General features: G+C 33.6%; 6 protein-coding genes across 10 annotated transcripts; 2 read left to right on the top strand and 4 right to left on the bottom strand.

Annotated features, from left to right (window-relative positions):
• The first annotated feature begins 7,687 nt into the window (after nucleotides 1-7,687).
• On the top strand, nucleotides 7,688-9,289 carry LOC141693414 (F-box/kelch-repeat protein At3g23880-like). The gene has a single exon (XM_074498516.1). It carries the CDS (start codon nucleotides 7,917-7,919, stop codon nucleotides 9,111-9,113), a length of 1,197 nt encoding a protein of 398 aa, XP_074354617.1. The 5' UTR covers nucleotides 7,688-7,916; the 3' UTR covers nucleotides 9,114-9,289.
• Nucleotides 9,290-20,134: 10,845 nt separating this feature from the next.
• LOC141691958 (uncharacterized) lies at nucleotides 20,135-20,674 on the bottom strand. Its single transcript, XM_074496706.1, has one exon. It carries the CDS (start codon nucleotides 20,672-20,674, stop codon nucleotides 20,135-20,137), a length of 540 nt encoding a protein of 179 aa, XP_074352807.1.
• An 8,495-nt stretch (nucleotides 20,675-29,169) lies between these two features.
• LOC141691957 (uncharacterized) lies at nucleotides 29,170-33,119 on the bottom strand. The gene is made up of 2 exons (XM_074496703.1): nucleotides 32,978-33,119; nucleotides 29,170-29,714 (listed from the first exon to the last, which is right to left on the bottom strand). The coding sequence occupies exons 1-2, from the start codon at nucleotides 33,117-33,119 to the stop codon at nucleotides 29,170-29,172; spliced, it is 687 nt and encodes a 228-aa protein (XP_074352804.1).
• A 3,843-nt stretch (nucleotides 33,120-36,962) lies between these two features.
• Nucleotides 36,963-40,963, bottom strand: LOC141689813 (uncharacterized). 2 transcript variants are annotated; one of them, XM_074494226.1, is made up of 2 exons: nucleotides 40,807-40,963; nucleotides 36,963-39,582 (listed from the first exon to the last, which is right to left on the bottom strand). In XM_074494226.1, the coding sequence occupies exon 2, from the start codon at nucleotides 39,527-39,529 to the stop codon at nucleotides 37,382-37,384; it is 2,148 nt and encodes a 715-aa protein (XP_074350327.1). In that variant the 5' UTR covers nucleotides 39,530-39,582; nucleotides 40,807-40,963; the 3' UTR covers nucleotides 36,963-37,381. The 2 variants fall into 2 exon arrangements, with proteins under 2 accessions (XP_074350327.1, XP_074350328.1); XM_074494227.1 differs by having other exon boundaries at nucleotides 36,963-39,686; nucleotides 40,807-40,959.
• Nucleotides 40,964-42,009: 1,046 nt separating this feature from the next.
• LOC141690345 (putative protein phosphatase 2C 76) lies at nucleotides 42,010-52,261 on the bottom strand. 4 transcript variants are annotated; one of them, XM_074495133.1, is made up of 9 exons: nucleotides 51,900-52,259; nucleotides 50,749-51,057; nucleotides 49,034-49,161; nucleotides 47,783-47,881; nucleotides 47,424-47,582; nucleotides 46,373-46,459; nucleotides 45,672-45,763; nucleotides 43,540-43,614; nucleotides 42,010-42,393 (listed from the first exon to the last, which is right to left on the bottom strand). In XM_074495133.1, the coding sequence occupies exons 2-9, from the start codon at nucleotides 51,003-51,005 to the stop codon at nucleotides 42,241-42,243; spliced, it is 1,050 nt and encodes a 349-aa protein (XP_074351234.1). In that variant the 5' UTR covers nucleotides 51,006-51,057; nucleotides 51,900-52,259; the 3' UTR covers nucleotides 42,010-42,240. The 4 variants fall into 4 exon arrangements, with proteins under 4 accessions (XP_074351234.1, XP_074351233.1, XP_074351235.1 ...); XM_074495132.1 differs by having other exon boundaries at nucleotides 51,920-52,258; XM_074495134.1 differs by having other exon boundaries at nucleotides 51,782-51,923.
• Nucleotides 52,262-57,981: 5,720 nt separating this feature from the next.
• On the top strand, nucleotides 57,982-68,234 carry LOC141689890 (cyclic nucleotide-gated ion channel 1-like). Its single transcript, XM_074494395.1, has 8 exons — nucleotides 57,982-58,192; nucleotides 59,257-59,405; nucleotides 60,298-60,856; nucleotides 63,080-63,292; nucleotides 63,502-63,782; nucleotides 65,237-65,348; nucleotides 66,091-66,327; nucleotides 67,413-68,234. The coding sequence occupies exons 2-8, from the start codon at nucleotides 59,377-59,379 to the stop codon at nucleotides 68,109-68,111; spliced, it is 2,130 nt and encodes a 709-aa protein (XP_074350496.1). The 5' UTR covers nucleotides 57,982-58,192; nucleotides 59,257-59,376; the 3' UTR covers nucleotides 68,112-68,234.
• The last annotated feature ends 3,855 nt before the right edge of the window (nucleotides 68,235-72,089 follow it).

The raw sequence follows: 72,089 nt of genomic DNA, 5'->3' as shown, positions 1-72,089 counted from the left end.
AAAAGAATTCTTTTAGATCAGCAATATTCATTGATCAAGATAATATTGTACAAATATTTTGAATTATTCAAATAAAAGTTATATCTATACTATTGTAGCATTTGATTAAATGCATTTTATATTATTTAAGAAAAAAACATATATTGTTCAATAATCTGAAGGAATTAACCAGCTCAAATGATATTTTTAAAACTTCATCGAACTGAAATTTTTTAATTTAGGAGAATAATATAAAATGTTATCAAATTATTATATGAAGAAATATTAGAGTCGTAATGAAAGAAACTTAAAAACGGTTTAAATAACGATATAAATATAATTTTTCTTTCGAAGTCTTTAAAAAAAATCATGAATATCAATAATAATTCTTAAAAATATATAATTCATTTTTATGTTACAACCATGATTGATACCCGGTTGCGTAAAAAATAGATATGGATTGTTTGTCAATGATAATGTGAATACCATATATAAATTATAGCAATTTATTTATTACATAATTTTAATTTTTGAATAATTATAAATGCATGTTATTTAAGTAATCAATTGTCTCACTAGCTGTTAATAATGATTATATATGTACATAAATCAGATATTTAGCATAAAAATAATTGAAACCGTCATAATTTACTAAGAGATGTAATATACAATAATTTACATGCTAACACACACACATACATATAACTTAATCTTGCTTTATTAACAGTAGTGTAAATACAAACTAACATTTTCCCATAAATACATATGTTGAATTTCAAAAACTAATATATTTTATTAAAATCAACTTTAATATTAACAATAATGTAAATTTTACATTATTGTATATTATGATTGCAAGTCATTCTGACTACAGTTATGCATTTTTTATCTTTTTAAATTGAGTAAGTTAATTGTAAGTTATTAGTGAACTAAATAATAATATAGAGCAGTACATATAGTTTATTTAAATAAAATTCAAGATTTTGGTCAACTCTGTATTCAACATATATGTTAATTTTAACTTTTTATTTGTAAACATACTAACGACATTCTATAGATTAAGTTTAATCGTTTCGTTTTAAACGTACACTTACTACCCTGTTTATATTCATTCATTAAATATAAAATAACGGGTAAGAAAAATATAATATAATAATAGTTGAGGGGATATTATAATTGCATGATGCATAAAAAAATTCTCTAAAATGACATGTGCCTCGCACGGGTTATTATGCTAGTTATTTCTTAAACTCCTAACTTTAACACCCCCTTCTTAAATTTAGAAGGGAGATATTACTCAAAATCCAAAAACCTGCAACAAGAGCACTAATATATTTCTAACAATAATTTAACAGTCTAAAATCTCCAAAATAATATTAAATCTCTGAAATGTCTAAATCAATAATATAAATGCTAAAATCTCTAATAAGAAATTAAGTCTAAATAATGATAGAAGTCTGAAATCCTAAGAACGAAATAAAGGGAAACTTTCCATCACACAGTACCAGATCCCCCTAAGCACCTGCCAGAAAAAGAATACGGCATGAGCCAAATGCCCAGTACGGATTTGAAATTACAATTTATAAAACAAGAGATCAGATATAAATAATCAGCAATTTATAATAAAACAACAATTTTAAAAATAAGTAAGGCTGAAGCAACAAGGGCTAGGATATTTCATACTGAGATCAGAACAGATACAAATCACAAATCATAGGGTACCTAATGCGTGCAACAGAATGGATAACGTGTACAGCATATACAACGTCACCACAAATCAAATCACAAATCAAACTCTGGGTGCACCCACGTATCCTGAAACAAATATCAATTGCGCAAAAGCTCCTCCCAAGAGCTAACAGAAGGATACGCCGTGACCAATCACACTGTCACGGAAGTGTCATGTCACTGGTGCCGCAATGACATGGCTGTAGTACCCCTACAGCTGGTTAACTCGGTATACCCTATATCTCTAAGGGTTCAAATAAAAATATTCTCGCAAATTTAAAATCACCAGATACAGGTAATTCAAATTTCCAGGACAAAGGGTGTCATAAATAATTTTTGAAAATCGCATAAACAGATATCTAAAATTTTCCAAATCAAATTTTAAAATAATTTTCGGAAGTTAAAATGATCAGATAATATTAACGGAGCAAATAAAATATGGAATTGAGTGAATCAGAGATATTCAATTCTAAAATAAGTAGCGCTGAATAAAAATGGGATAGAATCCGTACCTTAAAAATCGCAACTAAAATCACTAATAATATCGACAACTGATCCACTAATTGCCTGCTCCTGGTTTAATAACAAATTTATAATTTATAATTAATAATTAATACACATTCATTTTATACTTCCTTTTATTACTAAAATAACTTTACCCGACAAGACTTAATAAGTAATTAGCTAAAGTATTACTCCCTCCGTCCCTCCCAAATGTTTACATTTGGGTGGGGCGCGGAGTTTAAGAAAAATGATAAAGTAGTGGAGAAAAGTTGAAAAAATGAGTAAAGTAGTGGGACCGATTAATATTATATGTATAAAGTGGGTATAGTGGAGAAAAGTAGTGGATGTAGTTAATTTAAAAATTATAAAAACTTTACTATTTTTGGAAAATTTTGAAATGTAAACAATTGGAAGGGACATCCTAAAAAGGAAAGTGTAAACAAATGGGAGGGACAGAGGGAGTAACTTTTAACATCAATAAAATCATTGTTTTGACAATTAAGCATGAACACAAGCACATGACCTGTATTTGCACCTAATCAAATAGACTTACTAAACATCGGTGGAGAACTTGATTGCTTGCGGATATCATAGTCATGGACATTTACCATCAAATTAACTCATATATGTACTAATTTAAAATAATATAGTAGTCAATATAAAGATGACGATCTAAATAGCAAATAATATAAAATCAAGCACGTGAAAATATAGGTTTGAATCACTAGACTTTTAAGCAATTAATTTAAGATCAAATATAAATTGATACCAAGATAATGACCAGACAATCATGTTAATTTACAAAGCTTATTCGATTTGGTAAATACTAAGTCTACCTGATTACTACTACACGTGATTTATAAATAATATTAATATTAATAAAGAACAATTTATAAAACTATCTAAATTTCGCATATCCTGTAATTACGACGAAGTAAAACATAGAATGGATTTTCGTTTAATCTCTACAACAAATTAACAAACAAACTCGATAATTGAAAACGTAGATTTATATTATATATATATAACTTTGTAAGATAATAATTATTAAAATAACAACTCCCACATGTCGTATGGCCGAGCTTGAACACCATGAAACACAAAAAAAATAATATAATTAAAGTGACATAAAGATGCATAGGTATCAATATCATATTGATATTAAAGATTAATACTATAATGGTTTACCAAAACATGTTACGAATAAAGTAATGATAGGGATCAGATGTATACCTTGAATTTTAATGTATGAAAAGTAATAACTCAAACTCTCTGCGCTATTAGTCTCCTAGCTTCGCCTACTCTCTGCTCTTCTCTCCGTAAAAGTTATGCAGCTGATTTATAACTTTTAATATTAGGGTTAATTTATTATATAGACACAAGTCACCTATTTTTTTTCTGATTAGTAATTTAATCAAATATCTAATTCTCTCTTAAACCAAATTATTATTATTATTATTATTATTATTATTATTATTATTATTGTTATTATTATTATTAATATTACTATTATTATTATTATCACTAATATTACACTAACGCTCCTGAACGTGGCCAGATAATCGGTTCCATCAATGGCTTAATCTGTCTAACTTACAAAAGAATGTTTTTGTTAGAGAATCCTGCCATGGGCTTTAAGACTATAATTCCACCTCATTACTGAGAATGAACTTGAGGTGGTTGTTTGCTACGGAGACCATAAAGAAGGTGTTGTTTACACTCCCCATTCCGATTTGTGGAATGGACTTGATATCCCTGATACCTTCTCTGGTAGAAGTATCATGGGAAATACTGCTATCATTGTGCAAAGGTTCCCTTAACGGACTGGTCTAGTGGATATGACAAGTTTGTACTTAAGTTTGATACAAGGTCAGTTCTTAAGCAACGTCATTAGTACATAACCAAAGAAGTTTAATTTTACATACTGGGCGGTTAGAAAGATGAAATTGCAAATTTACCTGACTATAGAAAAAACTGGACTCTGCTGAAAGGATATATTATTCTTAAACCAATCTCAACTTCTATTAGCATCACTTAAAAATCATATTAAGCAGTCATCTAAGGAAGACCAAGTTAAATGAGACAACTACCGAATTACTAAACACAGATAAGTAACCACTACTATACAATATTCCATTTCAAACAATTAACATTAGAGTAAATAAAGATGTTTGACATAACGGTCCTGTTATTGAAATAATATTGAAATGGAATTGCTAAAATATCGAATTAAGGTAGAAATACTTGCCTGGTATGCACAACCTGCTTTCTAACTTTTTCTAGACCGAAACTCCTGGCCACTCATACTATAAATATAAAAACTATTTTTAATAAACCAGACAAAACTCAGTCGACGTAATTATACGTCTCAACGACTAACGTCTACCTAATCGTTTATATCTAGTCATGACATTTGAAACAGTTAAACAAATAACACGTATGTCACGTAGCACATGATCGTGTTATTCAGATAACAAGTAAGTCGAATCGTCAAAATATAGAGTTAGATATCTTTCAAATCGAAATCAGGTCAAAATACGGATTTTCGATGATTATCCGACTGAGAACAACTTGCAAAATAAGCGACCTTTTGATACAAAAAAATTTATGCCTCAAAAGTATTTTTAATAAAATCGGAATATTTTTCCGAGTCTAGACGCATTTGTTCGTGTTAAACGGATGAACAATCTATTTATTACAGATTAAATAAGAATAATTCAATTAATAATAATATTAATTGAATATTCAATACCTTAATAAATTTTTAAAAGTTCAAAATAATTTTTAAAATAGTATTTGGCTTAATTATAAAAAAATTATACTTTATTTAACTATTTATTAATAAAATTAATTGATTAAATGAATTAATCAACTAATTAAATCAATAAATAACTACCTAAAATAAATTAATCAACTAATTAAATCAATAAATAACTACCTAAAATAAATTATAAATTAATAAATCAATTTAAGATTTTCAAAAATAATAAAATAAATAATTTTCTAAAACTAAAATAATTCAGTTAATTATTTTAAAATAATTAACCAAATTAATTTTGATATTAAAATCAATTTTTGGAAATAAAATTTTAATTTTGATTTATTTTTAAAACAAAAATTCCAGAAACAGGACTTGAAAATGGATTTGGGAATTTTCAGAACAAATATGGGTCGGAACCAGGTCAAGGAAACGGGTTAGAAAGAACACAACCGGATTAAAGATTCGGCCAGGACTTCCCAGATTCCGGCGAACAGTTGTTTCCCGGCCATACCAAGACCGTGGTAAGAAACACGGATTTGATTCGTTTTTTCGACTCAAAACCTTCACAGAAACTCTACTATCTTCTTGCAACTAACGACGTCAACAAGCCATCCTTAGATTGTCTTCCCTGACCACAAACCGAGAGTTCTCGGACCAAAAATCGGCGATAACTCCGGTCAAACTACAACCTCGACCAAAACAGAACTAATAATGACAATACTTATTTCAAAACGATCATTAGGTTCATACAAAATCAACCCACCAATTATAATTAACAACCGTGCAGTTATGGCCGAAAAATTAGAAAACGATAGTGGCGGCGTCGTTCCCGCTGACCAACAATTCAGATCCAAACAACAATAGTTTGTACACGAATCAATTGCAAATTAAACAATTTATTCAATTATGATATTAAAAACAAACGATTAACAGATAACAAACCTCCAATTCGATTGAAATAAATAGAAATAAAAAATTGATTAACCTTGACAGGATTTGAGGGTAAAAACAGATTGAACGGGTCGTATGCTTCGAATTGGTTACTCGGGCTTTGGAAACGGGGATCAAAATCACCTTGAATCGATGAATTGAAAGTCAAGATCACCAAGAACATCAACCCTAATTCCCCTTTCTAATTCTCTGATTTTCCAGAATTTTTAGGATAATTATGCATATAAAATAATAATTTCTGCTATTTATATTATTCAGAAAATTATACCCCTAAAATCAATTAAGGGTGTTTTATCCCCTTAATTAAAATAATTAGCCCTGAAAATAATTTTATAAGGGATTAATTTTATAAATAATATTTTTAAATATATACAATATATATGTAAAAATTCCCCAAAAATTATAAATATTTTAAAAATGCCAAAATAACGAATCTTTGAAATACCCATAATTTTATAAAAATAAAAACATGAATTTTGAGGGCTCTGATGTCCCGGTAGTGGCCCAATTCGATGTATTTTTTTAAAACAAAATATTTTCTAAAATAATAACAAACCCCAAAAATAATTACTGAAATGCTAAAACACATAACATGCTATAAAAATGGATAACACATGCTACGTAAAGATAATGATGCTTTAAATTGTGTTTTTGAAATTCTGGAAAAATGAAAAGGTGCTGAATTAGGATAATAAAGCTTATATTTATTTATTAACCGCGTGATTATAGTCACAAAATTCCCCGAATATTACATTTGCTAAACTTGTTTTTGCCTTACAATGTTAAGGTTTTGAGCAATCAAAAAATGTGTATAGCTTGTTTATTAGAAAGGCCGGAGGCCGGTGGTTTAATAGAATTGTTATTGTTTATGTGGACGATATAATTCTTACTGGTACCGATACTAAAGCCATACTTAACCTTAAGCATCATTTCATGGTCGTTCATTGCTTATCAATGAAGTCATGTTCATTTCCCGATAGAGTTTTCGATGTGAGATCTGTTCGTATTAGTTTGGAGTCCATTTTGTTGGCTGATTTAATGGAGCAATACAATTTTTATTTTGTTTCAGAAAAATGAAACACGTCGTGAGTGAATATGGAATCTGATAGTCCATTTCATTTGTTTTTTCAATTCTGACAAGCATACTAATGTATATGATTATATTTTTAAATACCACATAGTAAAATATGTAACCGAATAAATCTTAAAATATATTTATTAAAAATATAAAAAAAATACCATGTTATTATATCAAAATTATCTTTTTTAAAATTTTATTTATACGAAAAATAATTTATTTTGTTTTATTTTACTTATTATTATTATTATTATTATTATTATTTTAACCTACCGGGCTACCCGCTCGGGCAAAAATCTGCACGTAGGGCAGTATTCTAAAAATCTCCGATTAATCCTTAAAAAATATTTGACTGATATATTTTTTGAAATCCGATTGGAATTTATAAATTATTTTTGAATTATATATTTCATAGTAAATAAGGTAAATATATTAAATATTATTAAAATATTTAAATATATTCAATTTTTGTTCTGATTAATCCCCAATTTGCCGATTAATCCATAATCGGTACATAAACTAATTAGTACTGATTACCGATTTTTACAATAATGTGTACGGGTAGTAATCAAAATAGGGAAAAAACACTTACATAAAAAGATACTCTATAAATATATAGTATTTGTTAATTATCATTACTATAAATAGTTTCCAAGTTTATGGTAAAAAGAAGAAGTTTCCTAGTAGCCGACACAAGTACAAGTTACAAGTGTGTGGCCGTGGGTTTGGACTTCGGAGATTGGAGAACAGTATATGACGAGAACTGTAGCAAGAAAACCTAATTTGAGGATCCAAACAAAGTTACGAGAAATCAATCTATCTACCTCGGATGTTGTCGTCAAGGTAACCTCAAGCTCACTATCTGGCTTCTTATTTGTGTTCTTATTAGTATGTGTTGTCTAATTATCAACAGTCATGTCTACTTTGTTAGCCCTACCCGATGATATAATTGTAGGACATGTATTAACTCGATTGCCAGCAAAATCTCTAATACGATTCAAATGTGTTTGTAAAGCATGGCTTTACATACTCTCCAACCCAGATCCCCATTTTGTCACTACCCATTTAACTCACACCTCTCGAAATCCTGATTATGAGTGCCTCATAATGTCAGTAAATAAATTCGTTCGATCTGTAAGAAGCTTATCTTTCCCTCACCGACGACACAGCCGTTGGGTGGAAATTCTCAGCAGGTCCAGATTTGCATATACTAGCGTTCATAACGCCCCTGAACATAGCCAAATGATTGGCTCCATCAATGGTTTAATCTGTCTTACTTACAAACGCATGTTCTTGTTCTGGAATCCTGCTTTGGGCTTAGTTAAGACTATTCTTCCACCTCAACCTTATTACGGAAATAAAAACTTTCTTATGAAGTTATATGGATTAGGTTGGGATCATGCTGAGAGTGAATTTAAGGTGGTTGTTTGCTATAGAGACCAAACATTATTACATGGTGTTGTTTACACTTCTAATTCAGATTCGTGGATTGGACTTGATATCCCTGATACCTTTTTTATTAGATGTATCATGGGAAATACTGCTACCATAGTGCAAGGGTGCCCTTATTGGACTGCAACTACCGGATATGACAAGTTTGTACTTAAGTTTGAGAGTGCAAGTAACCACTTTAAAGAGTTCATGTTGCCTTCTCAAATTACTCGCACACATAGATATAATGTTGTCAATATAAAGGATAGTCTTGCTACAATGGCGTACCTCCAGCTTCCAGGTGCAATGGTAGATGTATTCCATCTCGATGAGGAATATGGTGTTTGGAGCAAGACTTACACTCTTGGACCAATTCATTGTTGCTTGGCTACGCTTTCACAGTGTTTTAAGTATGGTGACGAGGTTGTGTTCAACTTTGCCAAGCTGTTGTATGATCCGAAAACACAAGGAATTAAGGTCATAGGTGATGGCCATTGGGATTTTGTCAGTGGCTATAGTTATACACCTAGCCTAGTGTCTCTTCTTGGGATGAAGTCGTTGCATACAGAAAGTCACTGGACATCATTATCAGCAGTAGAGAACTCAGTGGTTACACCAGCACAACTTTCCTTGAGATTAGTGTTTGGCAGATTATTACTCAGGTGCTTCGGATGTGATTAACAGAGCTTATTTAGCCATTTATGTATTGTTGTGATATATTAGTATTAAGACTAAACTATGTCTTACTTTTTCATAGACTGTAAGCAAGTCATTGGAGACTACTGCTTTACTGCAAGTTGCGTAGTATAAGATTATTGTGGATTTTTTTGTCGTATGTATTGTGATGGTCGTTGTGTAACTTTAGTGAAAGTACTTGCTAATTATAACAAAAAAAAAAGCTATTTATAATGAGATGCAAATTCAGAACTATTTGTTCAGGTTTAATGAAGCTTATGCGAAGCCATACCATTTATCATTTGCTGTCTAAGAGTATTAAGTATGAGGTAAATAACCCATGTTGAAGTATCTTTCTTCAAATTCCTTTCCAAAACAGAGACGAACACTCACACAATCACAGCTCCAGTTGAAGATATTAATGATATTCGAGAGTAGAAAGCTGAAGATGAAATAATAGATTACCGAAGTGAAAGCAAAGTTCTAAGATGCATCGTCATATTGGAGTCTATGCCTCAAGCAGCGATAGCGATTATGGAAAGGATCACTAAATATACTCTATATAGCATTTAGTATTAGAGAAATGAAACTAAAAACAAATTGCAGAGATCCGTTCTTGTAGTTTAAGTGATTTAAGTGATGTTCTAATTCAAAACACACCTAACCAAGTCAAACAAGAGTTAAACAGTAATATGATAAGTACAAGTAGAAGACTTGAAGGTAGACTAATGTCTAGAATGCTTAACCGCTAAGGTAAGCGATCAACAATGAAATTGTATGAAGGCTTTTAATATTAAGTAAACCCCAAGAAAAAGAAAAACCAAATTGGAGTCGGAGATAAAAACGAAGATCATGTGGCAATCAATGTAACTTGCTGGGAGTTTTCACGATTCACACTGAATTATGTCCTTTGAGAACAAAGGCATATGGATTTGGTTGGGATTACGAGGAGAGTGAATGGTTGTTTGCTACGGAGACCAAACGTTATTAATTCCGATTTGTGGAATGGACTTGATATCCCTGATACCTTCTCTGGTAGAAGTATCATGTGAAATTAGTACCTCGCCCGTGTTAGGCATGGGAAACAAATTCATTCATTTTGTTATTATTAAAGTTATAAAATTTTTAGCAAATCACTAAGAATTCAAGATTCATGTAAGTTATAAAAAAACTTGACCAAATATTTGGTGCTATCTCTATCAGTCTTCTTGTTATCATAAGATAACTTTATGATACGAGTTTAAATATAAATTTAACCTATATGAAAGTAGGATTTAAATTTGTACTATTTAATTTATTCACATGAGTGAGACTTCTACCATCCATTTCATATTCATTTGTGAAATCTTGTGAAGTGTCATCTCAAAACAGTTTAAAATTTTTATCAGTGAAATCTTTCTGCACATGTGTATTTATATAAAAATCCTAAATTTATCCTTGTTTGAAATTTGAATTTTAAAATTTACATAAAAGTCAAGAGATATGTATGTAGCTATCCTAAATTAGTGATAACTTTTAAAAGTATGTTATAAAAAATATTTCATAGTTGATTATAATTTTGAAATTTTATGTATTATACAGTAACAATTTAAATAGAACTATATTATACACATATCTGTAGAGAATTACATAACAAAGTTATTCAAAATTATTATATATTTGAAAGTTCTAAATATTGGACGCTTAGTAAAGAATAAAAAATTGTCATATATATATATGTATGTATATATATAATTTTAGGTGTTGTACTTTTTTTAAAAAAAATTACTATTATGTCCCATTTCAAAAACTGATTTATGTAATTTTATTTACAATTATATCCCATTTTCAATTTTTTGTATAATTTTAGATTAACTATGATTAACTTCGCAATTTTATAATTTTCACCGACATATATAACCTTAAATTATTGTTTGTAATGTACATGATATCATATCAATGTACATGATTTTTTTTATAAGTATTTATAATTTTTAATTATATTTTTATAGTTTAATTTTTGTTGATAAAAGAGAAGAAGTCAATATTTTTGAAAGCTTCAACTTATTATTCTTGTAGAAAGAAAGTCACTGGATACTAAAGTTAGTATGTGGACGCTTAAAAACATAAAGTGTTTTTTACGTTATCATCAAATCAACAAAATATAAAAAAATATAAAAAAAATGTTTGTACCTTTCATATTATTTCATAGAATGAAAAAAATATAATATATTTGTATCTTTTTCTTTAAAAGAACACAGGTGATGTAAATTGGGAAGTGATCAGGTGATGCCTTAGAAACTAACTTTCATAGGGATATTTTGGTTATAGATACTAGACAAATATTTATTTTTATAATTTAAAATATTAACATGAGTTAAAGATGAATTAAAAACTAACTAGAGAACATATTTATAATTATTAAAAGAAAAGGGACATGACTCTATAATTTGGGATAGATTATACAAATTCCCTTTTTTTAATAGTCAAATGTATTATACATATTTATGATGCACTTGAAACTGCAGTTTAAACATAAAGCTAACCGTGTATAAAAGTAGAATTTGAATGTGTACTGCTTAATTTATTCACATGAATACAATTTAATACAAACCTTTCCAATGATGATGGAGTGAGACTTGAACTATCCATTTCATGTTCATTTGTGAAATTGATCTTGTGATGCTCTTCTTAAGTGTCATTCCAAAGTAGTTTAAAATTTTTATAAGTGAAATCTTTTTACACATGTATATTTATATAAAAATCCTATCCTAGTCTTATCCGAACTTATCTTTTTGTTTGAAATTTGAATTTTAAAATTTAAATAAAGTAAGAGATATGTATGTAGCTATCCAAAATTAGTGATAACTTTTAAAAGTATCTTATAAAAAAGAATTTCATAACCGCTTATAATTTTGAAATTTTATGTATTATATACGGTGACAATTTAATTAGAACTATATTATAGATATGTAGAGAATTACATAACAAAGTTATTCAAAATTAATATATATTTGAAAGTTATAAATATTGGATACATAAGAGTGCTAGATAGAGATAAGAAAATTGTCACATATATATATATATATATTTATATAATTTAAGGTGTTGTACTTTTTTTAATAATCAAATGTAATTTTGTGTTTTATATTTTTTAATATTAAAATTTAATTATTATATAAGTTCTAATCTTTAAAATTTATATTTTTTTAAATTATGATGAGATTATTATATAATAATTTTTGATATTTTTATATATAGTTACAGATTTTTAAATAATAACTTCAAAATATGACAAAATTAAAGAATGATTTTATTATTCTTTGCATTCAATATCTATCAGAATTAAAAAATGATTTTATATATACATTTTTCTATTACATAAGATAAGTAATAAGCTATTCCGAAATATTTTTAATAAATTAAAATTTTCTTAAACAAATTTTAACTTTTTACTAATGCCTAGTAGGACTCCGATTAAGCTACCATAAAAAATTTGAGTGCAAATAATTTGTTTAGCATAAAAAAACAAAAAAAAATACATATGCACATTATAATAATTTAAACATGTTTTGACAATTTTACCCCTACTTTCGTTAATATTTAACAGAAAATTTTAATGGTTCAAGTAAGGAGCCCTACATTATATAAAGAGTTTGTAAAAGGGTCCCCTTATTGGAATGGTGATAGGGGATATGGAAGGTTTGCAGAGTTAAGGTACCAGTTAAAGAGTTTGTGTTACCTTGTTAAATCACTAGGAACATATTTACATTCTTGCCAATGTAAAGAATTGTCCTACTTTGATGGTTTACTCTCCAGCCCCATAAACATTGGTCGATGTATTTCTTCTTCATGATAAATCTGATGTTTGGAGCAAGACCTGCACTTTTGGATTTAAGTATGATGGTGAAATTGTGTTTGAAAATTGTAGGAAGCTGTATGATCCCCAAACAAAAGGGATGAAGATTGTAGGCTATGGTTGGTTGGTGGGTGTTTATCGGTGGCTCTAGTTTCATGCCAAGCTTAGTATTTCTCCACCTCCACGGGATGGAGCAGTTGAATACACAAAGCCAATGGAAATCAGTAGAGGTGCAAATCTCAATGTTGACACGCAAACAAAACCACCTGAGATTACTATTTAGCAGGTTTCTTAAGTGCTTAGGTCGGGATTTATCTGGATATATATATATTTGAAATTTTAGTTTCATTCTTACTTTCAAAACATAAAGATTTATTTGTTTTCTCACAGCCTCTAATAAAGCCATGGGAGATCAGTTCGCATGTTTCCTGAGTTGCAAGCTACTGGTAGAAATTGAGTTGTATGGTAATGATCGTCCTACATTTTCTGTGGCTGCAGTGTTTCTTCCAGTTTTGCTAATAGGGACTTGATTCCTCTGATTCAAATTAGATTGCTGAGAAGATGAGTAAGACGGCACAACCTCTACAGCCTTAAAAACACTATGACAACTGGGACAACGGATGGGAGAGTCAAGGTATACTCTCAAGTACTCGTACTGCATCTTGCAATGATTGCAGATAGTCCAAAAGGCATCAGGTCTTCGAAAGGTCCGAGGGTGAACAGAATATCCTCTGAGTTGTTGGCTGTAAAGGTACCCTATTTGTAAAATTACCAACTCCATTTGAATTTGAAGCTGAATATGGCCTTTGAGGTTGTGTCTGCACTCTCTGTTGTGATCCTATAGTGCGCCTCCTTTGGTTTTAAGCTAACCTCCCAGGGATGTATCAGTTGGACTTTCATTTTTAATTGATGATAAACTTAGTCGATGCTAAAAGTTAAAGAAGAAAGAAAGAAAGGGCCATCACAACAAGTCATGTACCTTCCGAAGAAAGAAACAAATGAATTACAACAAACCCTGTGTTTTTTACCAGGTCAGAATGATAGTCAATCTTTCAAGAACTGTCCTTTTAATGGCGTAAATCTTATTGGGATAAAAGTTGTGCAACATCTTTCTGAAGCTTTAGAAACCAGGTTTATTCGACGAACATTTGTAATTTGCTTTTATTCAATTGACATTGGGTGTACATTCAACAAAGCTTGTGTTTTTTTACTGTTATAAATTATATAAAGTAACTATGTATACATAAACAATTTTGAGCACCGCAACAATAAACATAAATATTCTCTGTTATGGAAATTGGGTAATTTTTTCGATAATCGCCCAAATCGATGATGGCCGATTCATTAAATTACCGATAAAATTATTCGATTTTTCAAAATTGCCCTATATGTCACAAATCGATAACTCAGCTGATTAATTTCGATTTCCGAAATCTAATTTAAAGATGTGAATTAAAATAAAACAAATTCATAAAAAATTCAATCAAGGAACCAAACTAGCACAATCACAAGAAATACCCAATCCTGGATTTCTGCATGTAACTTGCAACATAGCAAGCACCCCAACTGGTCATAAAAATACTTTATTAGTTAAATCCAACCTAAGCACCCAAGTAATCTGCTGAACAGTGATCTCGGGTGACTTGGAAACACTGGGCTTTCCACATCAGGTAATCTCAAACTATTATTTTGTGTATGCAGAGGCTCCATTCCGTGAAGAAACGCCAAGCTTGGTGTATAACTAAAGCTACTGAGAAAATACCAGTAACCTTCGCCTAAAACCTTGATCCCTTTTGTTTTGGGATCATACAACATCTTGGCTTCATTGAACACAATCTCACCACTATACTTAAAACCTTGCGATAACTGACTAGTATAACAATGAATTGGTCCAAAAGTACAAGTCTTGCTCCAAACATCAGATTTCTCGTCAACATGAAATACATCGACTAATGTTCCAGGGGCTGGAGAGTACACCATCATAGTAAGACAATCCTTCAGATCAACAAGAATGTAATAATACATGCCGATAATTTGAGAAGGTAAAGAAAACTTTTTAAACTGGTTACTTCCACTCTCAAACTTAAATTCAAATCTGCAGTCCTCCTTACAACCAGACCAATAAGGGCATCCTTTCACAGTGACTTCAGGATGTTCCCAAATTTGTGCACTAGAGAAAATATCTGGGATAGGTAGACCATTCCACGAATCAGAATTAGAGGTGTAAACAAAACCTTGGAGTGAATTTTCAACTTTGTAAGAAATAACAATCTTAAATTCACTCTCTACATAATCCCAGCCGAATCCGTATAACAGTTTACTGACCATTTTATTTTCCGAGTAATGTTTAGGTGGAACGACAGCCTTGCATAGACCCGTAACAGGATTCCATAGCAAAAACAAATGGTTTGAAGTGAGGCAGACTAGTCCATTGATGGAACCAACAATTTGGCAGTGTCGAGGGAAGTTATCAAGGGGAGTATACGAAAATCTCGATCTGTTGAGAATATCTATTGAATGACGATAGTTCTTTTTAGTGGATATTATGAGATACTCATTGTCAGGAATTTTAGAGGTGCGAGTTATTTGATCTGAGTTGCAAAGTACGAATTTCCATGATTTACAAACACATCTAAAACGTATCAAAGATTTTGCTGGCAATCGAGTGAATACATGTTCTATAATAATATCTTCAAACAAAGTTGACATATACACTATTGATTGGATGACACTAACAACTAATTAGCTAGCTGCTAAGTACGAGGAACACAATTAAAGAGGGGATGTATACCTACCATGAAAGAAAGTATTGAATTATCTGAAATTGTTGATGATTTTGTATCCTCAAATTAGGTTTTCTTGCTTTGGTCTCTGTGGTTCTCCAACCTCTGCTCCACACCCTTGTGTGTGGATGTGTTTGTCTAGGTGAAAAAAATATCCCTATGGCTTATCTCTTTTCCAAAGTACATTATTTTTTTCCAAAAAAATAATTAAAAATTAGTGCTATTTATATAAAAAGTTATTTCAGAAGAAAAACTTATTTGATAAATTGTCCCTTCAAATATATTTTACAACATAATAACAAATTTAACTATGATATCTAACTTTTAATTTAGAATAACTAAATATATATTTATTATTTTAGTTGCTGTAATATCAATATTATATTCTTGATTTAACCATATCTTACTTGATTTGTATATAAGCATCTACATAAAACTGAAATGAAGCTTAAATTCTACATACTATTTAACAAGCTTTGCAGGTGTTTATTTACGGTGAATTGAATTGATAAAGAAGGGGAAGTCTAGGTCTATATATACTAGCTAGCCTGTCACATTGTCATAACAGATTCTGTTACGATAAGTTGGTTTACTTGTCATACCAGTTGTCACACTAGAAGAATATAAAATATTGAGTACTTATACTATAACATTCCCCCATTTGTTGAAATTGAATGTGCCTGCCTAACATTCAAACTGGAAAGAATGGACCAGTGAGCATTACGAGGAAGACCCTTGGTGAAAATGTCAGCCAGCTGGAGAGTGCTAGGAACAAACACAGGTTTGATGAGATTTGAATGAACCTGTTCCCGAACAAAATGATAGTCAAGGGCAAAATGCTTGGTTTTAGGATGGAAAATCGGATCAGCAGCAATGTCCAAAACTGCTTGATTGTCAGAGTGAATGGTGGTCGGCCTTGGCTGAGGTATCTTCGATTCAGATAAAAGAAGATGAAACCAGGACAAGTCACAAGCGGTATCAGCCAAAGAACGAAGCTCTGCTTCAGCAGTAGAGCGGGAAACAACCTGTTGTTTCTTGGAGGACCAATTAATCAAAGAAGTACCAAGCAATATACAAATGCCAGTGACACTTCGGGAAGAATGATGACAGGATCCCCAATCACTATCACAGAATGCCTCAAGATGAAGGGAAGGACCAGAAGCATAATACAGACCTTGGAAAGGAGTCGCCTTTAAATAGCGAAGAACCCTCTGCACAGCAGTAAGATGTGGCACTCGTGGAGTTTGAAGAAACTGACTTACATGATGCACAACAAAAGAAATGTCAGGACGCGAAACGGTTAGATAAAGCAACTTGCCCACAAACTTCCGATAAACTGAAGGATCTTCTAACAAGACACCATCATTACTAGAGAGTTTAACAGTTGAGTCCAAAGGAAGAGAAAGTGGTTTAGCGTGTTCCGGACCTGCATCAAGAAGCATGTCATGGACAAACTTGTGCTGATGAAGAAATAAACCTTCATTAGTACGATATATCTCCAAACCAAGATAATATTTGGCGAGGCCAAGGTCCTTGATAGTGAAAGATGAATGAAAAATAGCTTTAACATGATCAATTGAACCCTGATTAGTACCCGTTAATAAGATGTCATCAACGTAAATCAAAGCAAGATAAAGGAATCATGTCTTGTGAGAATAAACAAGGAATAATCGGCAATTGTCTGAACAAAACCCAATTCAAGCAAAACAGTGACCAATTTCTCAAACCATTGCCGAGAGGCTTGTTTTAATCCATAGATAGATTTGAGCAAACGACAAACAGCTTTTGGAGTCCCATAAGAAGGGTGACCTTTAGGCAGTTCCATATTAACTTCCTCGAACAAATCACCATGAATGAACGCATTGTTGATGTCGAGCTGGTGAATAGGCCAACACTTAGCAGAGGCAAGGGCAAGAACAGTACGAACTGTTGACATCTTAATGACAGGAGCAAATGTGTTATTGTAGTCCTCACATTCGATTTGGTTATAACCCTTAGCAACAAGACGTGCTTTGAATTTGTCAAGTGAGCCATCAGCAAGATATTTAGCACGATAGACCCATTTACACCCAATTACCTTTTTACCAGGTGGGAGAGAAACAATTTCCCATATTTTATTAGTTTCAAGGGCTGGAAATTCTTTTTGCATAACTTCGACCCAACGAGGATCAGAAGAAGCTTGGGCATATGTAGAAGGTTTTTTGACAGCAGTAACAATACTAGTAGCACAAGCATAGACCGGAGAAGTAGAAGCTGAACGGAATAATGAGAAAAGTTGTACTTAATTGCATCAATGGGGCAATTAAGTAAAACAACATGAGCTTGAAGAACAACATAATCCCGCATCCAAGTAGGTTGAACCTTTTGGCGAAGGGAGACTCGAGTGGGTATAACAGGATCACGAACAACAATATCAGTGTTTGGAATAAGAGGCTCAGAATGACTGGATGAAGGTGAAAAAAATGGACCAGAATCAGGAAGAGAAAGATCAGAAGATAAAAGATGATCAATAGGAGTGGAGCAAGAATCTAGTTGCAAATTAGGAACCTCAAAAAAATTGAGATGAGATGGATACAAAATAGGATTATTAGTGTCATGAAATGGAAAAACATGTTCATGAAAAATGACATGTCGGGAAATATGTGTAACATTGGAAACAGGGTCATACAACTTATACCCTTTTTGATTAGGTGGATAGCCCAAAAAATGGTTTTGAGGGCTCGTGGAGCCAATTTATCAGAAGTATGCACAGACATATATGCAAGACAACCAGGAACTCGAAGAAGGGTGTAATCAGGTAGAGTGTTATACAGTTTCTCATAAGGGCTTCTAAAGCCTAACACTGAAGTAGGGACACGATTGATGATATAGGTAGATGTCAAAAGACAATTGCCCCAAAAACGTTTAGGTAATGCAGCTTGAAACATCAGTGCACGAGTCATTTCTAAGAGGTTTTGATGTTTCCTTTCTACTCATCCATTTTGTTGGGGTGTAGAAGGACAAGAGGATTGATGCACAACACCATGAGAATTAAAAAAAGAAGATAGATCATGATTCATAAACTCGCCTCCATTATCAAAACGAAAAATTTTAATAGTGGAATGAAACTGATTATGAACATGAGAAAAAAAATCTTTGATGGATTGACAAGAATGTTGTTTCGTTGGTAACAAAACAGTCCAAATAGATCGTGTGCAATCATCAATAAGCGTCAAAAAATATTTACATCCATTATAAGTGGGTGTCCTATAAGGACCCCAAAGATCACAATGAATTAAATCGAAAGGAAGTAAAGCATGAGAAATACTATGCTTAAAAGGTTGTTTACATTGTTTTGCCAAAGGGCAAACGGTACATGGAGTAGAATTGGTAAATTCAAGAACAGACATTTTTAAAATAACATCGACAGGAATATGGCCTAAACGCTGGTGCCAAGGAGTTGTTGAAGATGACTGTGAAGAAGAGCAAACAGAAGTTGATGAAGAAATGACAGGATTGTTGACAAGTTGGTATAGGCCTCCAATCATTTTACCAAGAACCAATGTCGTGGTCTGGGATTGGTCCTGCAGATAACATGAATTAGACTCAAACCATATCTTTGAATGCAATTGAGAGGAAAGTTTACTAATGGATAAGAGGTTAAAGGTGAAAGTGGGAACAAAAAGAACATCTGTGAGAACTAGAGGGATAGAATGTAGTTTAACAGAACCGATATGAGTTACTAAAGCTTCCTCGCCATTAGGAAATTTGACAAAGAAAGGAGAATCAATACAATGAACATCATGCATATGTGTAAGGGTGCAGCACATATGATTGGTAGCACCGGTGTCTAAAATCCAGACATGCTCAGAAAAATTGACTGTAGAGGTTAAGGAATAAGCAGTACCTGCTATAGTGGATTGAAAAGTAACCGGAGAACCACCAGAAGACTGATTTGGTATGTGAGAAATTGAAGCATTGGGAGACTTGTTGAAACACTGCATTAAAGAATTTACCTGATGTTGTAAGGATTCCAATTGAGAAGATAAAACAGCATTAGAACTAGTATGATCAGGAAGAGGCTGTGAAGCAGCATTATAAGTGGTTTGCACAACATTGGCATGACCAGTCTTTGGAGATTGTGAAGAGGAGAATCTAGTAGTAGGTCTGCGTTTTACTCGATTGTCTGGATGATTGGGATGTTCAGGAGGATACCCAATAAGTTTGTAGCATTTCTCTCTGGTATGTCCTTTGAAGTGACAATGAGAGCATTTCTGTGAGGCAAAAGGTTTCTCTGTATATTTAAAGTGAGAAGAACGAGGTGTGTTAACCGCCATAGCAATAGGTGAGATAGATAGGGACAAACCATGAGTTTGTCGTTGCTTTTCCTCCTGTTTGATTAACATAAAAGCCTGATTAACGGTTGGTCATGGTTGCATCATAAGCAACTGTCCTCTAGCAGCTGTGAAACTAGAATGAAGCCCCATAAGAAATTGTATTAACCTAGTCTTTTCAACTTGTTGTTCCCAGACTTTGATAGCACCACAAGTGCATTTGATAGTAGGCTCTAAAGCCTTGATTTCATCCCAAAATCCCTTTAGCTTGTGAAAGTAAAACTCGACCGAATCATTACCCTGTTCCAACTTGAACAAGTCTCTTTGGGTTTCATAAATTTTGTGACCACTGATGACAGAGAAACGTTCATTGAGTTCGTACCAAACATTGTACGCACTATCCATGTAGTTCATACTACTGCTAATATCGTCAGCCACAGTGTTTAGAATCCAGGTAATCACCATGTCATTGACACTTTTCCAGTGAGGAAATAAAGGAGATTTATCCTCAGGAGCAAGAAAATCACCAGTTACGATGACAAGTTTATTCTTAGCCGATAAAGCAATTTGCATTGATCGTTTCCACGAAGCATAATTTTCACTACCAGTAAGCTTTTTAGAGATCAAAATCATGCCTGGTTGGTCATTGTTGTGCAAAAACAATGGATGACTACTATTATAAATTTATTGACCATAACTATGAGTAGCATTCTGAGTATTTTGAGTGGAAGAATCGAGGTTTTGTGAAGAAGATGCATTCTGATTGTTTTGATTAGCCATAACAGCGTGTGCATAAGAGAATGCAGGAGAAGAGGAACGATTAATAGACATTCAGAAAAACAAACGCCAGGTCCATGATAATACTGGAATAGTACAAGATCTCAACGATCAGTCAACTAGATATCAATTAATATGCACTAAGGTCAAGGTATTATAAGAAATACCATAACAATAACGATGTAGATCGAAAAACGAGCAAAAAAAACAAGTGAAAATGGAGAGAAAAAACAGGAAGAGATCACCGGAAACAGAAAGAGATCACCGGAAAACTGAGAGAGATCACCGGAGACGAAGAAAAAACTTGCGGAAAGCTCTGATACCATCTTTATTTAACCATATCTCACTTGATTTGTATACAAGCATCTACATAAAACTGAAATGAAGCTTAAATTCTACATACTATTCAACAAGCTTTGCAGGTGTTTATTTATAATGAATTGAATTCATAAAAAAGGGGATGTCTAGGTCTATATATACTAGCTAGCCCGTCACATTGCCATAACAGATTCTGTTACGATAAGTTGGTTTACTTATCATGCCAGTTATCACACTAGAAGAATATAAAATATTGAGTACTTATACTATAACATATATTGTATCTAAATTTTAAGACCTCAAAGTCATTCACGGCAGAACACTTATTGGATCTCACAAATCATAACAAGGAACTTTTTTTAGAAATTGAGCTTCAAGGTTTAGTCCTAAGATATGTTTCAATGTATAACACATTTAAACAATAAACTTAAGCAGTGACACGGTCAAATAGAAATAGAAGTAGAAGAGTTACAGGTACTCTAGAAAGCTTAAATAATATACTAGCTAAACTTTTATGGGAATAGTAAGCAACTTCATCACGCATTTGTCATCTTTCATCAACAGCCTCTTTGCTATTATTCTGCAGAAATAATGAACATATACAGTAGCAATGAGTATGATTCTAGTCAATTTCAGTTTTTACCTTCACAAAATTATACAATGAAGTAAAAAGATTAAAATAAGAATTAAGTAAATTACCCTTCATTATTAGCCCCGAATGTTGTCTCTACAAAGCCACTTAGCCTCCTGGCATAGGCGGGAGGAGGCACAAAAGTAGGAAGTTGTGAAAACTTTCCTGAGAGGAATAATCGTGTGCTCTTACAGTCTTACTTATATATTTTAATTTCTTCCAATAAGTTAATGGGACAAGATAGTCAATTATATTATATCTCATAGTTCCCCACTGGGATGTAGGGATTCTTCGGTCACCCAACAAATCTCCGTATCCTCACGCACCTCCGTATCAGATACTCGGATTCTTGGGGACCTCCGATGTTCAAAATTTTCAAAAAAAATCAACTAAAATACGTATTTATACTACATATATAAGTAATTTTAGTATAATTTTTGTGTTATAGATGCTTATATCATGTATTTGATACAATTTGTATAAAACTATAAGTTTTGTTAATATATTTCATCATTCATAACATCAAATATATATTTATAATAAATATACGTGCTGTATCCCTCTACCCAAATCCCCATATTATTTTATTTACCGAATCCATGTATCCCCGCACTACGCACCCGCATCCCCGCACCCGTATCCTTTCTTCTTAGGTTCCCCAGTTTTGTCCCATACAACAAGAAAAGAATCATCCATGATATTGTGCCTCTGTTCAAAAAAGAAACAAAATGAATCATAATAAAATATTTAGATAGTACTATTTGTTTAACTAATGTCAAATTTGAAACAAATTAATATGGAGATGACAAATATGTATAGGTGTATATAATATCTTATTTATAAATAAAATGTGATTTGCAATGCACAAATGTATAAAATAGATTATACAAGATACTTAGCTTGATAGAAATTTATTTGAATACCTGTAAAAAATTAGTGTCATTTCTCACTTTGTCCAGTAAATCAGTCATGTCTCTGTTAGTTAAGGATAATAAGTATTATACTGATTAGTTAGTTAACCTTATCAATTATCTCTAGTTCTAGATTATAGGAGATTCGTTGTATTTCTTTGTTATATACCCAACTGTACTTCACTTCGAGAATAAGAGAGGAATAGATATTTTTCTGCACTAGCTTTGTTATGGTATCAGAGCCTTTGTCGCTCTAACAAGCTTCATCGATCCTATCCATCAATCAAAATCATCAAGTTCTAATTACTTTTTTTTCCTTCTCACTTCCATCTCACTTTCATGTCGATCGTTACCACTCCAGAATCCAACACTGTTCCGATCACTCGGACTGTGGTACAATTTAACCCATCTTCACAACTGCCTCTCAAACTCATAGGTAGCTCTACATTCACAACATGGAAAGCTCAGCTAGAAATGCTATTACACGGACACGATCTATATGGTTATTTGGATGGTTCTTTTCAAACCCCAGCACAAACAATTACTGAGCAACAAAAATCCGTCCAGAATCCCGAGTATAAAATTTGGTTTCGCCAGGACAAGCTAATACAAAATGCTATATTAGCCTCGGTTGATCCGACCCTTGCATCTATGGTTGCAACAGCTCCCTCCGCTAAGCAGGCTTGGGATTCTCTTCATGTGGCATTTGCAAACAAGTCACAAACTCGAATCTTCACACTTCGGGACCACTTGAATCGCATTACCAAGGACAACAAGTCAATTGTAGAGTACCTGAGTGAAATTAAATCTATTGTAGATGAACTTGCCACTGCGGTATCGCCTGTTTCAAATGCAGAACTAGTTGTCAAAAGCTTGGGTGGTCTGGGAAAAGATTACAATAATATTGCAGCAGCTATACGTGCTAGAGAAACACCTATAAGTTTTGAAGACTTGTTTGACCGGCTTATTGATCAAGAATTGAAGCTTAAACATGATGAGAAAAACCAAATTTATCAACCAGGTATTACTGCTGTTGTTGCCCATAAAGAGTCCCAACCAAACACGCACCTCTCAGGATCATGGTGCCCTCACCATTCACAACGCATGAATAACTTTTCTGGACAGTGGAAGCCATCGACTGCACCAAATCCTTCTTCACATTGGCGCGCATACTGGCAGAGTTATGGAGATCCTACTGGTCGCCTCAATAATCGAATAAGGTGTCATGTAGCGGTTGATGCGCATAATTTTTCTGAAGTTCATAACTACGAGGGCCCTGATGAAATTAGCATGGGAAATGGTAAAATTATTCCCATTACTCATACTGGTACTACTAATTTACAATCTTCTCACTGCACTTTTAAGTTGTCTAATACTTTATGCGCTCATGTTATGCAACATAATTTTATTTATGTCTCTAAATTTTGTCAAGATAATCTGACCTCAGTTGAATTTTTTCCTCAAAAATTCCTTGTCAAGGATCTGGATACGGGAAAACCTCTGGTATGCGGTCGGAATAAAGATTATGTGTCACCTTTGCAGAAAGGAGGCACCGTCATATTATTGAAACTGCCCGTACTTTACTACATCAACTTCATCTTCCTTTAGTGTTCTGGTCATTTGCGTGTCGTCGAGCAACATATCTCATCAATAGACTTCCCACTCAGATTAATGGAAATGTGTCTCCATATCAGTGTCTTTTTGCACAACCCCCTAATTACGACACTATTCGTGTATTTGGGTGTTTATGTTACCCGTGGCTTAAACCGTATGCTAGTTCAAAGTTACAACCTCGATCCACGCCATGTGTATATCTCGGTTTTTCAACACAGTATTATGCTCATTTATGCTTTGATCCAGTCACCTCGAAGATATACACCTCTCGTGATGTTTTTTTTATGAAAATACATTTCCATACATAAAAATGTTTGCCTCTTATCAGTCTTGTTCTCAGAACATAGAGTGGGTACCTGTTGCTGACACAGATTCCTCGTCTTTATCCACATCGTCACTCTCGTCCTCTGATTTGTCAGATATTCCTCCTCTCATACTAGTATAATTCCCCAATACACAGCACGCAGAGTCACCATCAATTCCGACTGCGTCTTCAGATGGCTCAGTATCTATGTTACAATCAGATTTTGAGCCCCTATTTCAGGTATACAACATGCCTCAACGTCTTCGCCTATAAGAGAAAATCATCAACACGCACCTTCTACTGGACTGTCACCTGATATACATCAATGAGACATCAGAACCACATGTAACCTCCCCAACAGGTCCTTCCAGAATGACTACAAGATCTCAGAATCAAATATACAAACCAAACAAGTTTTATGATTTTATGGTTGACTCACAGGTACAATTCACTCCTTCTTCATTCAAACAAGCACAAAAATATCCTCATTGGCGCAGTGCTATGAAAGACGAACATGATGCATTAATTCGTAACAAGACATGGACCTTGGTACCCCCAGATAAGGCCAAAAATGTTGTGGATTGTAAATGGGTTTTTAAAATTAAGTACAAACCTGATGGTTTAATCGATAGGTACAAAGCACGTCTTGTGGCTAAAGGATTTACACAACGTCCGGGTATTAATTTTCACTCTACTTTCAGTCCTGTAATAAAAGCAACCACGGTTAGGCTTGTACTTGCAATTGCAGTTGAGAATCAGTATCCTATACAGCAGATAGATGTAAATAATGCCTTCTTACAGCGCCTTGCAGAAGAGGTATTCATGCGGCAGCCACTAGGTTTTGTTGATAATAAATTACCTACATATATCTGTAAACTTCATAAAGGTATCTATGGTCTTCGGCAAGGTTCACAAACTTGGTATAACGAGCTGAAATCATTTTTGCTGCAGTTGGTTTTTTTGAAATCTCATTCTGATTTTTCTCTCTTTATCTTGCATAAAGGTGACATCATAGTTTATATACTAGTGTATGTGGATGATATTGTTATTACAGGGAGCGTCTCTTCTGTCATTCAACACTATATCCAAGTTTTATCCTCCAAGTTTTCTTTAAAGGATTTGGGATCTCTTAATTATTTTCTTGGTGTTGAGATTTTTCGTCACAACGGAGGCCTCATTTTGTCCCAAACAAAGTGCATCCATGATCTACTCCGGGAAACAAATATGCATGAGAGCAATGGTGTTATCACTCCTATGAGTGACTCTTTGGCGCTCACAATTGATCTATCTGAACCACATTTAGACATTACTGATTATAGGCGCTTGGTTGGGAAGTTGCAGTATCTGTCATTTACAGTGCCTGACTTAGCTTACGCTATGAACAAGCTATCACAATTTCTACATTGTCCCCAAAAGTCTCACTGGCAAGCTGCTAAACGAGTACTTCGCTATCTCAAAGCTACAAGTACGTATGGCCTGCATATATGTCGCTCCCTGGTTCCTCACTTACACGTATACTCTGATTCGGATTGGGCTGACAATATTTTAGATCAAACTTCTACTTCTGGTTATATGGTTTATTATGGTGGCACACCAATCAGTTGGTCATCCAGAAAACAAAGAACAGTGGCACGCTCTTCTACTGAGGTCGAGTATCGTGTTGTTGTCAATGCTCTAGCTGAAACTAACTGGATTACTAATTTGTTGCTTGAGTTACGTGTGTCTTTGAGTTCGAAGCTTGTTATTTACAGTGATAATGTCAGTGACATCTACTTGTGTCAACATCCTGTATTTCATAGCCGTATGAAGCATGTTGCTATTGATTTTCATTTCGTTAGGGACCAAGTTCAGAGAAAATTAGTTGATGTCACACATGTATAATATGTTGATCAGGTCGCTGATGCTTTGACGAAACCTTTGCCAAAGGCTATATTTCAGCGCCATGTTTCCAATCTCGCCTTCATTGACACGACGCCATATTATTGAAACTGCCCGTACTTTACTACATCAACCTCACCTTCCTTCAGTGTTCTGGTCATTTGCATGTCGTCAAGCAACCTATCTCATCAATAGACTTACCACTCAGATTAATGGAAATGTGTCTCCATATCAGTGTCTTTTTGCACAACCCCCTAATTACGACACTATTCGTGTATTTGGGTGTTTATGTTACCCGTGGCTTAAACCGTATGCTAGTTCAAAGTTACAACCTCGATCCACGCCATGTGTATATCTCGGTTTTTCAACACAGTATTATGTTCATTTATGCTTTGATCCAGTCACATCGAATATATACACCTCTCTTGATGTTCTTTTTTATGAAAATACATTTCCATACATAAAAATGTTTGCCTCTTATCAGTCTTGTTCTCAGAATATAGAGTGGGCACCTGTTGCTGACACAGATTCCTCGTCTTTATCCACATCGTCACTCTCGTTCTCTGATTCTAGTTCTAGATTATAGGAGATCTGTTGTATTTCTTTGTTATATACCCAACTGTACTTCACTTCGAGAATAAGAGAGGAATAGATATTTTTCTGTACTAGCTTTGTTAAAGGAAACACATTCATCCAACATCTCTCCTAGAAAACTTTCATCAAAACCCGTACTAGAGACCGATTTTTTTCTTCTCATCTCTATTCCCTTAATGTCGTATATACAGGGGTTTCCGGCATCAGGAATCCTTATCTTTTCTGTAACAAGAAAATAGGAGACTTACCCATATGCCACAAGTTTATAGACTCCCCAGGTCTTGTTAAGACATGTTTGTTGTCCAGCTACATGATCGAAATATTGTGATCCTATTTTCCTGAAAGACTCAAATTCTTGTTCCTTGATTCCTTTGATCACAAAATGAGAATCCCTGGATTGCAAGAAATTAGAGCCGCTTTTTTCTCCATCAGTTTGGTACCCCACATAGTCTCCTGATGAGATCATATAACTATTTTGTATTACGTTTATCTCCCTGAACTTGCTGTAATGCAGACATGTACATTCAACATACTGATCAGCAAGCACGAAATCGAATTTAACATGATCTCCTTCACTTGTAGATTGAAAACCTGTAGATCACATTATAAAACAGAGTAAAGTAAAGCATGCATATATATATTGGAAAGTCACTGGGCTAAAAAAATTACAAATACAAATTTTCTTTTAAAGTGCTCAAGACATTAGTCCTATAAAAAACAATTATACAATATCAGTTACCATAGAAAAAGGAAGATTTTTAGGCTTCATTTTTGTACATATTCTTTCTGCTAATAAATAAAAAATTTTGATATATTTTTCTTTCACAACACTCCTATATAAAAATAATAATACAAGACCATAGAAAAATGAAGAAATTTAGGTTCAAAATGTATTTATCTATGAAGGTTGAAAATGTATAATTTGGAAAATCATTGAAAATGATTCAGAATATCTAAATGTTTTGGAAACTGAAAACTTAAAATATAGTACTAGCTCTCAATTCCTTAAAATTAGACATTGAACATGAGGAATTACTAATGCAAACTCTTATATAAAATTAACAATTTGATACTACTAACAAAATTAAAATTATAAAAAATTGATAATTTAAAACTAACAAAAAAGTCAAAATATTATAAATTAGAAGAATAAAATAAGTTGAAAATGAATTAGCAAAAGATATGTACTGTTTTCAAAAATATCAAGTGTAACAAGAAATTAATCTATCAAACAATTTTGATTTATATCTTACATCCGCTTACACCAAAGTTAGACTAGAGTTATACAACATATGCTAGATTCCAAAGGTATACAATTCATTAAATATATAGATATAAATTTTATGCTAAATGTATGTCTTACAAATTCAAGAAAATGCATCGGTGCCTTAAATAGAAAGGATGAGCACACAGACCTCTCCGAACCAACTCACCTTCACTTCTCACACTCAGTCTATCACCCTCTCTCAGTTTTAGTATTTATTTTCTATTGAATGTTATAATGTACATCTATATCCGGGTGTATAAATTGTAACTCCTCAATGGTGCACAATAGAAGAATGCTAGCTAGCTGTTAGTGTAGGGTCAAGTACAAAAATTATTAAAAGGCTCATTCGAAATTTAATGCACCAGAACAGAACAGAAATTGATCAGTATCATCCTTTATGCTTTTCTTAATTGAACAATATATTGATTTTCTTGAGATTTCTTATGTTCCCCATATGAAACACAAAAATGAAAAGTTAAGAGCACCCACAATGGTTAGGACGTTTCCCACTTTTTCTCCCAACCACCTGTATGCCACGTGAGTTGAAATGGGGACGAGAAGCAAATGGCCCGGTTGGTCCAATGGTGTCCACTTTTGGACCTTTAAGTTTATTGTATTATATATAATATAAAATGTTATTTCAAATTTATTTTAGTTTGATGAATAATGTTTAATTTTAATAATTAAATTAAATAATTTTAAAAATATTATCAAAATAAAAATATGTTCCATAATTAAAATACATCATAATATTAAAAAAAATTAAAAAAAAATATTACATTAAAAACATCAAACAAGAAATCATTAAATTAAAAATATTACAATATGAAAAATTTAACAATTATTGTGAAACTGCGAGATATGATCAACCAAATCATTTCGTAATTGACGATGTGCCCTTTTATCACGCATCTGTATAGTATTTTGAATATACGTCTCATAAGGCAGAAAGGGTTCCTCGCCTAAATCTGGTTGAGATAAATAATTTGTTGCATCATCATAAATTGGTAAGGGATCAAATTGAGTGGCGTATGTGTCCCTCTCGTCTTCAACTATCATATTATATATTATGATAAATGCTCTCATAATTCTTCCAAGATCTCCTTTGTCCCAAAAGCATGCAGTACCACGTACAATCGCGAAATGAGATTGTAACACACCAAATGCCCGTTCGACATCTTTTCGCTGACTTTCTTGATATTTTGAAAATAATTTTCTTTTTTCACTTTGTGGGCGTGGTATTGTTTTGACGAATGTTGCCCATTCAAGATATATTCCATCTGTTAGGTAATATCCCATACTATAATTATTGTCATTGATAGTATAATTTACCTCTGGAGTACGACCCTGTAGCACATCATCAAATACTGGTGATCGATCTAAAACATTTATGTCATTATTTGATCCAGCAACTCCGAAAAAAGCATGTCATATCCATAGATCAGATGAAACAACCGCTTCAAGTAAAATAGTTGTTACTCCTTTGTGACCACTCATGAACATTCCCTTCTATTTCTTTTAGCCGTTTTTGTACCTTTCGGACGAATAGGAGATTGAACATCCTCATTTGTTGGCGTATCGTTATTTCCCGATGATTAGTAAGCTCCAGAATTGCTTAGTTTAGTTCTTTTTGAACTATCAGTACTTGAAGGGGTTCTCCACTTGGGCTGTCTACGAAGCTCAAAGTAATGCGGTTCAAAATTAGACTTCTTTTTATATATCTTCAAATGAGTTTCATGAGCTTTCTCATTTATATTATCCAAGTTTGAACCACTCCAAGAATTTCGTCGAGCGTCGTCATAACACGCTCCAAATTTTTAAGCACCTTCATTTATTCTTTGCTACCTTTTTCTCATAGCGACAACCCCTCTCTTGATTACACCGGGATTATCTTCTTCGCAATATTGCTTGATACGGTCCCAAAATGCTTCACCTTTTTTATCAGTAACAACTAGTGGATCAGTCGATATATTCAACCATGCACTTATTAAGAGTTTATCTTCAACTCATTTCCACGGGCCAGTAATTTCACGTATATCTTCACTTTCCTCAAAATCGTTATTTAGATCAAAATTGTTGTCGTTATTAAAAGCAGGTACTTGTGAACGTGGAGAATTTTCGAAACTAGTAGGTGATTGTTGGCTTTCAAATTGTGAACTCGAAAATGGTGGAAATGGAAACTGATATGAAGAATTTTGAGGGTATGGAAATGGAAATTGAGAATTCTGGGAATGTGAAAATTGATATTGAGAATTTGGAGTTTGAGAATTAAAATTAAAATTTTGTGAGTTTGGAAAATAAGAATTTGGATATGGATATGAAAATTGAGGGTTTGGATTTTGAGAATTTGTAGGAGGGAGATTGTTTGGGTTCATCTTTTGAGTGAAAAAATAAAAGTTTTAGAGAAGTAGAGAATATGAATGAGATTGATATGAATATTAGGTATATATAGAAGTAAAATTATTACCGTTAATAAGTCATAGGCATGTAGGTGATAAAATAAAAAACAGAACCGATAAAGTAACATTGTTCCACTGGCCTGTTAATTCAGTTAATAAAAAATGAAAAAGCATGTCAAGTGGGTAAGGCCACCACCCCGGTCACAACTTCTTTTCCCTCATTCAATAAAATGATAAAAGTGTTGCCCAGATCACTTTACGTGGACCGAGGCAGTGAAATGGCCACCATTGTGGCTGCTCTAATGTACCAGTGCAGCAGCTTTACTATTTTTTTCAAGATAAAGAAAATCAACAGATGGCATGAGTTAATTGGATTTACCAGCTATTTAAAACTCTCATTAATTATGTGTGTACCTTCATTTTGTACCTGGAAATTTACAAGTATATAAATAAACATGTTTCAAACTTTGAAAGTGCATTTTCATTGTTTTAATTCTCGTTTAATAAGTCTTAGCTGAGTATATACGCATTTTAAGGAAAATTCAATGATACTCTTTGTCTGCTTGATCAAGATACTGTAGTAATTTGAGATGCAGAGTTTGACTGACAAATCACAGGTAGTAACCAGACTGCTATAACTAGGTCCTAGCTAGAAAGGGCATTTCAGGTAAGACATGCAACTAGCATTTTTGCTTTGAGTTTGGGAGTTGGACGAGGAATTTAAAAATGCAAGTAACATATATTTTGTACAATTTAGCAAAAAAAAACACGTATCTTGTACAACAATTTCCGATTGTAAATCAAAGTAAAAATTATAGCTTTAATTTAAAATTAAAATTATCACTTATATATCTACTTTCAATTTAAACGATGCATAAAATTATAAATAATTTCAAAGTAGTGCTATATCAATTTTGTAGGGTCAAATTAATATTTTGACTCAACTTTCCTGATTTCATACAATTAAAAAAATTAGTGACTGGTATTTTAAAAAAATATGTTAGATTATATTCACAGTATTTTTATATTCAAACATATTTTAAATAAACAATTTATAATATAAATGTATTTTCTTGTCCCAATGTTGAAGTTGAAGTGAGGATTTATAATCAAAACATTCTTAGTAAGGAGGGATGCATGCGATATTACGGTTACATGATAAATCAATACCAAATACTCCCTCTCACCGGACTAACTTTTAACCAAATATTAAAATTTATTTGTTTATTATTTTAGAAAAAATTAATTATTTAATAAAATTAATTAATTATACTTTTTAATAATATATTTTTTTTAAAAAAAAATATCATATACTGAAATTTCAATTAAAGGGTCAAGTTGACTCAAAAGAGGACAACTAAAAAAAGAGGGAAGGAGTATTACAATACTTAGTTTTATTATTTGTTTTTATCCTCATTTTAACTCATCTAATCAAATTGTAAATGGAAATTTCATTCTAGGCTTGTTTTTTTCTAATTGAGCTAGCTTAATAAGCTTTTCATCTTTTTGATGTTAGGAGGTTTCGTAGGCTTATCAAAATTGTGGGTTGTACATTTGTGTGTCATGGTCACAATTCATAAAAATTTAACATAAAATAAATTTAACTTTCCAATTCAAATAAAATTTAATTAAAAAGTACCTGAATTTTAGCTCAAACTTAATCTTTTTGTAAGTGGTTGCATAAAACTCAAAGTTATGTTCAAATTTTTTTCTAGTAACATAAATTTTGAGTATGTTAGATTCCTCAAAAGTAAAAAACAAAGACAGATTTACATTATGTCATAATATCTTTTTGAAACGTGTATATGAAAGCTTAACATATAAAAGGCATACATTGATACATGAGAAGCATGCAGACGGTTCACATTTAAGTAAACGATAATTTCTGAACATTTCAGGGGCAGTCACATTTTATGTAGGAGTAATTTTGAGTTATGTATGTAGGAGTTGTGTAGGTGCTGCTGTTGCTGTCCTGGTTCATAACTTCAAATTAACACCTTTTTCTTGTCAATATTTGATTGATAAATTTGAAGTAGATGATTATTTGAGAATAGCGTATTGGTTGCTTGAAAAAAAATATAAACTATTGGGAAAATAAATTGACTTGGTAAGAGAAAAAAGAATAATTACCATTAAATAATCAAAGTAAAAAAGGACGCAAAAGAACATGCATATTGAAACTCACTGTTGTTTTTTGAGGCAAGCCAACTACACCTCAATTTCAATGGACTCTTGGAGATTACGTTTTTGGACAAAAGCATAGAACCGAGGCATGCAATCATCATCATCATCATCATCATATGTAGCCCAGATTTGATTATCTTCCAATGACATTTCTGTCCTATCCTCATCAAAATCGTGAAAAGCAGGATCCAGGATGTTCATCGACAGTTAAGGGACATCACTCTTTCCATCTTCAGCACAATTGCCACTAAAATTCTTCGCAATTTTGTCATTTCTATTGGTCGTGGAAGACTTGCAGATATTGATAGGGCATAAGAGACCCGGGCAGGAGTCAACCTAAACTAAAGGGGTCAGGCTCAACCGACCTGCTAAGACCCCCCTCTCCCAGGCCAATCAAACATAGGAGCCCAGACCCGGGTCTACCCTACTTCCCGGATCTGAATCCGCCTGCATACCTGGATCCGGATCGGGGCCAAAACCACAGTGAGAGAGGTCTCAGCAGACGCATCACATCCCACAACCCGCCAAGGAGGGGTACGTGGGCACGTGACTATGACAGCTATCAACAACCAACACACCAGACAAACACGGCGCGTGTCAGAGGCCGTTAGGACACTCTGGAGGTGGTCCTCCCCTGGACACGTGTAAGCAATCTGCCCAAGTCAGGCGTCCTCCACTCCCAAGATCCAACGGCCCAGATTTAGAGGTAACTACCCCTAAACCCTACCTTGGGGCTATATATACCCCCAAGACTGAAGGGTTTAGGGGTTGGAAAATAATTTCTCTTGCACTCACACACTCACATACACTCAAAAACATACAGCAGCCATCACATATAAACACACATACACAGCAGCCTCTAAATTACATAAACATATATACCCTCATCTTCTCCAAAACCTGTTCTTATTCTCACACCGGAGGCGCCGTGGGAGCCAAACCCCCCTTCCGGTGTTGTTTTGCAAGCGCCCAACCAGCAGCTACACCTCACCCCCGCACAGAAGATCCAGGAACGCTGTCGGACGGAGCCGCCCGCTCACCGGAGTTATCAGATATCATTTGACTGTGCACTCGAAATTGCAGAACACTTGGTAGTGGATTTCATTTCTTCTTATCTCCTTTCTTCACCTTCGCTGCAGCCATCATAAGAGCTTCCGACTTCCATTCATCCATCTTCGTACAGATCTCAGTCAAACCTCTCTCTGTTAGCATTTTACAGGTTTCAAGATGCGTCATTTTTCTAGTTCCTTCTGGCCTACTATTAACACCTACAAAACCCTGTTGTCTGGATATTAATTCGTTGCTATTTCTACTATTTTCGGTGGGCATTTGAGTTGAAGGCTTCTCCCTTTGAAGTAGATTCCTGTGACCTCTTCAATCTAGACTTTTCCTGTTGATAAACTTTTTATGCCTTTGCTGCAACAAACTGTTCAGCCTTAACAGTTCCATCCATAGTACGGTAATAAGCACCTTAGTGAAAATCTGTATCCTGAGCTGATTTAGGACCTGTGGACCCTCCTTATAATTTCTGTGGCTGAAGTGTAGCAGTGTGATTCCTCCAGATTTTTTTAGATTGCGGAGAAGATAAGTAAACTGAATTAACTGGTGGCACAACCTCTACAGATATACTTTTAAGTGCTAGTACTGCATTTTGCAATGACTACAGATAGTCCAACAGGAATCAGTTCTTTGAACGCGCAGGGGAACAGGATTCCTCTGAGGTGATCGTCGAGAGGGTGGAGGAGGAACAGTTTCCCTATGTGTTGTTGGCTTTACAGATACTCTATATGTAGAATTACCAGTACCATTGGAATTCGAAGCTGAATAGGGCTTTTGAGGTTGTGCCTGCACTCTCTGTTGAAGTCCTATAGTGCTCCTCCACTGATCATAAGCTAACCTCTTCGTCTTGTCAGATAACAAACTCCAAGCCTCTGAGATAAAACTTGAATGCACCATTTGCACCAACTGACTTGTGTCGCAAGCGAGACAATTTTCGATACTGTTTCCTTATTGTTTCATCATCAGCTGTTGAAGTTAAACCTAGTATTCCATACCAGTCCATTTCACCATTTACTCGCTTCTCTGCTGCAATATAAACATCAAATGTGCTCAACATTTTGGAAACACCCTCAAGTGGAGGATACAAATTTTGGGCCTTAAATGCAAAAACCTTTGCACCAGCAATATCTCTATCCTTGAATTTATTTTTAGCAATTTTTTGTGCCCGTACGGCTTCATCTTTATTGAAATATTTCATAACTGAACTAATTATCAATTTCAATTTACAATAAAAAAAATCAAAAAATCAAATGTAGACCTGATGCAGAACACCCCCAAAATAAACCATTAAATTAGGATTGTTTAAAAAATCAAATGATTGGCATTAAATAATAAAATGACTGATTATATGATAACCCAAAAGAATAACAGCTGAAAGAATAAGAACAAAGTAACATGTGAGTAACACGATATCAATCATGTTGTAGTAGCTTAAGCTTGCTATGGAAATTTAAAACTTCAGCTAGTATTGTTTCAGTTTGCATGCTGTATATTGTGTTATTGTGGCGTGAAGTCGCGCCTGATACGCCCAAGTATTTTTGAGAAGACTAGTCGACAAATCGTTTGACCAGTCGTAAAAAATTGAGAAAGTGTTTGTTGTATAGTTGCTAGATTTAATATATAAAATAACTAAACATGTCAATTTCACGATTTAAAATAAGAAATAAAAGAATAGTAAGCTCAAATAAGCATAATTACCATATAATAACATTTATATTCCAAATATCAAACATGTGCAAGTAAATTAAACATAAGCATGATAAATATTAAGCAAAGTTATTAAACTTAATATAATTTTCATCTACATCTCTCTTATGTAATGTCATGAGTTGGACCGAGTCATGGTACACCATGATCATCCCAAGTCGGGCACCGACCACAGTACCTTCGCGATAACTAGTGATAAGTCGGGTTTCGAAATCCTTCGCGGTGAGTATCTTCGCATCGACTAGTTGGGTTTCGAGGCCCTCCTAGCGTCAATTAGTAAGGACTAGTCGTCGACTAGAAATCTTCGCGATAATGATACACATCTCATAGCCATTTCTTTTTTTCGTTGTTTGGAACTTTGTTGCAAAGCTAGTGCTCGTGTAAGTTGAGCAATTCGGGAGCCAATATCTCCCGAAAAAATTTCAAACTTACAGATAACAAAATTTGCTGCTAATATTTAAGTTCAGAGCATTCACTCCCAATCCTGTAAATTCTTCAAATTTATCCAAAAGAAATGTTAGCTGGTAAAATTCAAGTTTAAAACAGTCGGTGTTCTTCATAGAACATATTTATATAACAAAGATCATGTTGCCACTATGCATAAGAATAACTTAGAAATTGATCCGTTTTTGACTAAACACATCCAGTGTGGTATTCTCCTTTAACCAGTCTTTAAAATTCGATTAATTTTTACGAATTTTTTTTATCTACCATTTTCCCATGAACATACAATAATCGCAAAAATTTATAAATTTTGACCATTTTAATTGGTGAATTGTATATGCCACTACTAAAAATAAAAAAAGCGAACCAATCAAAATGATTTTAATTTATAAATTTTTGCGCTCATCATATGTCATGGGCACATGTTAGAAAATTCGATTGAACAATACATACAAAAACTAAAGACCTGATTTTAATATTCAATATTGATCTCATTAATTATTGTACTCCTTCAAACAAAATATTTGTGAACAATAATAAAAGTTCAATGATCCTTAAACAAATCCATTGTCAATAATTGCAAATTGTAATTTTGACTTTACCCCCTTTAATCTGATAATTTTGTAAACATATTTTCTAAAAAAACAAAACGATACACATTTCCTGTTGACAGATTATTAGAGCATGTTCTTTATTCATGCTAGCCTGTCATGTAAATGTTAGAACTGAATCACAACTGTTAGGAGAGATAGAACACACTGCCACAAAGCATTGCCATGTCTAAACATACAAAACCCAGATAGGACTGCTTTGAAAACAATAACAAGCAAGCAATTCAAGAAACAAAAGTCATGCATCTTAAAACCAACAAATGTATTTTCAAGTTCCAGGACAAAGGAAAATGTATTCAACTTCATGAACTAGCTACATTGCTACCAAAAGAGGATAATGACTTGAATGTATGTCATTTATCAATTTCCAAAAGAAATGTCTATCCAAGAATTTGAATTTTGAGTTTTATCCACTTACCCATCAGAAAACATCAACAGGAGGATTGAATATTTTTGCTCATTACGAGTCCTGGATTGGAAGGTAAAACCCAAAAACATTAGTATATGTATCGTCGTCGATAATCTTCGAATAGAATATATAACAAAGCTGATTTGACTATTTCTCCGAGTAACTTTTGTATATAGGGCCACTTTAGGTCCCTTGATTTTGACCAAACATATCTGAGGGCAGCCTCAGTACTTTCATATCACACTGATCCCTGAAGCATTCAGCAATATCTCTTTACTCGCGTGCCCATTGGTCTCCACTGCAGGAACTTCAACTTCGTTGATCACCTGAAGAAGCTCTATAGGAGTAGCTGCTGGATCTAGCTCCTGGCAACCTTTTGGAGCATTTGGTCCTTCTTGTCCTGTAAGCACATGGTTTGGAACCTGATGAGAGAAACGGAACATCTCTTCTTTTGGTATTGTCATTTTCTTGCTGTGATGGGGACGAAATACTGTCCTGAAGCCCACAACTTTGACCAGAGGGCTTACTGAAATGCCTTTTTCCTCATTGTAGTCATCAAGCACCTCCACCATGTCGTACTGGTGAATTACTTCATCAGGTGTATGCTCATTCCAGTCACTGGCCCAATTTCTATAGAGAGCCCAAATGTCTCCTTTCTGTGGAAGTATTTGAATTACCCCACGTGCACCCTTCGTCCACTTAACCTTGTGTGAGAATAAATTTAAAGACTTGCTGACCTCGTATTTCACAATCCTAAGTTCCCCGCAGCTTTTGGCAAAACCAGAACTCACCCACTCCATTGACCCAAACTCACTGTTGGATTTAGAGGCAAGCCAACTAAACCTCAATTTAAATGGCTTATGGGAGATAACCTTTTGAACAAAAGCATAGAACCGAGGCATGCCATCATCATCATCATATGCAGCCCAGATTTGATTATCTTCAAATGACATTTCCGTCCTATCTTTGTCAAAATCATGAAAATCAGGATCTGGGACGTTCATTGACAGTACAGGGACCTCCCTCTTTTCATCATCAGCAGAATTGCCGCTGAGATTCCTCTTGGTCGTGGAAGACTTGCCCATACCATTTGACTGTGCACTCGACAGTGTACAATACTTCGTGGCAAATTTCATTTCTTCTTCTCTCCTTTCTTCCACCTTCTTCTTCTTCGCTGCATCCATATTAAGAGCCTCTAACTTCCATTCACTCTGCTTCTTACGGATCTCTGCCAAAGCTTTCTCTGTCAGCATTTTTCGGTTTTCAAGAGGAGTCAATTCTCTGGTGCTTTTTGGCCTAATATTGAAACCCGCAAACCCCTGCAGTCCAGATATATTTCCCTTGCTATTTTTACTATTTTCCATGTGCATTTGAAATGTAGACTTGTCTCCAAAATCACTATGTAGAACTCTTCTTTTAGAGGAGGCTTCTCCCTTTAAAGCAGAAGACTGTGAGTTTTCATGTTCCCTCTTCAATGTAGACTTTGCCTGCTGATAAACATTTGATGCCTTAGCTGCAATGAAAGGATCAGCCTTAACAGTTCCAGCCATAGTAGGATTAGCACTCCAATTGAAGTTTGTATGCATAGATGAATTAGGACCTGCAGACCCTCCATGTCCTATATTTTCTGTGGCTGCAGTGTTTCTTCCAGTATTGCTAATAGGGACATGATTCCTCTGATTCAAATTAGATTGCTGAGAAGATGAGTGAACTGGTGGCACAACCTCTACAGCCTTAAAAACTTTATGACAAGTAGGACAAGTGATGGGGGTGTCAATGTGTACTCTCAAGTACTCGTACTGCATCTTGCAATGGTTGCAGATAGTCCAAAAGGCATCAGGTCTTCGAAAGGTCCTAGGGGGAACAGAATTCCTCTGAGTTGTTGGCTGTAAAGGTGCCCTATTTGCAAAATTACCAACTCCATTTGAATTTGAAGCTGAATATGGCCTTTGAGGTTGTGTCTGCACTCTCTGTTGTGATCCTATAGTGCTCCTCCTTTGGTTATAAGCTAACCTCTTCCCCTTGTCAGATAACAAACTCCATGCCTCTGATATAAACTTAAATGCGCCCTCTGCACCAACAGACTTGTTTTTATCAGGGTGTAGCAAGAGGGCCAACTTCCGATACTGTTTCCTTACTGTATCATCATCAGCTGTTGGATTTAAACCTAGTACTGCATACCAGTCCACTTCACCACTTACTCTGTTCTCTGCTGCAATATGAACATCAAACGTGCTTAACATTTGAGAAATACCATCAAGAGAAGGATACAGAGTTTGGGCCTTTAAGGCAAATTTTTTTGCACCAGCAATGTCCTTGTCCTTGAATTTTTTCTCAGCAATTGTTTGTGCCCGTACTGCCTCATCTTTGTTGCATTCCATAATTTCCAAAACTGATTATCAACGTAGACCTGATTCTATTTCTTTTCAGCTTGCTGTAAAGAGATAAAGAAACCAGCTAAAAATATGCCAAAGGTATTAAAAGTAAAAGCTAAGATTTGCCCACTTTTCAGATCAATAGGTAACACTCATTGATTACCTGATTCACAACATCCACCAAAACCAATTTAATATGACTGCTTAAGAAAAAATTGAATGATTGCTACCAAGTGAAAAAATGGCTGATTATATGATATTCAAAAGTAAAACAACTCAACAAACAAGAACAAAAGTCACATGTGATCAACACAATATCATTTAAGTTACTGTAGCTGAATCTTGCTATGTGAATTCTAAAATGCCACCTGGTTTTGTGAGAATATGCTACTATTTATGAATTCAACTCTTCTGTCTCTAAACCTCATTTAATCACAATACAAACTTAATGAATTGAAAAAGTTTGGAAAACCAAGAAGACAGTATTTCACTTTATTTTGATAATTGTCTCAGCACCAACAGCATATTAATAAAGTTCCACGGCTACATGCTATTCGCTTAACGCATGGAACTATATTATGTCCCGCCTTAACAATATAAACACTCATTTATCAAGATTCCTGAGCACCTAATATATCTAACATTAACTGAAACAAAATTCAATTACCACATCACAACATTCAATCTCCGGATCACATCATAAAGGCCTAAATTTTCTTCTACACTCTTAAAAACTATCACATACACTAAATGTTAATTGTTTGATATCCGTCTAAACATGGAAGGCGTAATTAAATCTCCATCCAGTAAAAAATCATTTAGCATTAATAATACAAACCCAACTTCAAATCTCAAATACAAATGTTAAAGACTCAATTATCACAACAAATTTAACATAAATTCATTCAATAACTTGTAGATCAAAACAGAGCCGAGTTATCTCTCTCTCTCTCTCTATCTCTCTCTCTCTCTCTCTCTCTCTCTCTCTCTCTCCCTCCTCACTCTCTCTTACCCCCCCCTCTCTCTCTCCTTACTCCCTCTCTTACACACACACAGAGGAGCTACAAAGATGTTGCACAACAATAAAAACAACTATATCTCCCGAAATTCAAGGCCATACAATAAATGACACAACAAAACAAAGAAAACACGAAATGGGTTTTCAAGAATTCATGTAAAAACACCTAAATTCAAAAATTCATGTTTCAAAATCGAAACCCTAGATTTACCAGCACAAGCATTGCCCAAAATGTCTGCATACAGAATTTAAAGAAATTAAATACCTGGGAAAAGTGGATTTAATCGCCTTGTTGAGCTAGTAGCTGAGCTTTGTTTCCCACCAAATTAAAGAAGAAGATGAAAGATCAAATTTTTAATATTTTTGGGGGTGAATATAAAACCCTCTTTTGGAGAGACTGACCTAAGAAAGAAGGATTGTGATATGAGAAATATTAAAGTATTGGGTATGTGTGCAATTGTGTGTATTAACCTAACCATGGTTAAATTTTAACTCTCATTTTGGTTGTGCATCTGTATAAATTTAACCATGATTAAATTTTAACTCTTACTTTGGTTGAGTATCCTGTATACACTTAACCATGGTTAAATTTTAACTCCGGTTATTATTGTCTTTTTCTGTTTCTCTGAAGGGAGAAGGATTTTCTAAAATTATTTGAAATTTTGTTGGTATTTATTGAAAGTTTTAAATTTGTAAAAACTTTTGTTTATGAATAACTATCATTTTTAAAAAGTCAAAATTTATTAATCTTTTTCAAATATCTATGAGATATGACTGATGATACTATGAAATTTATTAACTTTCGAAAGATATGTGAGAGTTTTTGTTAAATTGTAAAAAAAAATGATAAAAAGAGAAACTGTTCTCTCCCATATCTATATTCCTCACTACTGATCTGAAACGTGTTTTTATCCACATTCCACAGTCTGCATTCTGCAACTACAGAATCTTCAAGGCCAGGTGATATGACATTAAAAACAGAGCAAGTGTGTTTGTGGATTATGAACACTTAAATAAAGATACTACTTACACATGCCATCATATTTGTATACAAACTTTGGTTATTAGATACACAGTTGTCCTTTTGAGTTTATGTACTTCATGTTGTGCCCCCACATTAGTCATGCTAATGGTGAAGGTTTTGTATTAAGGCTGCCTGTGTTATTTTAGTTTTGGGCTAAATGGCAGTCCATTCTATAATCTGATACCTGCACTATAATTATGGGTTGAATACAAAAATGTAGCATATGGTTGTTTAACCAAAACTCAGATAATGAAACTCAAAACAGCTACCAAATCACGTCATGTACAATTTTTGTACTAATTTAGTATTCCATCATCATCCAGAAAGCACTGGAAGATACTTCCCTGCAGAAATTTAAGACCCAAAGGTTTGGTAATAAAAGCGAGAATGCAAGAAACATGACTTGGGTCTACAACTCAAGTCTGCAGGTCACAGCGCAACTGATACAAGTAAAACCATTAATCTTTATGATTTAAAAGCTAATGATCCAGAAATGCTACAGGGAGAAGAACATGTACAAAGGTTCTTTGTTCCTTTGGTATAAAAGCATAAAAAAAACTGTAACAGACCCCAGCTTTTTGCACGGCATTCATTATTGGGTGTAGTGCAACTGCAGATGGAGATCCAGTCTGAAATGGTATAGATTTAAGATAAATTGATAACCTAGTTTTTCGATCACTTGTGGTCGACAGGCTCCGATTTCTCATGGTGAAACTTCACGACAATGCATGTGATATTATCAGCACTGCCGCGAGTGAAAGCAGTGTCTACCAGTTTAAGCGCTGCAGCTTCAGGTTCTTCTTCAGTAGTAGCAAGTGAAACAGCATCCTGACATCATGAGGTGGCATCAATGTAGCATATACAAGAATTGGATTTAGTTTCTCTAACACTGCACACTGCATCAACTATATAAAATCATGGCAATGGCATAGAGGTAGAGTTTCTATTAAACTTTACCTCCTACTAACAAAACTATTCCAGAGGTATCTTTATACACAACTAATAATGCAGCTTAAACCAGTTCTTTAGGTGATAAGATCAGTAATACACATTACAGTGTCTTTACAGGAAGAGGTGGTTTTTTCCTTTTTCAGTGAGATTCCAGACCACAGTACCAACAAATGATGATCCACCTCGGCCTTCACATATAGTCATACAGTCTGCTGCAATATAGTCATACATACTGTATGACTGTTGTTTAATCCACCTCGTTCTGTAGCAGACTGTGTTTCCGAAGCCATGCGTTGAGTTCTACTGAACCTCGTTCTGCAGCAGACTGTATGACTATATTGATGTTGCTTAATTGACACTAAAAAAACAGTTTCTATATGTTTATTTAAGTTCATATGAAACACAATAGTAACTTGAAGGTTTTTAAGAACAGTTTTACTTAGCAAAAACAAACATTACACGACACATTTCACAGAGTAGGAGTTGGAAAGAAATATCTACTTTATCCTTTCTTAGGTTTCATAGGTTAAAGAAGACAAAACAACAAAGCCTATCCAATGAAAAAAAGAGTAAATAAAATCTCAAACCCAAGTGGCCAAGTGTGGAGTGAATTTTATGAGGGTTATAGCTAATTAGCTATTAACACACCCATAGTCGACCTCAAACTGAGCTCTGAACATTATTTATCTGCTGATCAGGGCCTGCGACATATCTAAGGCAAGAAGGGCAGAAGGCTCAATGTCCAGACATTTTGAACTCCATTTATTTTGTGTTCACATGACAAGACAGCTCTGCATCTCTAAACAAACATCTAAATTTCAATACCCTTGGCTATTAGCCTTCTAGATTAGATATCTAATATTGTCTTACTAATTAGGAATAAATACATTTGTAATTTTGCATTCATTTATAATGATATATACTTAATTTCCAACACTCTTGGCTGTTGGCCTTCTAGACAACTAATAGTACCGTATTAACTAATTAGAAAAAATATTTGGATTCATCTGTAATGGTATATACCTCATTAGGTACAACGTCCCAAAGTCCATCACTTGCAAGGACAAGCAGTTCAATTTCTTCATTGATCTCCTGATCCTAGAAGAAAATTGGTTCAAAGCATTAGACGAGTTCACTGGAGAACTTAATACAGTAATGAAAAGTTTGACATCGACAAAAGAGGTTCAGGTAAAGAATGCCAAATGGTCAATCTGTAAAACTATAACATATCAAATTCAATAGGTAAGCAAACAAAATACTTTTTACCTGAGAATAGCTTTCTTAACATTCATGCTAATGAACACATCTAAGCATTTTCACTATTCATTGATATACAGTAGAAATGAGGTGCCAAAAAGCAAATTCAATTTTTTTCTTAAATACGTAGAACATATATAGAAACATATTTCTACATATATCAATCTCAAAAAGAAAAATTAATCTTGCTGGAGTAATTGATCATAGTGGGACAGAGAAACCATAATATGTAGATAGATGAAGAATGAAGTGATTGAGTGGGAGGGCGGGATGAGATAAGAAAAGCCCAACTGTCACTTAGTGCAGGGTAACTGCTTTAATGTGCATAGGTTGCCTCCAGGCTTTATGCGTAGCAGGCCTCCAGAGTCTATCTATCCGCAACTAGTGTTTTTAAAACAATTTAAATGACAATGCATGTAATTTTCAAAAGAGGCGGTAACTTGAGGTTTAGGATACTACCATTTTCATGTAAATTCCCTGTCCAGACTTGACTCAGAATCTGAGATGCGAAAATTATTTCAAATTCAGATGACTTTCCACAACCACCAAAGATTGACACTCTTATAAAGTGTACAACACAATGCCCTTGTCCAATTGTTGATTCTCGGAGATGAATAAGACTCCATTAAAATTTTGAGATATCAAATCATAATGTGGCATATAGAAGGATTTGCTGAGAAATGAAGGATTTGCAGAACTTGATACAACTACTGTCCTAACTCCTAATACCCATTATGAGCAAATCCAAAATCTTTGTAAACAAAGCAGATAATTTCTTGATGGACTTTTGAGCTATGGAAACTGACAAATGAATGAAGCCCTAGAAAGAAGTTGAAGACGACGAATATACTATAAAGTGTTTTAAGTGCTGAAACCAAAGATTGATAAACAACCTTTGCTGGTATTTCACTGGCGCATGTTTATGGCAGATTTTGAATGTTGTACTTGATACGGTTTCATGAGTTCATACATAAACAGATTTATGGCCGTATTACGTGTCTATGCAAATCTGTGTAAACACATCTAAATGTGTAAGCTCCATTGTTGTCACGGCGGTCGACTAGTTGCAACTAGTCGAGTCGGTTTGAGAAAGTCGACTGGAGAGAACTAGTCGACTAGTCGGTTTGAGAAAGTCGACTGGAGAGCTCGACTTGCAAATTGTCAAGTCGACTTATCGGTCGACTTATCGACTAGTCGGTCGACTAGTGCAAAAAATACAATCATAATTTAAAACGAAAAAAAAATTAAAAACCTACTCAACATAGCAATAATCAACATGCTAATTTCAACTTATATATCTTTATGTGGGTGTGCTTATGTATGTATAAATTGATTAAAACTGAATATACATGTAGTATAATCTGTTTATAGATTTGTTTAGTCAGCTTATCTATGCAAGTATATACAAGGGAAAATAGATATGTTTGTGTTTAACATATCTATTTTGTGATTGATATACATATGAGTATGATAATGTTAGACTTCTATTGTGGAAAGCCACGTATATAAGATATATATTATTATATATTATTAAATCAATTATTATTAATTTGTCGACTAGTCCACGACTATTCGACTAGTCGACAAGCTAGACCTCCATCGACTCGACTAGACTTATCGACGTGACAACCATGGTAAGCTCTCTTCAACAACAATAATAAATTTGCGATTTAGATTTATTTCAGATGTCTTATGTCTGCAAATCACTAATGTTGATTGAAAACACAAGGAGGCATGTTCAATTTCCAGCTTCTACAGTATATTACAAAGAGGCGATTAACAAAATGGAAAAATGAAAAACAAGAAGCCAACTCAAACAGGAAAATGCATTTTTAATCAACAACTTATTAGTTGCAGAAACTAAATTTCCAACACTATGTATTAGTTATATGATCTACCTGAATGTCCGGCTCTGCCACTACAAACTGCTTTAGCATGCGATTTCCAAATGCTCGGGACATTGCTAAAACTCCACCAACTCTCCAAGTGCCTGGTAGCAGAAAATTTATTACTAAAACTCTAAATATAAATGTAAATTCATTTTGGATTTATTTATATTAATTAGCCATGGGGAGTCTCCTGATGATACTTCTACGTTTTTGAGATCCCATAGACTGGAGTTCTCTTATACAGATGGTTTCTGAGGGTGTGGTTTAGAGTTTGCCAAAGGCCCAAAGCAAAAACCAAAATGTAATTTGACAGGCTGCACAACCTCTTAAATAAGACAAATGGCAAGAGTCATATTGGCTGCTTAGATATGTACAATTAAAATAGACATGGTGCTATGATCAGTATAGATGATTCTACGAACCCTAAAAACTTGGAAAAGAAAAGGCAACAGTCTCAAAAATAATGCATAGCTACTAAGCAAGAACAGTTAATGCACACACTCTTTTAGCTGGTGCAAATTCATCACATAAAAAAAACAATATTTCTTCATGAAAAAACAACTTTAAATAAATAAGACTTCATGACATAGAGTTTGCTCAAAGCAAAAACAACACCAGCTCTTACAATTGTTGCCTGCTGGATTTACGAGATAAAGGAACATTGTAATTTCACTAGAGGTAATAAAAAAGACCATCATAGAAAAATTTACCGGCCCACATCACGACACCACCAGCATCCTCGATTCTCTTCCGCTCATCACTTCTGTTCGGCTTGTGATCCTCAGAAAGGGGGATTGCTGCAGCAGAGATAAAATGAAATTCATTATTTTAACACAGCTATTGAGGGAGCGAGCACAAATAACCTTCTATACTTTTCAAGTTATACAAAACCAAAGTAACGCAACCAAGTACCCACAAAGCAGTAAACATAGTAGAAACATGAAATACAGGACTCTCTGTATTTATGTATATCAGGGCTGTTTTACGGACTGGGTAAAATTCCACTGCATTTCATTGCAGAGTCCTCTTACATTAAGACAAATGTACAGCAGAGTTGACTAGTGAGATAAAAAAAAGTGTTCAGTATGAGGTCCCCTGAGACACCAATATTAGGAAGAAACAAGTAACACTAGTCTCACATTTTAAGAAAACCTAACCTGGGCCAAGTATGCTATCTATATCTTTATGGTTTGGATCAGATAAAAACTATCAAAGAGAAGCCTGAACACCACTACTATCCAACAGAATTCAAAATGTCGACATCCGAACCTTCACTTTATCAATGTCACAATTCCCAGGCTTGACCGATCCCGGCCTAAGGTATAGCTCTTTCTGTTCATCACTTTTACTTCATTTGATGCTTTCCTAATTCCCCACGAGGGTCCACAATCCAAAGGTTTATGTGCAAGTATATTATCAACTCTATATTTAAAGTACAACCTTCTTCTCAGAGGAGGATGTAAGTCAAATTTTACATCGTGATGAATTTGTAATTTAATCCAATGCATGTTATTGTTTTCCCAAACATATAGTGACAAAATGATTTTTCATATAATAATTTATGAGCAAGGAGATTAGCAATTTATAATAATTAAATGCATCCTTTTTCTCGCTGGCGCATATGTAGGTCAAAATCTTTCTAGTGTTTAAAATTGTAACTGTAAGCATCATACGGAAACAACAATATTCAACTCAAGAAACTCATAGGCAATTCTCAAAGAATATTATGTAATAATATAAACGTAAAGTTATTTCAAGTACCTTGCCCAGACTTTGATATGACGGTCCTTGAATCTCCAACATTTGCAACGTAGAGATGATTTCCAACTAGAACAGCTGTTGAAGCCGTGGATCCATCATCCCGGAAAGTATCCTTCACAGATTCCAGAAAATCCTTGTCAATCTGCTGATATGTTTGGCCTGTAAATTACAGCTTGTAAGGTAAACTACTTGCGCACAAGCAGAAGACATTGCAATAGGAAATAAAGACAAAGATTTCTGTATTAACTAATAAGTAATAACTAAATGTTGAACTGGCTAAAAGTCATACTTTCAGAACACCAAAAACAGAGCAATCTACAGGACTGGTTGCAAAGTTACTATTATAAACTTGGGCTTACTTATAGCCAATCTTGTGTTCGTGAAAAAATCTGGATGTTTCAGGAGACTATTAAACAGATGATTCTTTAAAAACTCAGCTGCTCGTGAGCCTCCATGACCTGTAGCATCCAGTAAACTTATATTAATACAAAGGGGAAGAAAGAGAAATTTCTATTTTGTTTTACTAAAAATATGGAAACAATTCGTGCAGAGTACGGATAGAAGCAGGACACGAACTAGGGGATGAGGCGGTACTAAAATCTAAATGAAGCAGATTAAACTATTTTCATTACTAACCAAGCAGAATTACTGTTTTACAGTAAATGAAAGGCACGAATTTAAAACATGTTACTATTGACTGAGATGATATCCAAATCTAGGTGGCAAATGCCTTTTTATGTACTTCAGTCTTCATTAAGATAAAAGTTAAATACCTCACAAAGGGGACATCCAAATATACTAAAGTTGGACGATCAAATATTATTCCTTTATTTATAATCCCCTTCCACTAAAAAAAAATAAAACTTAAATTATACTGAAAAACACAAGTCATGATAATAGCCATAAATTATTAATAGGAGATTCTGGTTTTAAAAAGGTGCTCCACAGGTCATTGTTCTGCATTTTACATTGTCCAGTGCTGCTTGAAATATATTTTGGAGATCGCATTAGGGGAGAGTATTAAGCCACTAAAGGTGTTCCCTCGCGTACTTCACCACTATACTCACTAGCACTAAACTGAACCCCTTGGCCAGTAGGCCGAAGTATCTAATGCTCAGCCCATAATGGAAGCCATCCAAAGGGCAGCGCTACTTTCTAAATGTGTACGATAACGGTATAGTAGTGCCAATACAATGGTTATTACAATTACTAATATTACCAAAGTTAGACTTCTAATTAGTTAATTTCTCTCTTCCACACGCCTTGTGTCTGATACTGCCATGCCAAATTGGAATCAAAACCGTCACGACTCACAATTTAATATTTCTGCATTTACATCACAAATTTATATTTTTGCATGCAATATATAACTATGTAGGCCTTTACCATGTCAGAAAATACCTGAATCAATGTTAACGAAAACAGCAATCTTTACAAGAGTTAAGTTCTTCAGTAGAATACGCTATTTTATGAATTGTAATGACTTCCAGGAACAAGTCTTTAATTAAGTTTATACTCAAGATAGAAACATTACACATAAGTTGCCCGAGCATACAGCTCATATTTAAAACAACTCATATATAGAGGGACACGTGACATGAGAACCTAACCATCAAATATCCCAAAGAGGCAAACTGTTGTTCCGTCAATTTTGGAAATCTTAACATCATAGAAATCCTCCATGCTAGGCCTTTTCCCTCTGAAACTTGAATACCCACAGCTCAGTGCCCCGTCTTCACTGCCATTAGCACAACACATTAAGTAAAACTCCTACTAAACATGAAAACCTACACAATTATTTTAAAAAAAAAACAGAAACCATCAAATTGAAATAAGTATCTTCTGATCATCCAATCGAACATATACAACTGAAGCAGGTTAGAACAATATAAACATTATAATAAATATTTTAATGAGTAAGGTATCCATGTGAACAATTAGTAAAGACATTAAGACACCATCCAGAAACATATCAAAGAGAGATCTATTTCTGCTTATACAATATATACACACCCCCGTACCATATAATAAAAATTCAACCCCACGCCACCACATGTTTCCCCTTAAAAGAAACTAAGAACGCCTCCGACTTCACTATTTGCTTTCGCCTTTCTCTACAGAGTTTGATTCTACAAAAGGTACTAATTTTACAAATATATAGACCTCAAAAAAATTATGTAAGCTTACAAACAACTAAAAGTCACTTGCTTATTACATGTGGAAAATCTATAACCGAGCACATTAAGCACTTGTCATTTTCTTAAATGTATATTTCAAAATAGAAGTTCTTTATCTTAATAATTTATGTCTTTATACTATGTAGAGCAATACCCTGTATGCGCTTTGTTTACTACCTCTAATTGGATGAAATACTTTAAATATTACATTATCACAACCAGTGTTATTAAACGCGCAACGCGCGCCGAAACGCAAAGGCCTCTGGAGCATAAGCGCAATGCGCAGCGCGCAAATTCATCGAAGACAAGTAGATATACATAAATTATGGTATATAATCTAAAACATCATAATTTTATAGATAATAAGACATTCATAAGCAAAACTATATTATGATTAATGACAACACAACTAAAATCAGCACATAAATTCAGAGTCTATAATAAGTAAAAGTCGAAGTAACAAAGAAGTGCACATCTAAATCACTTTTTTCATCTCCGTCTTAATATTCATACAACACTCATATATGATCACATATTTACACTGATGATTAGTATATATAATCATTCTATATAGCTAATAGCTTAGTATAATCAAAAAATGACTGATTTTTCCGTAATCTTGGTGCTGCTTATAAACATTTTGCTTGTTTTTAGTCAGCAAAAATTGAGCTTGTTATCCTTGCTCTAGCTTCTCGCGAGATACCCATTTGATCATTTTCCTTTATTTATTCATTAAAGATTTCATAAATTAAATGATTCAAACACGCAGTAGTAAAGAGGTAACAAAATCACAAAGATATAGTAGGAATAATCTCATAACATTTCAGCGATAGCATATTTCTATTATATTAATTGATTTAGTTCTGCTGTGAATCCCATACATAAAATGCAGTGTACAAGAAACATACAGCACATAGATAACTAAAGTCTCGCCAAGAAAAGACCCGTACAAGTTAATATTCAGAAAGTTTTGTAAATCCAACCAACTGTATAAAGATGAATACAATGTAAAAGGATTAGTTAAAGTGTTTTTGTTTTTTTATTTAAATGGTTGCTTCATAGTCCAGGACAAGAAATTTAAAAACCTATACTAGTCTAAACGAATAATCTTAGTTGAAAAAATTTTATAAAATCATAAGCCCAATCACCTCTTCGAGCTTCCACTAGCATAGGTAGCTTTGTCGTCCTTTTCAGGTAAGGGGTTAGAGACTGGATCATTTCTAGAAGCTTCACTCATTTCCATCATCATCTTTCTGGAAGTCGTATAGTGGCAATTCCGCAAGTCTTTTGGGCTTTTAGCTTTAATCAAACTCCTTGTAATGAAGCTAAGTTGAACTCTTCCCTTGATTGTGCTGCCAATATATGCCCAATTTGAAGAAGCACAGACCTTAGGCAAATGCTGCATACCATCTAATATCTCCACCTTCTGTTTAATAGCCCAAGTCCGCACGCCGGCACTGTTATACGCCATAATGAAGCCAACAATTAAACCCATGACATCATACAATTAAACAGCAATAGCAACTGCAATATTTCTAGAAACATCCTTGACATAAATGCATATACCATCTAATCACTTCGTCAGTATAAAATACGAACTTAAATGTATGCCAATCTCTCTATTCCTGAATCTAGAAAAGTTATCACGAGAGCATTAAGCGGGTAATGGTTCATTAATATCATGCCTTACAAGTGTTGAAAGTAAATAAAACTATTACACATTTCAAGTGTGGATGTGATACGCAGGTGCAATAACTGGCCATCTTTCCTAAACGTGTCATTCTGGTTCTGGTCATTTACTCTCAAATTGTGTTAAGAAAGGGCCAACAACCACGTAGAAAGGCAAACAAATAAAGTTTCTATTTTTCGTTCTGGAGTAATTTAAAACTATTACTCTTCAGTTTTCACTTTTAAGTTCTGTTGTAAATTTGTAATACACTTATTTTCAACCGATTAAAACTTTGATTCTACGAGACGTTGCTATCTGCACTGCACGTAATTAATAAAGTCATAACGGAAGTTCTCAAAACAAAAACGATAATGCCCTAAATTTACATTTGAACTCCGAAACATCAACTCGAAACTCTATCAGATATTTGATCAAACAATGTTTAAAACAAATTTAACTAATTACAAAACTACAGTTAACTATACACTTATATCTAAAAAACAGAAATTTACATGAGCAAATCAGGATCGCACTCTCAGACACTTAGATCAGCCAACCGCAAAAACACACATTTCGATAAAAATTAGAACAAACTTCAATAACAGCATATATTTAAAAACAAATATTAACTGGAACAATATTTAAATTACAGTGCATCGATCGGTCAGAGAAGCTCCGGATGAAGCTCGGATCCGACCCGATATAGGATCCGAAACAGATGCAGGAGAGCGAAGTATATACTAGACTATTTCTCTCTCTAGACGAAGAAGAGAATGGAAAGAGGATCTGGATTTCTAGAGAGAGAAAGTATAAAAATGATTAAATAAAAAGAAATAAATAGAGATTAAATATGTGTGTAGTGTGAGTAGAGTGAGTTGAAGTGAAAAGAGAAACAAGTCGCGAGAACGACATGTGGCTCCTCAACTCGGTTACGTGGCACTGTTCATTGTCTTCCTCTTTTTACTTCACTTTTCATTCTTTCTTTTAACGATTTTTGTGTGGACCGCCGGTTAAGTACAATTTTTTATAATTTTAACTTATTTTAATTACTCAATAATTATCAATTATGGTAGACTCCTACATTTGCAACAAGTAAAATCAATCAAAACACTCCAAAATTATACAATTTGGTGATTAGCATGTGCTAATGGCAAAAATCCTTTCTTTAATTATCAAGTACACCAATTAGTGCATTGCATTCAAATATATCAATTAAGTCACTGATTACAAAATTAACTCAAATGAGTCACTTATTTGAAAATTTGTATCAAAAATATCACTTTATCATTAGTCAAAATTTTTAAAAGTATTACTCCCTCCGTCCCGTTCAATTCTTTACACTTTCCTTTTTGGGACGTCTCACCAATTCTTTACATTACCTAAAATAGTAAAATTTATATATTATAATAATGTTATATAACATTATTTTATTACACCCACTTACTAATTACTCAACTCATCGCACATAATCAGTTCTCTCTCCTAAACCTAATTTCATCACTTACTTTTCTTTCTCATCAAACACACCGCTCAAACACGCTAACACGCTGCTCAATCTTCTTCTTCCTTTTTTCCTGGGTAAATCAATCTTCTTCTTCCTTGTTTTCTCTCTCAAATTAACCCCGATGTTCAATTAGCTTTTATAATGGAATCCCAAATTATTCAAGATTCAGCACCGAGCATGCAATATGACTCTGAGATTCAGCCCTCTCCTCCGATAAATCTCAAAGAAATCGTCGATGCTTATCTCAAGTATGATAAATTTAAGGACTTAATTGTTGAAGACACTCTGGATCGAGTGAAATCGGTGGAGACCGAGATGAAGGCGAAAACTATGGGGATAAAACCAAAAAAAATAGTTTTCGAAGATCCAGCGAAATTGGAGGAGGACCCGACAGGATTGCTGCGTATTTATCTTCCTCGGTTTTATCATTAACGTCGGTTTTATCTGATTGTGCAATTTTGACAAAATCATCGTCATTATCTTTAATATGTGGCATTGCATTGTCTTGGTGGATGACTATATTCTTGTTAAAATCAGCTGGCCATTTTTTTTAATAGCAGGGATGATTTTGTTGATCAAACATTGTTTAATCATTGACTTGTTTATACTTTCAATAGGTTTAAGTTCAATAACACCTTTAGCTCTATTCTTACTTGACCTCAAAGCCGATTCTTCAAAGGTAAAAGGAAATATCCCTATTTTCCCATCAAATACGCATACCCCATCGTTGTCATATCGAGGTCTAGCTACTGCACTCATGAACATAATTTTAGTTATAAATCTCTTTGATTTACATGTGCGATGTGGTTCGGGTTCATTTGGGAGTAGGTAATATTTTTGGCTTTATCTTGTCATATAAAATCATTTCTCATCTATGTGAACTTCTTGATACATGTTCACATATGTGGGATTTGTGTGGAGGGTTAAACTTTCGATATGGTTCAATACAAACATAACTCTTGCCTCCATATTTAAAGGAGTTAAAAATGGTTTTAAGGCATTCGAATGTGATCTAATCTTACCTTTTTGAACAAGCCTATGTACGGTAGATTTGCTTGCGTTTAATTGACAAGCCAATGTCCTAATATTTGTTTTAAGATGAAAAGGAATATGTCGTACATTTTCTAAATCCAAAGCATACTTTTTATTTCCACCTTTGTATTTTCTGTCAACATTAGGAAGCACTCCATCTTTGATTGCTTTATGCACAATTATCCATATTTTAGATATTGTAACTCTACTAACACCATAATGAATTCCAAGTTGCTTGATTACTCCTCTTTTGAGTTTGTTGTTGCTGAAGCTTAGTGATAAGTCATGGGCAATCTGATTTTTTTCTGAAACTTTCAACCTTCTGTGCTTTGCAGGAACATGGGAAGTTGAGTTAAAAGATGCCATCTTCTTAAACAAGACAAATCTGCTGCTGAATTTTTGCTGAAATTGTATAAAGTGCACATGTAGACTAGTACTTTTGTAAATAGCATGTGTATGGATGTTAGCAACTGTAATATGAAGGAGTTGTACTGATGAAACTGATTTAGGCGGGGCCTGTAGTTTTGTTTCCCCCCAAATTGCTAATCTCTCTACTTATATCTTTTCAATATTTCCACTTGAATGTTATATCAACATTGTTTAATCAATGTATTGGTCTCCGTGCCCAGCCCATTTGATAACAAATGGCTGGGACGGAGGCAGTATATATTAAGTTTCGCATATTTTTATGAATAATAATATATTCAAATGAAAAATTTTGAGTTCTAGTATTTTATATAATATTTTTAGATTTTAAAAAAATTATCTACTATCTATTTTTATTTAAATCAAATAAAACAATCAAAAAAAATTAAAATAAATAGTTGATAAAATTTTAAAAATCTAACAATATTATCAAAAATAGTAAACTTCGAAACATTTTATTTAGATGTAATAGCATTCATAAAAAATGTGTGAATATTCAATATATAATACTTTTAATAATTTCGGCTAACGATAAAATGATATTTTTAATACAAATTTTTAAATGAGTGATTCATTCGAGTCAGTTTTATAATCAACGACTCACTTGATATATTTAAATACAGTAAGTGACATATTTGATAATTAACTATATTCCTCTGTGTTCCTTCTTTTTATATTATATATTATTATTTTTAAATGTGCCGGTCAAATTTATTCTTCTTCTAAGAAAATTAGAGGGAATATTTCATTACAAAAACAAATCTACATGAATAACTGGGGGCGTTTGGTTCATACCGAAAAGATGGGATGTGATTTTGAAAAACGAAATGAATTTAGAAAGGGAAAAACGAATAAGGTAAAGGAGTATTTTGTTTTGCGTGCTTAATTGTTTAATTATTTAACAACTGAATTTCATGATTGATATTGGTAAATTCTAATATCATTATTTATTTAATTAATTAAGTCATATTTAATTAATATTATAAATAATTCAAATTACTTTAATTTTAATCCAATAATCCTTTAAACATTCTTTATGTGGGACCCTATAGGTTATCATTACGTCGACATCGAATTTTAAATCTAATTTAAAATCGCAAACAACGAGCGATATCTAATAATACATCATTACTATCTAAATAATAATAATTAAATCGGTGGTCGAGTAAACCTTTCGTGAATAATGTACAATGTAATATAATCCATTTAACTACATATTCTATATTAAACTAGATGTATGTAACGTGTCATCATCATAATAGTTTAATCCATGTTTTTGTGAGCAATGAGTAGACTATCACATCAAATCAATATTTGAGCGCTACCACACATTTTAACGTCTAACTCACACAAGAATCCAATAATATAACTCATAATATTAGGATAGTTAAATCATTTATAAATCATTCATAATTCTCATACGATTAATAATATACCTGAAACTAGGGGTGTACACGGTTCAGATCGGATCGGTTTTGGGGTAAAAGTCGAACCAAACCGCGAAACGCGGTTTTAAAAAATTGTCATCTGCAACCGCAAATGCAGTTGCGGTTAATCGCGTCAATTGCGGTTGCGAATTTGCGTTCAATCACTTATTTTAAAATAATTAATAATTTGCAAAATAATAAATTCGGAATATTAATAAATTCAAGTTTAAGTTACGTGATAAATTTACATTTAAAAATAAAATACAAACTAATGCTCCGTCTGGAGCAAGAATATTAAAAACATACAAAAATATGGAGGCGAGAGAAATAAAAAATGAAAAAGATAAAAAAAATTAAATGTTGATTACATTTTCCATTTGTTTAGTTATATATCTTATAATGATTGTGAATCTTATGAATGAAGTCTTAACATTAACCTAAGATTAGTTAATTAATGTGTATATTAATTAATATATATGATATCAACTACATTTTTGGAAATATATTTTATTATAAATATATGTTGCGAGTTCCGGTTGTGATTTTGCGATTTTCAAAAATTTAAAACTGCATCCAAACCGTGAATGAGCGGTTTTTAAAATTTAAATCCACAACCAACCTGCGTTCCGTGATTATACGCAAAATACAGTTCGGTTGTGAGCGGTTGGATGAGGTTGAGCGGTTCGTCTGTACACCACTACTTGAAACATACTTTTATTATTATCCGGATAAATATAACTTCCAATGTAATCAAAGTACATTTATTCTCGTATAAAAATATAATGATTTCAAGTATATGGAACATTACATCATTATCACAGTGAGAATTACTCATAACACAACAGACATGTATAATCTCACATTGAGTATATTCAGCACCATGTACATTTACATCTGCCCGTATTTTTGACTTTAGTATCATTATACCTATGATTAATGAGACATCGGTCAATAAATACACTAGTCTTAATGTATTATTATTGTCCCTGTATAATAATTCTGGACTATGGACCTTTAAGGATATTGATAATATTCTAACAATCTCATTTATAAGTCATGTACCTAAAGAAATATAAAATTCATATCATATTTAAAGGACACTTATTAATCTAACATTTATATCGCAGTAAATTAAGACATCTATTCTATATTATTATAAGCAGACATTCTCTGTTTGGTTATTCATCGGTTGTTCGGTACAGTTGTTTGGTACGACAAATTACAATTGCTAGATCTAAATTTAGATGGATGGCAACCGCTTGATGCAATAATAAAATAATATTATATTAATATTTAAATTGTTCGCATGAGTTCAGGGTTTGAAACCCGTCAACAACGTATTATATTTAATCTTTTATGTTCTTTATTTTAACGATTTCTACAAGTTCAGGGTTCGAGTCCCGTGAACAACATATCATATTATATTATTTATTTTCATTGAAATCTCAAAATATCATAAAACATATATTATTAGAAATTATTACGTTTTCAATTTTATTTTCCAACTATTGAATAAATTTTAATTTTATATTTTAAGATAAAATATATATTATTAAAAATTATTAAAATCAATTCTTGTATCACACGGGTTATAAATTAGTAATAAATTATAAAGGAAATAATCAATAAAACATAAATATTAATAATTCAAATATCTTAAATTAAAATATTATACTATGTATAAACATTAATAATATAGCTATTCAAGGACCACTATATCAAGATGTGATCAAATGTCCTCGTAAAGTCATTAAGGACCAAAAGTGTTCGTTATCAGTCGTTGTAGATACTTTTATACTGATAATGTTATAAGTCATATTTGTAAAATTATACTGATAATGTTACAGTATAAAATTATAGACATAAAATGAGATTAAAAATAAAATATGAGATGCAAACAATAATTTACGCTTACATAATTTTTTTGAAAAATACGCTATCAAAAATAGCCCTCTAATAATAATATTAACATCTCACTTGAAAATGTTAACTGAATTTTTATTGACGCGGTCTTTAAATTAAATTTTAGGGTGCAAACTGTTTTAAATTAAAATATCAAACTGAAAGATTTAACCAAAATTTTGATATTGCAAAGTGCAAATTAGTTTAAAGCCAATAAAACTTTGCAAACTGGAGTGTGTACTCTCGCAAGAAGCGGTTAAGACTTAAGAGAGATTAAGATGGTGTCTAAAATGCACTAAAATACAGGTAACCTGCAGTTATTTTGCAAAACCTTGTAAATCTATGGCTGGTACTGTTGTATTTCGTGTTTATAAATACAACAACAGTAAACGATGTTTTAAAACACAAATTTAAAAATACCGAAAGACAACAAAACCAAAATTCTCTGCCCTAGAAATTTCTTTGAACTTTCCTTCGATCATATAATCTCTCTCTCTCTCCCTCTCTCTCCTGTATCTAACAATTTCAAGTCAAATTAATTTAGTTATCTGTATCTAATCAATCTCCTCAGTCAGCAACATCTATTTGCTTCACTTTTGTGTTTACTTTGTTGCTTGATACTCCTCGATTTGGTAATTTTCAAAATTTAATTTATGTGTTTGTATATCTGTGTTTTAATTAGTGTGTGTAACTGTGTGTATGTATATGCCGTGGTGTTGTTTTTTTGCATTTCTGATTCAGATTGCATAGTTTTATTCGTTTTTTTACTTGCTTTGATTTTGTCGTTTAGTTCCTCGATTGCGTTTTTTGTTAGCGGAAGTTATTTGAGGATCGATATTGAGTTAGTAGAATCTCGGATCACGAGTGGAGTATTTGGAATGTTGAAGTGATTGGAATTCTAGATGTGCAATGCTTTTGTGTTGCTGGATTTTAGATATGAATTGTATATTGTTTTAGCGCCTGCTTAAATAAATTGAATGTATATTACTTTAGTTGCCCTGTCTTGAAATGAGTTCTCGTTCTAATTTTTTGTAAGTTACTCTACCGCTGCTAGAGACCTAGAGTTCCAACTTGTGATTTGTGCAGTGTTAGAATATGGAATATTGTTACGTTTCTTCTTCTTAATTAGTGGCGTTTTTTTATTATATATTGCAAAAGTTGTATGATTTTATGAAGTAACCAGTTCATATGAATTTTTGGTTTCTATTTTTCAAGTACGACTTCAAAAATTCAAAATTACATTCCTTTTGTGGTAATACCTCAGTATTCGAAGAAATAATATCGATTACGACTATAACTCAAATGAGTTGTTTGCTAACCACCTAAAAAGCTTGAGCTGGAACACTACCAGCCAAACTCATTTTGATTTGTTAAGAAAACTAGTTCAAGTTTGATGATAGTTTTTGTATGTGATATTATAATGAACTGAAACCAACTTTTGTCATGTGCATTCAAGTAATAGCACCCGCTCAGCTCAGTTTGAAATGTTTGCTAATAGCTCAAGTTCAAATATAAATCTGTCCATTACATAGAATTGGCTCTCTTATTTGCTAAGTAGAATCCGAATGTTAAGTAATAAGTTCAAAAAGACAAACGGGGCTTGACCTGTTTTTTCTGAAGCCCTAAATTTTTGTCAATGTATGCTGTTGTTATTATGTAACTTACTGATCATGTGTTTTTCTTTTTCGGATCTCAGGAGTGGATGTTCAATGCTCTGTGTTTCTACGTGAAGCAGCTCCCCATACAAATAACATTTTTGCTTTAATTGAAAGCCAGAGTTTGTTTCTAGAAAGTGCATTACCCATAAAGCATACTTATGAATTACAAGAAGGAGAAATTTGTACAGTAAGTTGTTTCACATCTTAATTCTAGTAATACTTTTGATTTGGCTTTGTAACTTGTAGAACTGCAGGTCAGCAGCTGGTACCACTGTACATGACTTGTTTTCATGCCTTTATAGCCCATATATTTAGTTGTAATAGTACCACATTTATCTTTTTTGTATGGCATGATCATTACAAATTCATTTGCTATGTAGCTGCATACTCTTGTTCAATCTCTTTGAAACTACGACACTTTGCGTCGGACTGCATCCCATTAACCCAAGTAAAATGGATTTGGAGGATAATTTTATTAGTTTTAATTTATAACACATGAAGAATTTTGTAAAGCCTAAAAGGTTTTAATTTGTAACTTGTACGGCTATACCTGCTGTCTTTGTTCAACCCGGATCTAATATTTACCTTCACGAATTGAAATAATATATTAACATCTCTCAGAGTTGACACAGGAAATTTCATGTTGAAAATCTTTTAGTGAACTTTTTTGCAGAACAAAGTAAATATATTGGTTGAAGGAAGTAATTTTCAACTGTGTATAGGCAAAATAATGCAATTTATCTAGACATATAGAAGTAGATTGACAAAAATTTGGACAATCTTAACGTCCGTGAACAAGTCAATTACAAAATATAGATTAAGCTAAAGTACCAAACAAATTCTTGGTTCAGACTTATTCTAACCACATTCACCCATTAAGTACTTTCTTATAATGAAAGTAAAAGTTTAAGAACAGTGACACTTAATAAATATAATACTTGCTCGTAGTAACCTTTAAGATCACCTGCTGATGTTTTAGTCACATATATTTTGAATTTGATTGTTTTGCTACAATTACATTTGACATGAAGTGAATTATTTGTTTAATTTGTATATCTGATTATTTGTTCTATACTTAGATTTCAGGATTGGAGATCGGAGAAAAGTTCTGAAGGTCAAGATTTTGCAAGAGAAGGATTTTTCTTGGGGAATTTGAAATCAAAAATTTCAGATAAGTTCAAGAGAGGCTATGAGAAAAGTTCTGAGGGGATCAGAAATTTCCGAAGATCATTAAGATCTCGTTCTTTCAGCAGCATTCTAGCAAAAGGCTTGGGGTCGAGCAAGAAAATTCTAGATCCACAAGGATCCTTCCTGCAGAAATGGAATAAGATATTTGTATTGTCATGCATGCTTGCTGTCTCATTGGATCCTTTGTTCTTTTACATTCCGGTGATTGATGATGACAGGAAATGTTTAGTGCTAGACAAGAAATTGGAGAAAACTGCTAGTGTGTTGCGCTCGTTTACTGATATTTTTTACATAATCCATATAATCTTCCAGTTTCGTACTGGTTTCATTGCTCCCTATTCTCGAGTATTTGGAAGAGGTGTTTTGGTTGAAGATGGTTGGGTAATAGCAAAGCGATATTTGTCTTCATATTTCCTGATTGATATTCTTGCAGTCCTTCCTCTGCCACAGGTAAGTATATACTGTACATCCATACACTTTCTGTGTGTAATTTGTCCATTGCAGTTTAGTAGGGCCAGGAAGGGTTGGTTCTTCCAGGAATATAAATTCTATTAAAGTATACTACTTATATTGAAAAGAATAAGCGTAATGCTTGTTTTCCTCCTAATAAACTTGGTAGCAAACAAACGCACTTCAACTTTGGTGGACTATATATATATATACTAGTATATATACTAGTTTAAATCCCGTGTTATGCATGGGCTTCTTTTTTATATCTTATTGTTTTGTGTTATATATATTCTTTAAATTTGTACTTTATTATCAAAATTTTAATATTTTATTTTAATTTTTAGTTTTGCTAATTATATGTAGAATATAATGTATAATATAGATAAATAAAATAAAATAATCTATACTATATTATAATAGACGAAACATTAAAAGTTAGTAGTCGGTCGGTACTTGCTGAAATTACAAAATTACCCTTGCTAGGTAATTATAATTATATTAATCAAATCAAATTCGTATCTAAATAGACTACTATTAAACGAATTCTATGTCGGAATAAAATTCTACTTCTTCACCAAACCTATACGGATAATTGATTTTGTACAGAATCTCTTCACCTCCTCAGGACAGTGTCCATCCATGCAATATCTTAAAATCAAGGTTGCTTCCTACATCAATTACAAGTTCATTGAATTCTCCAAGTTCACTATCAAATTCTCCAAGTTCATTGATCTATTAAGGTGTTCTTTATTTTAAGATATTGCATGGATGGACACTGTCCTGAGGAGGTGAAGAGATTCTGTACAAAATCAATTATCCGTATAGGTTTGGTGAAGAAGTAGAATTTTATTCCGACATAGAATTCGTTTAATAGTAGTCTATTTAGATACGAATTTGATTTGATTAATATAATTATAATTACCTAGCAAGGGTAATTTTGTAATTTCAGCAAGTACCGACCGACTACTAATCAAATCAAATTCTCCAAGTTCATTGATCTATTAAGGTGTTCTTTACAAACTAACATTGAAAGAGTTTGGATACTTGCTGAAATTATTTAGTTACTCTTATTTAATTATTCATGTTATTTTAATTAATTTCCCGCCCTTCATTATTTTTGGTACCTATTATTTTAATTTTATTTTAAATTCTAATTAATATATAAACCAATTGTTTTTCAATTAAAACACGTTATTTTCTCGATTACCTTATAATTGAAAGGTAATTCATTGGTCGATATAATGAAATCGGGCTAAAACCTAAAACTAAATAATATATACTAATCATTCGGGCTAAAATAAAATAATATTTTTAATCGGATTAAAACAAAACAATATTTCACACTGGATTAAAATAAAATTAGAAACAACCTAAATATATATAATTACTTGGATTTGATTGATATAACGTACTTATACTATTACGGGGTTTCTTCTATATCTATTTTATCCATAATATTTTATTAAAACGAAATTAGAGAGTATTCGTTAGTTTGTATGATAGCGTCGTACTAAATCAAAGTAATATAAGATATGCATCCGTCTATACCAAAAAAGTATTATACAATTAATTGAAGAAAAAGCAAAACTAGACCAACTCAAACAAAATAATGTTTACTTTGATTCGATGTAAAATAAAATAATAAGATATATGAACAAATATCATAATTTGAAATTTTCAATTCAATTTCTTTTTAAAAAAGTATTATATAATATTTAAAACAATCCGTGCATCGCACGTGTTCTAAACTAGTATAAAATAATGCGTGGTTGATGAGATTTTACCTTTATTATATTTTTTAAACTAATATTATAGATGTCAGTTTTAATATGTTGTTGGCGGTATTTGAACTTTAGACCTTTCTCTAAATAAGTTTTAGTATAAATATGATAATTCTCATCAGTTTGATTTGAAAGATTTAACGGTTGTGATTGTCCGATTGAAAGGGATGACAAATAAATGAGGTGTTAACCAAATTACAAGTTATCACCTAATTTACTAATTACAGTATAGTAAGTATAGATTGTATAGATATTGCTTTGCTTGATCTCTGGAACATTATTATTATTGTCATTTGTCACTGTTACTCGTATTCAGGCGCGTTAATAATAATCACGTCGCTGCATTTGTTTTCTGATTTCCAAGTAGTTCTGAATTTTTGTTGTCCTAATGTTTACAAAGTCAATGACTAGTGGTCCTCTGATTTGTTGTGATTTTTAACAGGTTGTAATTTTGATCATAATTCCTGAATTACGTGGCTCAAAATCTCTCAATACAAAGAACTTGTTAAAGTTTGTTGTTCTATTCCAATACATACCAAGGTTTCTTCGAGTCTATCCACTCTATAAAGAAGTCACAAGAACTTCTGGCATACTTACTCAAACTGCATGGGCTGGAGCTGCAGTCAACCTCTTTCTTTACATGCTTGCCAGTCATGTAAGTAGTTCTGATATATTTCAGTTTTATTTTCTTATGATGGAAAATTTCAATCGTTTTAGTTTTTAATACCTACTTTTTTGTCAATTGGGTTAAAATATGATTGATCTCTTCTGTAGAAACTGACAATATCTGATGAGTTTTAGTGTATTTTGATTACTACTGGCATTTTTTTTATTCTCTAAGAGCCAAAGTTTTGCTATCCTTAGGTCCTTGGAGCTTTTTGGTACTTGTTCTCAATAGAACGTGAAACGACATGTTGGCGAAATGCTTGTCATGACGTGTCCGATTGCATTCACTCAACCTTTTTCTGTGACAATATTGGGAAATATAAGACTGATCTGAGTGAAGCATGCCCAATAAAGTCACCAAATACAACACTCTTTGATTTTGGAATATTCCTTGATGCTCTTGATTCTGGTGTAGTGAATTCCATGGATTTTCCAAAGAAAATTTTCTATTGTCTGTGGTGGGGTTTGCGGAACTTGAGGTAAGAACATGATAAATGTGTAGTAATATAAATAATTAGTGTATGCCCTGATATTTTATAGCTGCTGTGTTCTTAGTATCACAATTAATTTAGTCAATAACAAGGTGGGACCTTAGGTGTAGTGGTGTTGTGAATAACGACATATCATTAATATTATTATAGTTAAGAAATATTATAAAGAAATATATTTAATATTTATTAAATATTTAGTAAGGTCACTACAGTGTGATATCCTTAGGACTGAGGAAAATTATCACTTGAAAGAGGTTTGTATATTTTTTCTTTGAAATAGTTTAGCCACTAATACATACAATGTAAATAGTTTATTGGATTTTAAATAATATACCAATTTTGATGTACGTTAACACTTTTCAGCCCAAATTAATACTTTTAAATTTGATAAGACATATGTGAACATTTTCCAAAAATGAAACACGAGCACATGACACAATTACAACATTGAATTGGAGACGGTTGAGATGATGATAGCTGATGTAGAAGTCATTAGACAAGAAAGCCTCACATAATTCAGTATCATAAACTATTTTTTTTAAATTCGTTAAGTATATAGATGCATGCATATAATTGAAAATGTGACTTTATGTGAAAGTTGAGACTGGGATTTTTTTTTTGTCAGGAAGTTGAGACTGGGATTTAACACTACAATTTTCCATTTTTTTTAAATTGTGTTGAAGGGGTTATTAAATTTTATATAGTGGTCCTGACTTGGGACTGGAACTTTTCAGAAGATGATAGATGATCAATGTAGAGGGGTTTTATTGGGATTTTACTGTAATGCAATTTGATGTGCAGTTTTTTTTCTTATAACAATCTGTCTATATAAATGTCTATCTTATCAATCAAATTATTTATTTATATTGTTTTGATATATTAATTACATTTATGTAATTTTTTATAATGAAAAGTTAATACTTGAACCCACACCTCTATTTTGTAGCAATCTTATGTATATGCCAAATTTTGATTTGCCAAAGCAATGTATTGTTTAATAATTGAACCCTTGATGGAGAAAAAGGGAAGTTTTGGGATATTCTTCTTCGAAGATAAAAAGTTCTCCTTAAATTTCTTATTAATTATAGGCTTTATAATTTTAGAGTGTAAAATTGGCTATATTTACTACTTGGTATCAACTTCCTTGTCTTTTTTACAATCCCTCGTCTACATTGCGATTTAAGTGGTAACTTGTTCACATACTTATCGATATCGACTTTTGCACGTAATTTATGGTAAGTGTTGTTTGTATAATTTTCCTACCAAGATTATACTTTGTAATGAAAAATCTATTTTCCACAATTTAATTTATGAGCTCACTTTTGTGATGATATTCTTAGAACCAAAATATTAATAAATATATTAATTATGTCATTATCATTGTCAGACTCAGACCACTGGTTAAAAATATTATGTGATATATCATCCTTCTCAATATGCAGTGCCTTGGGCCAAGACCTTGAAACTAGCACCTATGTCTGGGAGATATGTTTTGCAGTTTCTGTTTCCATCTCTGGATTGGTTCTTTTTTCCTTTCTCATAGGAAATATGCAGGTATGGCTCTATGTATTACTTATTCTTACAGTTTGCTGGTATGGCTCTATGTATTACTTACTCTTACGATTTGTACATGAGTGTTGAGTATTATAATATTGTACTTTTTAGATTGATAGAGTCATAGAGATGTAGCTACTGACATGTTGAATACATATCTATATATGGGTAGACCCTACTGCGTAATGATTAGTCTGACTAATTTTAATACTCAACCTCAATCCTCATTACTCGTGATTGGTGCTTGTTAAAATCATATACAGGCAACAGTCGATCATATTTTCTCATCAACTTGTGCAACATTATCCTGATATTTTTAGAAGAGTTATAGCCCTTTCCGTTATATATAAGAATTAACAGAAAGTACCCAAGCATAATTTTTTGTCTGCTGAGGTATATTCACAAAAATACGAGGCCGTGCAGACATTTCCGAGAGTTTTCTAATGATAAAGTATATTTTACTTCATACGGAGCTGATCATTGTAAATACATTGCATACATTAAGAGAGGTACTACAAGACAAACAGACCCACACCTTTTTGTCGAGTTGAATTTGAGATTGATTTGCTGCTGAATCTCTTTCCCTGCTGTATATGTATATATTACATTCTTAATTCTTATACTCCCTTGCTCTTCCAACAATACTGTGGTGTTTTCGAAATCAAGTTGAGTGTCAGAACTTCAGAATGCTATCTTTTCTGTAATATTGATTTATTAAAAAACATATATCTGTTTATGATAGACTTACCTGCAATCAACAACGGTAAGATTGGAGGAGATGAGAGTGAAAAGGCGAGATGCAGAACAGTGGATGTCCCACCGTTTACTCCCTGAGAATCTGAGAGAGCGAATAAGGCGATATGAGCAGTATAAATGGCAAGAAACTAGAGGTGTTGATGAAGAGAATCTGATCCATAACCTTCCCAAGGACCTTAGAAGGGATATCAAACGTCATCTGTGTTTGGCATTGCTTACTAGGGTGAGTAAGCAAACAACTTCTATATAGTATTTGCTTTATTATACTCCAGAATATTGATGTCTCCTTTGTTCTTTCCATTTTTTTGTGCTATTTACTTGTTCTATCTGCAATATGTACAAAATTAACTGTGAAGGTTTTAATTATACAAGGCTGGATACTTAAAAAACCTAATTTATCCACAAGGTGATGCACCTGTACTAATTTTTTGAATCTGATATTGTGGTGAAATATTAGTAATTAATTAAAGTTTGACCAATTAAAGTCTGTAGATCGATAGATTGAATTTGTGGCTTTCTTCGTATTGTGTAGCATACTTGTAGGTTGTAAGAAAATTAAGTTTCATACTTACAGTTTATAGCAAAGTGACAACTATGACAGTGCCAAGGTTAGGTATCTAGCAACATGAAATACTGGCCAAGGTGAGCCGCGGGCTAGTGCTTTCAGTTTTGATTTTTGACTAGCGTGCACTTCACTCTCAGGTATAGGCTTATCAATGGGTCGGGTTTGGATTCAATTCTACTAAATGTCCATTGAATTTGATTGGTTTGGTTTCAAATCGAATTGTTTTTGGATTTTTGACAGCATAATCCATATCAGATCCATCATGTTTCGGATTATTAGATCGGACCTTAGAACCATTTTTTTTAATAATTAAAATTAATGTAACACATGATGAAATAATGCACTAAAACTCTAAAAGTGAACATTAAACCTATATTATTTTGACTGTGAATTTGTTATTTACCCAAAGTCCTAACAAAGTCTAGGCAGGTGTCTAAAGATCTCCCTGGTTTCCCATCTGACATTCATCTTTTCTGCCTCTAGTACCTTCTTTGTTGGTCTAAATTATCTTCATCCTCTATGGAGAGTTGATCAAACAGCCCTATCAATTCCATGTTTACGCTACCTAATTAATCATTGTTGTAGGATATTTCTTTATTTAGATACTTTTTTTGCATGAGTAAGTTATTACGGTGCTTGATTTTAAACTCAAACGCCTCTCAATTGCATCGTAAGCATCTTGTGTTTGTATCCACATGTTAATATTCAGTATTTTTCTTTTTCTTTTTTCTTCCCTTCTCAAGGTGCCAATGTTTGAGAAAATGGATGAACAACTGTTGGATGCTCTGTGTGACCGTCTTAAGCCAGTGCTCTATACAGAGGACAGCTATATTGTGCGAGAGGGAGACCCAGTTGATGAAATGTTGTTTGTAATGCGAGGGAAGCTGTTGACTGTAACCACAAATGGAGGTCGCACAGGCTTTTTTAACTCAGATTATTTAAAAGCTGGCGATTTCTGTGGAGAGGAGCTACTCACATGGGCTCTGGATCCCCATTGCTCTTCTAACCTGCCAATTTCAACTAGAACTGTACAAGCTCTTTCAGAAGTCGAAGCATTTGCACTTATGGCTGATGATTTGAAGTTTGTTGCATCTCAATTTCGGAGGCTCCATAGCAAGCAACTCCGTCATACATTTAGGTTCTACTCACAACAGTGGAGGACTTGGGCTGCTTGCTTTATACAGGCTGCATGGCGAAGGTATCGTAGGAAGAAGCTGGAAGAATCTCTACGTGAAGAGGAAGATCGGTTACAAAATGCATTGGCCCGAGGTGATGGAAGCTCACCAAGTTTAGGTGCTACCATCTATGCATCACGATTTGCTGCTAATGCACTTCGTGCTTTGCGGCGCAATAGTACAAAGAAAGCAAGGATCCCAGATAGAATGCCTGCAATAATGCTCCAGAAGCCATCAGAACCTGATTTTACTGCTGAAGATAAATAGATAATGTATAATTGTTTTTCTTATAGAGTTAAAACATGAAAACGTACTTATATAGCTCTTCTTGTAGTGTGAATATTATCGTGTATGATTTTTTATTGATTTATATTATATATTATCTGACCAGGTAACCGACAGTTAGATACGAGATAAAAACGAACAAGGGTATTTCTTGTTATATGACGAGAAAGACGAGAGGATGTTTTAGAATTGGTTGAAAATAATCTTGTGTATTAGGCCATGACCGGAACCTGATATTGTGATAATATCTGATAAAAATAACATGCTTACCAGCGGGTTAAAACATCTGATCTGACATCCCCACGAAATGGGGAGGGAAATGTTGGGAACATTTTACAAGTAATGTTAAATGTCGTCATAAACGAGATGAGATGTTTAATCGACGGTATTTATGCGACCGGATTCAACTAAAATCTATAATATTATATTATTTTTTTTTGACGAAAAACTGATATATTAATAACTCAAATCAAGCATAATACAATCGTGAATTGAACTAGGAATAGACCTACTATCGAAACTACGACCTGACAAATAATACGACTCTCTTGCCAACTGATGAGCAATCATATTAGCCAGATCGTTTGACAAAAAACAAGCTAATTTTGTTTAAACGTTGAAGGACACACCGACATTCTTCAATGATCGCACCAAAGTGTGATCTCATAGGAATTTTGCTTGTGATTGCCTGCACCACAATCAGACAATCTGATTCCACATCAGCGTCGTGCCAACCTCGATTGTCCATACAACTCAAGGCCTCCTTAAACGCCATTGCTTCAGCTACAACAGGAGAAACCAGGCTCTGTTGAAACTTTGTTGTAGTTTCTATAAACTCTCCACTAGAATCTCTGGCCAATAAACCATAACCAACACCATCTCGATCTTCAAATATAGCTGCATCAACTGATATTTTGACTTTGTTTGGCTGGGGCTTAACCCATACGGTAGCTCCATCTCCTTCAAAAAGTGGTTGGAGAGGAGTAGTAAAGGACCTGTATTGGGTTACTTTTCATTGTGCAAGATACTCCCTTGCTGCTGCAATCGTTATGTTAATCTTCGTAGTTTTTTTGATTTCAGACCAGATCATTCCTTGTCCGCCACATAGACCAACATAGGGTTATGACTTCTCCGAGCTTACTACCATCTACTGTATTAAAGATGAACGCCAGCCATGATTTGAAGTTGTCGTCCTCTTGAAACCGAATGCCTGGCAGTAGAACAGACCAACATTGTCTAGCATAATGACAAGAAACTAAACAATGCATAATAGACTTAGCTTCAACTTGACAGACTGGACATGTCACCTGGACTGACACATGTTTCACGCGAAGTTGAGTAAGAGTTGGTAAACATTCTGACAAAGCTCTCCAGACCAGATTTAGAGCTTTTGGCGGAGGTCTAATATTCCATAGAATTTGCCACACTTTGTCAGTCTCGTCGACATTCCCAAATCTCTTTTGGAGTTGGAGGAGTCTATATGCGGATATTACTGAGTAGATGCGTGAGCTTTCGAAACTCCAATATAATCTATCTTCCTGGTTCGAGTTAGAGATTGGGACAGCTAGAACACAAGCTTGGTCTCTTTCATTGAGCACGTTTGACAGGACCTCGATATCCCATTCATTTTTATCAATACACATAAGAGAGGCAACCACCTGATTCTGCAGAGGCTCAGGGCTTGAAGTAATGAAAGGGTTCTCTTCTGTTACTAGCCAAGGCTGTCCAAGAATTTGTACTTGTTTTCCATTACCAACTCGCCATTTGACTCCATCAGTAAGCAGCTTTTCCGCTTCCAATAAACTTCTCCAGAAAAAACTTGGATTGTGACCTAGCTCAGCTTGAAACATATCAGACTTAGCAAAATATTTAGCTTTATAAAGTCTGGAAACTAAGCTCAGAGGGTTCGTAAGCAGCCTCCATAATTGTTTACCTAGCATTGCAACATTAAAGTCGCAGAAGTTTCTGAAGCCCATGCCACCATCATTTTTATTTTTCGATAATTTGTCCCAACTCATCCAATTTAGTTTTGAGCTGTTTTCCTGGGATGAAGTCCACCAAAATTTCGTTAGGCATATTTCAATACTTCTTGTGATCTCCAGAGGCAAAAGAAAGACATTCATGGCATAGGTTGGCATTGCTTGTGGTACTTGTTTCACTAGAATCTCTTTACCAGCGTGCAAAATATAATTTCCATCCCAGCTTCTTATCTTTGTGCTAACTTTGTCTTTTAAATAGCCCAAAAGAGCTGATTTGTTTCTGCCAATAATGTTTTGTAAACCAAGGTACGTTGAGTGATCATTGGCTTCGGGCATTTGCAAAATTTGACACTGGTTGTTTGTTGTACTGCATAACGTTCGTGCTATAGAAGACGTATGATTTTTATTTGTTCACTTGCTGACCTGAAGCATGTTCATAAATTTGAAACAGCTCACGAACCTTCAGTGCTTCCTCTGGATTAGCTTTGCAGAATAAATATGAATCATCAGCAAATAACATGTGGTTGATGATAGGCGCCTTCCTGCATATTTTTACACCATGAATCCATTCCTTGGCTTCATATTTTCTCAGAAGCGTGGATAATCCTTCAGCACATATTATAAAAAGATAGGGGGACAAAGGGTCGCCTTGTCTAAGCCCACGGGTTGGCTGAATTGGACCCATTTCGTATTCACCATGATTGATTGAATAAACAACCGTGGTAACACACTTAAGAACCAGCTGCATCCACCACTGAGAAAATCCCATTTTAAGCAAGATAGCTTTCAAGAACTCCCATTCTATACGGTCATATGCGTTACTCATATCGAGTTTCAATGCCATATACCCATCTTTGCCGGTTCTCTTCCCTTTTAAATAGTGCATGATCTCGTACGAAATCATAACATTGTCAGAAATAAGACGATCAGGGATAAAAGCGCTTTGCGTGTATGACACCACAGTATTGAGCAAATCTTTCATCCTATTTTCCATTACCTTGATAATAATTTTCATGAGCACGTTACACAGAGCTACCGGCCTCAAATCCCCAACCACCGTGGGATTTTTCTTCTCCGGGATTAGGATGATATTAGTGTCGTTCAGCCCATTCATCAGATCTCCTGTAGCAAAAACAAGTTTTACCAGAGCATATACATCCTCCCCAACAATGTGCCAATGTTTCTGAAAAAATGCCGGGGTCATTCCATCCGGCCCTGGCCCTTTGTCCGGGTGCATATGGAAAATAGCGGCCTTTACTTCCTCCCGTGTTACCTCTTTGTTCAGATCACTGTTTTGACTGTGAGATATAGTTTGAGAGACACATTCCACTACCTCTTCATAATCTACTTCTGCAGCGCTAAAGAGCTTCAAGTAAAAGGACTGGATCAGATTTTCTAGACCATTTTTCCAGTCAAGCCACTCCCCTGATTCATCTCTGAGCTTAACAATACGGTTTGATCTCTGTCTTTTGTTGCACGCTGCATGAAAATACTTTGTGTTTTTATCACCAGCATTGAGCCAGAACTGCTTAGACCGTTGACGCCAAAAGATCTCCTTTTGATCCAGAATCAAATAAAGCTGGTGTTTTGTGTCTCTATATTCTTGTACAGCTTGAGTATCGCGTCTTCTACGAAGGGACTTCAATTTTTGATGACACTCTCGAATTCTTTTATTGAAACAGCCCGTAATTTCCTTCCCCCACTCACTCAGGTTCTCAGCGCATTTCTTGATTTTTTGTTGAATGCTTGAGTGGGTATTAGCCTCCCAATTATCTTTAACAATAGTGCTACAAAGTGGCTCTGTTAACCACACATTCAGATCGGAAAGACTTTTTCTTCTTCCTCGAGCTTCTACGTACTAGATCAAGGAAGATAGCATTGTGATTTGAAGATGAGCCTTCAAGATTATATAGCTTGGCATGAGGGAATAAATCAAACCATATTTCTGTTTCCATAGCTCGATCTAGTCGAATTTCTATCC

This window comes from Apium graveolens, chromosome 10 (assembly GCF_009905375.1).
Source record: "Apium graveolens cultivar Ventura chromosome 10, ASM990537v1, whole genome shotgun sequence".
Taxonomy (NCBI): Eukaryota; Viridiplantae; Streptophyta; class Magnoliopsida; order Apiales; family Apiaceae; genus Apium; species Apium graveolens.
Note: the sequence above shows the minus strand (reverse complement) of the source record. Positions and strands in the feature narration are given on the sequence as shown.

Bases quoted from the DNA above. Each gene is read 5' to 3' on its own strand.
- LOC141691957 (XM_074496703.1), bottom strand. From the start codon at position 33,119: ATGAACATCCTGGATCCTGCTTTTCACGATTTTGATGAGGATAGGACA. The intron at 29,715-32,977 runs GTAATCTCCAAG...TAAATGTTTTAG, and splicing joins CTATGCTTTTGTCCAAAAAC to ATCGATCACCAGTATTTGAT.
- LOC141690345 (XM_074495133.1), bottom strand. From the start codon at position 51,005: ATGCAGCATTTGCCTAAGGTCTGTGCTTCTTCAAATTGGGCATATATT. The intron at 47,583-47,782 runs GTAAGCCCAAGT...TGTAATTTACAG, and splicing joins GAACACAAGATTGGCTATAA to GCCAAACATATCAGCAGATT. The intron at 45,764-46,372 runs GTAAATTTTTCT...TTCTGCTACCAG, and splicing joins TGGTGTCGTGATGTGGGCCG to GCACTTGGAGAGTTGGTGGA.
- LOC141689890 (XM_074494395.1), top strand. From the start codon at position 59,377: ATGAATTACAAGAAGGAGAAATTTGTACA. The intron at 59,406-60,297 runs GTAAGTTGTTTC...TTCTATACTTAG, and splicing joins AAGAAGGAGAAATTTGTACA to ATTTCAGGATTGGAGATCGG. The intron at 60,857-63,079 runs GTAAGTATATAC...GATTTTTAACAG, and splicing joins CAGTCCTTCCTCTGCCACAG to GTTGTAATTTTGATCATAAT.
- LOC141691958 (XM_074496706.1), bottom strand. From the start codon at position 20,674: ATGATTTTGATCTCTAAAAAGCTTACTGGTAGTGAAAATTATGCTTCG.
- LOC141693414 (XM_074498516.1), top strand. From the start codon at position 7,917: ATGTCTACTTTGTTAGCCCTACCCGATGATATAATTGTAGGACATGTA.
- LOC141689813 (XM_074494226.1), bottom strand. From the start codon at position 39,529: ATGGAATGCAACAAAGATGAGGCAGTACGGGCACAAACAATTGCTGAG.